Here is a 60,355-nt window from a genome sequence, read left to right on the forward strand (position 1 = left end):
TGAGATGCTTAGAGATATAGGAGGTTTAAGTGGAACAAGAAATATGACTCTTCAAGAGATAGTTGCAATGTTTTTGTACACATTGGCTCATCATCAAAAGAATAGGTCAATTGGAAATCTCTTTTTAAGAAGTGGGGAAACAGTGAGTCGACAATTTAACCTATGTCTAAGGGCTATTTTGAAGTTGCATGAACACTTATTGCACAAGCCTATAGCGATATCTGATGAATGTGAAGATGAAAGGTGGCAACCTTTCAAGGTATAATTCCATTCATGTTCTTTTTTCTGTTAGATTTTCGTGTAATGTATGTAAATGAGTCATATCTTTGTCTTTTATAATGTAGAGTTTCTAGGAGCGGTAGATGGTACCTATATTAACGTAAGAGTGACTTCACAAGAAAGGGGAAAATATCGAACAAGGAAAGGCACAATTGCTATGAATGTTTTAGGTGCTTGTGCACCTAATATGGAATTTATTTATGTGCTTCCGGGGTGGGAAGGATCAGCCCATGATGTACGTGTCTTTCGTAATGCTCTCTCTAGGCCAAATGGTCTTAGGGTACCTCGAGGTAAATGGAATAGGTCTTTTGCTTTTTGTGAGTATAATTATAGTTGTTAGTAAGGTATCTAGTGATTATCTTATTTTGATTTTTGTGAAGGAAATTATTATTTGGTTGATGCGGGCTACACTAATTGCGATGGATTTCTCGCTCCATATAGGGGGCAACGATATCACCTTAAAGAGTGGACAGATAAACAACCTGAAAGTGCCGAGGAATATTTTAATATGAAACATGCTAGGGTAAGAAATGTGGTAGAGAGGTGTTTTGGTTTACTTAAAGGGAGATGGAGCATACTTAGGAGTCCCTCGTTTTTTCCTATACGCACCCAAGGTCGTATCGTGATGGCTTGTTGTTTACTACATAACTTAATTAGAAGAGTCATGCCTACTGATGATATAGAGGAAGAAGAGTTGAGTGAAGATTCCGATGATGATTCTGATGATGAACCTCAATATATTACAAGTGTTGCAACTTCAGATCAGTGGACCAATTTTAGAAACACACTAGCACAAGATATGTTTAATGGGTGGAGGGCAAGAGGTAGAAGAGTTTAGCAGTCAAGATCCTCGGTGTAGTGGGTTCAAATTACAAGATGTTGCTGCTGCATCACCTCATGTTAGAATGCTCTTTAGTGCTAAGACCAAACTGTTAGAATCCTGTAACTTGATTTACATACTTTTTTAGTGATATGTTTAATTTACTTACTTTTTTAGTGATATGTTTAATTTACTTACTTTTTTCTAGTACACCATATGATACCTATACTCTTGCACTCATTATCTTGATATATGTAAATTTTCTCCTTGAAGTTGTATATGATGGGAGAAGAGGGAAGCAATCGAGGAAGAGGTAAGAATAAGCGTTTTTGGACCTTTGAGGAAGATACGGTGCTCATAAAATATTTACATGAGTTATCTCTCGATCCTAAATGGAAAAGTGAAAGTGGCTTCAAGAGTGGTTACATGAATAAGTTGGAAGAAATGATAAAATATGTGCTACCTAATTGTGGCTTGAAAGCTGATCCACACATTGAGTCAAGGATTAAGCATTGGACAGAGAAATATAGTGCAATGGCAGAGATGTTATCTGCTTCTGGATTTGGATGGGATTCGGACAAAAAAATGTTGCAAGTAGAGAAAACTGTATTTGATGAATGGGCTAAGGTAAGTAAGCTTTTTAATGTTCTTCATTTTTTATGATTTGAGTAGTTATTAAATTCATTTCAATAATGTTATTGTTATTAAGTTTGTATTTAGAGAGGTGGCTGATGTTAGGCTGAGAATAATTAGCAGGAAATGAATTAGTGAATATGAAGTTGACATAGCTGATTTAAGTAAGATTGCTAGCTTAGTACTAGTATAAATCTGCTCTAAAGGTGAGTATGATGAGAAGCAGATATATTAGCTGATTTTTATTTTATTTTTATGTAACATGGATTTTGAGGCTTTGAGCTTATATTTCTGTAAGGGAATAATCTAAAAAAGGCAGGGGAGGAGCAGAGAGTAGAATTTCAAATTCGGATAAACGAGTTAGGTTCATGTTTGAATGATTTACTTTATTTTATTGTTTTTATGAATGTTGTTTATCTGGAATAGAGTCTTATCTAAGCATGTATTACTCTGGCTGAGTATGCTGATCTGAGTATGCTGAGTATGCTGTTTATTTGGAATAGAGTCTTATCTGAGCTTACATTGCAGGCTCACAAGAAAGCAAAGGGGTTGTATGGAGTACCCTTTCCTCATTATGAGACACTTGCTGAAATCTATGCAAAAGATAAAGCAACCGGAGAAGTTAGTGAATCATTTGTTGGAGCTATTGATAACATGAATGTTGAGATTGCAAATCAGTCTATGACAATACAGAGTGACGAAGACGGTTATATGGATTCTCCCACTCATTCTACCTATTCTACTCAATCAACAACTCAATCCCATAAGCGGCCAATGAAGAAAGAGGATGATAATACTCCTTCCAAAAAAGCAAAGATGAAAGAAATGAAGGGAAAAGGAAAGACACATCAAAAGGTAGATGATGCTAATGAGTTAGTAGCTTCTCTTCATAATACATCTAAAACTTTTGGGAAAATTTTTGAGGACATAAATGCAAATCTTGGAACTATGGCAAATTCATGGTCCAAAGCCGAAGAAAGGGAGCAAAAAATGGATGATGAAGTGAATAAGGTGTTAGAAGAAGTTATGAAATTGGATGGTGTTTCTCCTTCGGAATCTTTAGAGGTGGCAACAATTCTCATGGCTGAATAACATAAGCTTCGAATCTTTTTTCAAGCTCCAACTAACTTGAAGAAACAATATGTTTTAGATCTCCTTAAGAAAAAGTAGGTGGGAGTATTGCTAATCATCTACAATGTATGGCCTCTGAAACTTTAATTAAGGCTTATTTTGTTCTTGAATTTCAGAATTTTGTAGTATACATTTGTTTGGTTTCCTACAAAAAGTACTTGTTATGCTATGATATAATCAGTCTAATATTATAGCTAACTTATTTTTATGGTATTTTTATGCTATGATATAATCTGTACAGTTGGTGGCTGTTTCTGGCCTGCTGTTTTCTGGTCTGGTGTTTATGTGTTCTCAGGCTGCTGGTGTTTTTGGCTGAGTTCTGGTTTTGATTTTGTTATTACTTGTGTCTGTTTTTTGTGTTGCTGGGCTTATGTTTGTTACTTGTTGTAATTCTTTCATTCTTTGTTAATAATATTTGCTTAATTCCCAAAAAAAAAAAACTTGATCAAGTAAAATTGCTCATATATTAAATAGCAAAAACTTACTATTATAAGTAGTTGCATTTTCAAATGATTCCTTTCCATTAGGTAGACCAAACAAGAACAAAGGGAGTAAAGTTTAATTGATTCCTTTCCATAGTTAAACCAAACAAATGTAAAGGTAATAGCTAAATGATTCATTTCCCCCCTCTTATTTGTTTCCTTTCCACTCCGTTTCCATTATCCGAACCAAACGCCACCTAAGTGTCTTACAATCTTACATAGCTATTATGAATTTGAAGCAGAAATGTGGCCTTCGCCGAGGTGATCACCTACCGTTCATCAAGCACAACCAAAACAGCTAGGTGCTTCATGTTAAAATATTGACCGTTTAGACTCCGTATAACCTTAGGGGATGCTTTTTTTTTATAATATAAAAGTAAAATACATTGAGGATATTAGGTATATCTTCTTATAAGACTGTGACCTAAACTATTAAGGAGTAAAAAAATAAGAAAATTTACTATCTAAAAACGGATCGATATCCGATAGTAGCCGAGAGAGGCAACATAGTCTGCTGCCCGATTGCCTTCTCGATAGATTTGTCTTGCTTGAAAGCTTGTAAAAGAATCCAAAATAGCCTTGACATCCGCCATAAGAAGCTGAAGTTTCCATGGACAAATGAAATGACCCTGCAAAATATTAATAACAGTAAGATTATCGCCTTCAATAAAAATATCTGATATAATAAATTCCTTAGCAAGAAGGGGGCCCTTACGAAGGGCAATAGTTTTGGCAAGGAAGGCCGAACTAGAGCCTAAATTATAAGTTCGACTGGTCACGTGATTCCCGAGGTGATCTCGAATGACCACACTTGCAGTAGTAGAATTCTGGTTGGCTGAACCATCAAAAATTAAGTTTACAAAAGCCGAATGGGGGTGGAGACCACGAGACAATAGGTAGGGGGGTAGGAGGAGGCGGCAGTGGAGGTGACGTAGTCGAAAAGTGTATGGCGTCAAGAAGGGAACGAGATTCTCATTCCTGAAACATAGAGAAAGCTCGAATAAAAATACTATGAATAGTAGCATAAGAGTTCTTAGAAATAATTGTGTTACGATGTTTCTCAATATTCCAAAATAAGATAGCTACCTTAGGAAAGAGTTTAGGCGAAGTGGAAAATCATGGATCTGATGAATCTGAGGGATGCAACTAAGCCACTAAAAGAAAAAAGAAGAAGACTAAAGTCCCATAGAAAATAGACAAAAGAGGAAAAGATGATCCTAAGATTCAGAATGATTAGAACATAGAGCACAAAAACTAGTGACAGCAATATTATGTGAAGACAAAGTATGGCAAGTAGGGAGGTTGTTATGAAGGATTTGCCAAAGGAAAATCTGGATTTTAGGTTGAATATCCAATTTCCAAATCCAACGAAATTCCCATTTAGAGGTAGGATGAACATGAGAATGAGCAAGCCAAGTAGCAGATTTGACAGTGAACTGATCATCTTTAAAGAGACCCCAACAAGGTTCATCTAGAATAGGAGAGGAGGGGAGGGGGATTACTCGAATAGTTTGAACTATATTATTGGGAAGAACCGTAAGGAGAAGAGGGACGTCCCAAGTATTATTATCAGTGATGAACATATCAACTGTGATATCAATATTCGCAATTTGATCAGGATCCAAACTGAGAAGGGCAATAATATTAGTGTGAGCACACTAAATATCAACCCAAAAAAGGATATAAGAACCATTCCCCACCTTCCACCGAAGTCCACTAATTAAGAGAGGGTGGATTTGAAGAATCTTTTTCCAAATCCAAAAGTCTCTAGGCTGAGTACAGTAGGTAAGGAACTGGGATTTACATAAATATTTAGCAGTGACAGATTGGACCCATAAGTTATTCGGGTTAGACATAATCTTCCAACCAAGTTTAGCCAAGAAAGCAGGGTTAATAGCATCTGATTTACGAAGACCAAGACCGCCATGGAATTTAGGTTGACAACTTGTATCCCAAGCACTACAAGAAAAATACATTTTCGTATCGATTGTAATTGCAACAAAAAAAAAATCTCAATGAATGGTTATTCGATACAATATCAGTCGTTGCCATAGCCTTTAGTAGTGTTTTTCGCTTTCGCTGGGGTTGTCCTTATTAATCGATACGGAAAACAACATTCAATTATGGTGATTGTAGCGATTATAATCACTACAAATGTTGAACTCATTTTCTACACAAAAAAAAAAACAAAAAACAAAAAAAAAACCCTACATATGATTTATACAAGATTCAAACATGCAACCTCAAGCTTTAATATTAAATTTTTATCCAAGAAGCTATGACATATTTTATGTTCTCTTTGTCAAACAAAATTTTAAATATAGTGTAAAAAAGGCTTTTCGTATCGATTTTTGGGTTTTAGTGGCGATTGTAAACGATATGTTTTTCCATAATTTTATAAATGTACATAAAAATGGTGAATAAATATAATTATGTTTTTCATATCAATTTCATATGGGTTACTATGTCGATTGTAAAATGATACGGATTCCACTACTATTTCACAAACATATGTGCAAAGACAATTTTCTTGTAGTGAAGCAACCATAGGTAATCCTGCCTTTGCCAGGGACTGCTTCCAAAAGAAGTTTCTATTTAAACTATCAAGAGATGAAGTAACAGAATTAGGTAAACGAGTAGTGGTCATAACATAAGAAGGTATAGCCTCAAGGTGGCTCTGAATATATAAGAGCAACCTTTCCAGCTTTGGAGACTAAGTTGGAAGACCATGAGTTTATTTTTTTATCTGCTTTAAAGGATATGCTGAAAATTATCCTTAATGAACTTAGTCGAGTTAAAAAAACACATCCAAATAGCGGCCAAGAAAAGATTTAGGGGTCATATTAAAATAGCTTGCCAAAATAGATTTATTTCGGTTAGTAACGTAGTTAGAAAAGACTATAGAGAGGATTTATGAAAATTAATCGGCTGATCAGAAAGTTCAGCAAAGTCAGCTAGACAAGTGGCTGGGTATTTAGAGATTACCTGCCTCTAGCTGATGAGCATCACAAAAGACAGTTAAATCTCTATAAAGAATTGCAAGCAGTCCCTTGAAAATGAGCTTTCTTTCACAATCCAAGATGATCTTAAACAAAAATTAATGAACATTCAAGGATGACAGAATGTTTTGTGATTGGGTGAATAGAGGTAAGTTTGATCATAAGATAGCTAGGTTGGCTCTAACCACTGACCTATGTCAGCATAACAATCAAAATGTGGAGAATGGGTATAGGAAAATGAACCCGGAATAGAATCCCATCAAATGAGAACTCGAACAAAAAGATAGAGTCTATAAGACAAGGATGTCCTTTCTAAGATTAGGAGCGGCTACTCACACGGTACGAGCCACTGAACACTTCGGAATCTAGAGCACACATCTTCATAATTGCCCTAGAGCCACTCAACTATGGGATTAACTCAACATGGTACACAACACCCCCATTAGTTTCAACCTTTGGCTTGCTGATAATCTTTCAAATAATACACCTCTCATCCACACAAAACCTTATTCTCTTTTGCCATATGCTTCCTTTGGAATTCATGGGTATTCAAGCAATTCAACACCCCCATAAAAACTCTAAAATCCAACTGTATATGGGCTGCAGCAGAATGGTTTTTCTCCACAAGAAAACCAGATGCTTTGGCAAACCCCAAACCAAACCCACCTCAAACAACCACCTGGACCCCCCCCCCAACCAAAATTCTCTGAAAATATTCTAACATTAATATCTTTAAGCATCAATTATATAATTTATAACAACTGATAATTAATACTTCGTGATTTGTAGAATACTGAATTAATCACAAACATTAGTCAAACGAATAGTACAAAACTGCAAAATAGAGCGAGTAATAAGAAACAGAGAGAGTAAAAAAATACTGTAGAACATTACCTCAGCTGAAACAGAAAGGAGCGCAAGAATGCAGAGAAATGCTCCAACCGCAAAAGCATTTGGGATTAGGGAGTCGAGGAGAGTAGGACGATTGAAATTAGCAAATCCAGCAAAAGTAGCGGGTTGCTTTGGTTGAATTTAATTTGCAATAATAACTCACGTTTTCTTATTTCACAAAAAAAAAAAAAACATGAAAGAAGTGTAATACTATAATTTCATAATCTCATATAGACAAAAAAAAATTAGAATCTAGAATCAATGTCTGTAGACTTATTATATATTATGAATACTATGATGAATAAAATTACAAGGAAGAAACAACTGCTTTTAAGAACAAACTGTTGCCACAATCCCACCACCACGAAAGCCAACAAGCCGATCATCACCACCTCTAACAGGGCTAACACTATGGCATAAAACATCAATGTGGAGACTGGAGACCTAAAGGGCACCACACATTGTCCTCGCTATATAACATATCATTAAGCCATCTTGCGACGTAGTAAAAAGAAGGTTGGCCATGATAGAGGGCCGGATGCCGGTGATCAAAGAGTCATAGGGGAGGAAAGAGGCTGCCATAGCATGAATGGGAAAGAGGCAGGCTCTAATTGTTACGTTACACCAATAACAGGAATAGCATGGGTAAAGTAGGGAAAAAACCTAGAACCAAAAGTAAACGATTTGTCAGTTCCGGCCTTCCGGGACAAGCAAGTACTGTACATAGCCAAAACCCAAAATGGGCCGAAAACCCGCCTAAAACAAGGAATGCAAGTTAACCTGGTTCATCATGACCAAAGAGAGCTTCACTCAGATTATTAGCTCACTTGGATCAACAAATTCCTGCAAAAAAACTCCCAAGTCCCAATACGAGCTAATGATATACACAAGCTAACCAAATTTTCACAACCTTCAAATGAAAACAACTGGCAGCAAAAAACACACAGGCTAAACAACTGACTGCTCAAGGATTGAAACAACTCGAAAAATTTTGAAGGCAAATTAAATTTTAAAGGAAAACATTTGCCAATGTCAATCAGCACATAATCCAGATGATCAGCACAATACAACAGTCAGGACACTACAACTAAAAACGATACAATTGCAGAACCTCAATGTCAAATGCCAAAATTCAGTCTTTATACTGGTCAATTTTAAAAGCTCATTGAAATCCTTCAAATATCAAAAACAGACAGCTCAAACAGCCTATTTCTTCTTCAAGGCAGCCTTGGTAACCTTGGCTCCAGTTGGATCCTTCTTCTCAACATTCTTGATGACACCAACAGCTACAGTCTGCCTCATGTCCCTCACGGCAAAACGACCAAGGGGTGGGTACTCAGCAAAAGTCTCCACCACCATAGGCTTGGTGGGAATCATCTTAACCATACCGGCGTCACCATTCTTCAAGAACTTAGGCTCCTTCTCAATCTCCTTACCTGAACGCCTGTCGATCTTGGTGACGAGCTCAGCAAACTTAACAGCAATGTGAGAAGTGTGGCAGTCCAACACTGGAGCATAACCGTTTCCAATTTGTCCAGGGTGGTTCATAATGATGACCTGGGCAGTGAAGTTAGCTGCTTCCTTGGCAGGGTCGTTCTTGGAGTCAGAAGCAACGAAACCACGCTTGAGATCCTTGACAGCAACATTCTTAACATTGAACCCAACGTTGTCACCGGGGAGAGCCTCTGGAAGAGACTCGTGGTGCATCTCAACTGACTTAACTTCAGTGGTCAGTCCAGTGGGACCGAAGGTAACAAGCATACCAGGCTTCAACACACCAGTCTCAACACGTCCCACTGGCACCGTTCCAATACCTCCAATCTTGTACACATCCTGAAGTGGAAGACGGAGGGGCTTGTCTGAGGGCCTCTTTGGCTCGTTGATCAAGTCAAGAGCCTCAAGAAGGGTTGGTCCTTTGTACCAGTCAAGGTTGGTGGACCTCTCGATCATGTTGTCACCCTCAAATCCGGAGATGGGAACGAATGGGATTTTGTCTGGGTTGTAACCAACCTTCTTGAGGTATGAGGAGACTTCCTTGACGATTTCTTCGTACCTACCCTTAGAGTACTTGGGAGTGGTAGCATCCATCTATTTCAAAAAACAGGACATGATCAGAACAGCGCAAACAAGGAAAACAAAAACAAACTCCGACAGATATCAAAGGACTTATACTGCATATCAACAAAAAACAGTTTTAAATTATACCTTGTTACAACAACAGATCATTTGCTTGACACCAAGGGTGAAGGCAAGAAGAGCGTGCTCACGGGTCTGACCATCCTTGGAGATACCAGCCTCAAATCCTCCAGTGGTGGAGTCAATAATGAGGATAGCACAATCAGCCTGGGAGGTACCAGTAATCATGTTCTTGATAAAGTCACGATGTCCGGGGGCATCAATGACGGTACAGTAGTACTTGTTGGTCTCAAACTTCCACAAGGCAATATCAATGGTAATACCACGCTCACGCTCGGCCTTAAGTTTGTCGAGCACCCATGCATACTTGAAGGACCTCTTGTTCATCTCAGCAGCTTCCTTCTCGAATCTCTCGATCACACGCTTGTCAATACCACCGAGCTTGTAGATCAAATGACCAGTGGTGGTCGACTTTCCAGAGTCGACATGGCCAATGACCACCAAACTGATATGAATCTTTTCTTTACCCATGTTGGCTTATAGAGTATAAAACTGAGAAATCAAAGATCATTGAGTTAGCAGTCAAATAAAATGCAACAAATCAAAAGGCCACATCGCATCAAAACGAAATAAAAGGCACTCCACAACTGAAACCTCAAGTTCACTCACTATGCATATAATATTTACAACGTTGGGGCACAGATTCTGATATATACAAATTCCATCACACCAAATTAGCATGCAATTTCATATCAGCAATTCAGCAAGTCTCCTCATAGATAAAAGGTCACTTCACAACCATCCTTGAAACAATATCATTTATTCAAATCTTTCAACAGACATACACAAGTTATTCCACAGGTTTCTGATCACTAGACCAAATGTTTACATTACTGGCAGACATACACAAGTTATTTCACACTAAAACAAAAGCAAAAAAGTCAAAAAAAAAAAAAAAAAAAAAAAAAACTTAAACCTTAAATCATGAAATTCTTAAACCTTAAAGTCAAATCAGGTAATGCATTAAGATCAAGTAATGAATCAAGATCACAGGATTCAGACTCCATTAAATTCTTAAACTTTAAATCATGTTCATCAGCTAAAAACACCAAATACTTAGAACTCTGTTACAAATCTTTAATCATGTATCATTTTAACCGATTTTTCAGTTCAACAATCCAATAACTTCGATATACCAGGATTCATATAAAAATGAAGCAATTAATCCACAAAACATGAGCTACAAAAAATCATAAAACAATGATAAATCCAAACAATCATACATCATAACATGAAAAAATTCAACAGTTAATCTACTTCATCAGATCTGAAGCTTAAACCAATCAAACTACAGGAAATCAACAACAAAAATTCGACAAAACAAAAGCACAAAAACAGTCAAACCAAAATCAATACACAAGTAAAGAACAACATCGATTGCAAAACAAACAATAAGCTAATAAAATTGAAATAAGAGAAAGAAAAAAGAGGAGAGAGAAAATGCAAACCTGATAAAGAATGGAGAAACCCTAGCCGCAGAAGAGAAGAGAGAGAAATGAAGAGAGGAAGAAAGTTAGGGTTTGAGAGAGGATTTATAGTGCAGCTAAAAGTTGAACAAGAGGTGTGAATAGTGAGGTGTAAAGAACGAAGTTTAACGGAAAACTTCTGACCACGTTGTGTTGTTGGCTCGCGTGAAAAAAATTTAAAAAATAGAAGTCGGGTCTCCTTTTTGAGGCTTGATTCCCTCATTTCGATCCGAATTATCGGGTATGTGACCCTTTTTTTTAAGTTGTCAAGCGGATATACCGAGTACATGCCATTTTTTTTTAATACGACTACATTTCTTTTATAAGAGTACTGGTTAGTACGACGCATGATTTAAAATTAAAAAAAAATTAATAAATAATATAAAATACAGGATAATGAAGGTTTTTATACAGAAAAATATCACTAATACATTTTTGGTAGATTGATATTCTCACTTTTATTTATTTATTATTAAGAATTATTTTCCAGTATTGAATTTGGAAGGAAAAAATATGGAAAAAATGATGTAATAAGAAATTTTGGAGGGAAAATTTGTCATGACAAATTGACATGTGTACCATGATGATGTAAGCGATTTTTATTTTAGTATAGTTATAAATGAGTACTCCCTGAAGGTGTTAAAAATTGATCGGACTGTCTCGATTCGATCTGACCTGAAAAAAATCTGATTCATATTTTAATTGTATGGACACAATAATTTAGGATGACATAATTCTAAAATAGACCTCATCCGATCCGACTCCACCTAATTGACAATAAATAATAAAGTTATGACATTTTGAAGAATGTAAAGAATGGTCTTACCGCACCCGTTCAGTCTGAACAAGGTTGTCCGTTGCCACTAGGCGAGATGTTAAAGCATCCAAGAGAGGTCATGAGGAGTGCTATATTTTAACCCCCACCCGCCTAGTGTGGGCAAGGTTACCCGATGCCATAGAGCTAGGGGTGTTCAAAAAAACCCGACCCGGTTGTCCCGTTCCGATTACCCGATGAAAAATTTACAATTTTTTCTGTTTTTCCGAGTCGGGTACCCGTCACGTTAAAATAGCAGTTTCGTGGGCCGGGACATGGGACAAGCTTTGCTAGTTCTCGAGTACCCGGATATCCGTTTTAAAATAAAAAAATTAAAGAAGTTAACCAGCCAGCCCAGCCCACTTACTAAGTATACGGTATACCCAGTAGTCCAGTACCCACCCTATCTTCTTCTCTTTCTTTTTATATCCTCATCCTACTATTTCTCTCTCCTCTTCCCCCCTGTTACTCTCTTTCTCTCTCCTCGTGATAATGAAATTTGTGATGATGGAATTTCAAAGGATATTTAATGTTTGATATTTTTATGCTTCTTTTCGACGACGATTTCCGTGGATTTCTCGGCGAGGAAATGGAGGAATAACTCGGTTGCGCCGGAGACCCACAGCAACCCGCCACGAAGCAACCCAGAACAACCACGTCCTACCTCACTCCAACGTTTTTAAGATCTAAATATAATTTAGGTAAGAATTTAGATCTAGTTTTATTATTAGTATTTTTTTATCAAAATTCAGATTTTAATTTCTTGTATTTTTCTTTATATAATTGTAATTTTAAATTACATTGAGTGTATAATTTTTGTTGTTAGATTTTGTATTTTTTTGAGGTAGTTATTGATTTTCTTAATGTTGGCTCGAATGTGCATTTTGGCAGGTGTGGCTGGGCTGCTTTGGTGCGCGGTGGAATCGGTGGCTTGTGGCTATCGATTGTTGGTGGTTGGTGGCTGCCTAGAATTTGGACATTAGCAAAGCGTTTCATGTATATTTATTTACTTATTTTTACTTTGCAATTTATAAGTTGAAGCAGTTGGATTTGGTTTGGTTGCAATTGCATGTGATGAAATTGGACTTTGAAATAACATTTTATCTGCTAAAACCTCATCATGCATGAACAGACATCTTTCAATTTTGATCTTTAGCATTCAACATCCAATCTTGTATCCTGTTTAGATTTATCACAGTTTGAAGCCATTGGTTGTAGCTCAATAAAATCCGGGTACCCGTGTCCCGTCCCGGATAATACCGGGTACCCGAATTATCCGGACGGGACACGGGCCGACTTATCAACTATCCGAAGATTCGGGTACCCAAATTTTCAGATACCCGAATCTGAACACCCCTACATAGAGCGAGATTTCGGGAGGCTCCAAAGTAAGATTTTGAAGCCTGGTTAGAAGTTTTAAGTGCATGTCCGAGCGAGCGAGGCCGCCTAGTGTCATCGGGGGGAATCTCTGACTAAGTCGACTTCCATTTAGGTTGCCTTTTATTTATAGTCTTCCATATAAGTAGATGTCGTGTTAACTTTGTAATTTATCTTTTTTTTTTTCCACACTACTTAGTTTATTATAAGCACATTCGGGGTTTGATTTCAATAGTAATTTTAGAGGGTTTTTTCATTTTTATTGTTTTTCATTCATTATTAAATGTCAAGTTGTAGTATTTATTGTAATCACGTTTTCTATCGTTTTCATTTTGTTAGTTGCTTTAAATAGGTGTGAGCATGTAGTTTTATGCTATGGATAAGGGGGTCTATAAATGTTTTGATATAATTAATATATTGTGAATTGAATTTGAATTAGTTTATGTTATCTCCCTATTATCTGTTATTATTGATTAAGTTGTTGAAAAATTGCCAAGTTTAATTGAATATGTATGTAAACACCGAGTTAAGCATAGCGAGGTAGAAACACCGTGTTAAACTTGTGACAATAGTATAGGTAGAGCGAAACTAGTAAATCATTAGAGCTTGCTAGAGGGATGATTTTTTTTTACGGGAAATAATCAATTTGAGAGAACATACTTTCTTATTTGCCTAGATAATGCGATCATACTCATGTTTAAGTGATATTTGTTTGAAGCTTGATATTCATTGAATTGTTAGTGAACCTAATGCCTAGGCTTTCTATCATCTAAACTTGTTCGTGTTATTTGTTTTAGTTATTCTACACTAAAATCAAGGTTGTTTTACAAGTCTAGATCCTTGTAATTATGGTCATAGAATAGTCATCTCATTGCAAATGCGATTCAACTACAAGAATTAGGCGTATTTACGACAGCTTTGCACTGGCTGTCAATAAAAATCGTCTGAAATCATTATTTCCTAAACAATTAAATCCCTACCTTATAAAAAAGTATAAGATCCACTCTTGTGAATAGTGTACTGCTAATTATACCCTTCAAAATGTTTATTTAAATATTTACCCACATTAATATATACAAGTTTTTATTTTGTCTTAATTAATGTAATTTTTTTTTTTTTTTTGCCTTCATTAATGTTGATTGTCTTTCTTTTTTGTTGAACTATATAGAATAGTGTGCGGATATTTATACCCTACAATATTTGTTTATGTATATTTTCTCTCATTAATGTAACCAACAACTAAAAAAGCTCAGCGAACAAGGCTAGCTATGGCGCGCGTTCGCCACCCTAATAATTATAAATAAGTCATGTAAACTAATAAACAAATTATACACTAACATAAACAAATATAAATGCTGGAATACTTAGATACTTATATACACTAATCAAACTAAAGTAAAATTATAAACTTTAAACTCGTATAAAAATTTAACACTTGATAACCTTTACAAACCTTATTTTATAAACTAATGTAAACATTTCTTAAGTTAATAACACTCTATATAAACTATGTCCAACTAATATAAACTTCTTTTAACATTTAAATTAGGAATAATTGTAAATAACCATCCTTAAAATACCAAATTCTGATTTTACCACCTATTTCCATTTTTTTTTTTGTTGTTTATTTTAAATAACCACTTACAAAAATGCAAAATGTTAGATTTCACCACCTCTACATATTTAGTTTCATTTTTTCAAATAAAAATATCGATTTTTGTGCTAAAACTTGTTCTATAAAAGTTTTCGGGGTCACTTTGGCCTATGAGTTCATTTTGAGGTCGGAATTGAAAAAAAATTATTCAAAATGCCTCGTCTTGCATGTTTAAAAGTATCTCGATCTGCATAAAACTCTCAAAATGAGGCATTTTTTATATTTTTTTTTTTGGGTGTTTTGACCTCAAATTGGTTCCATAGTGATCCCAAAACCTTAATAGACCAAGTTGCACTACAGAAATCGGTAATTTTTAGTTAAGAGGTGGGGAAATCAAAGGTTAATTAATAGGGTGGTTATTTTAAAAAAAATAAAAATAAAAAAATAAAAATAAAATAAATATAAAAAAACTGTTTGTAAAATCAAATTTTGGTGTTGAGGGGTGGATATTTACTATTTTCCCTTTAAACTAGTATAAAATTATATATAAACTAGAATATAAATAAGCTAATTAAGGTTAGTATAAAGACTATAAACTAATATATAATTATATAGGATAAACAATTCCTAATTTAAAAATAAATGCCCAAAAATATACACATGTAATTTATGAAAATCAACAAAAACCTTAAAATTATTAGCCTACTTACCTTTGAATTATGCCAAAGAACTAATGTCAAATTGCGTGTAAGGCCCTTTTTTTGGCTGGAAGGAAAATAAAGGAAAGGAAAACTATGGCTTCATATGTTTGGTTCAAAAAAAATTAAAAGAAATTTGATAGGAATTGATTAATTAAAGGGAAATGGAAGGAAAGCTCATTTTACAAAATCTTTCCTTTCCTTTCCTTTCCTCCCAAAATTGGAGGAATTTGAGAGGAAAGAAATAAGTTAAATCTATCAAGCTAAGCTTAAAATTAGTTTTACCTTCACTTTCTTTCCTTTACAAATGTTATACCAGACAATAGATTCCTCTCTTTTTCCTTCCTTTACTAGTATCAAACCAAACGTTAGATTATATAGTTTCTTTCTTTTCTCTTCTCTTCTGTTCTTTTCCCTTCCCTTCCCTTCCCTTCCTTTCCTTTTCTTTCCTTTACTAATATTGAACCAAACAAAGTCTTAATCCTACATTGTTAACAAAAATACAAATTACTGTTGATAATTCAACACAAGATGGATCAAATTTAAAAATCAAGAAACAAAAAAAAAAAAAAAAAAAAAAAGTGAAAACCAAACAATTACCAAAATTGAAGAGGAGAGAGTTGTAATCTAGGGTTGTTAATTGGCGCACAACATTACGGATGGCCAGCCATCTTTTGTTTACCAGAGGCAAGGAATACGGTCCTAAGGGCTTTGGAAGAGACACCTATAGGTTAGGTTTTGGAATTGAACCAAAAAAAAAAAAAAAGAAATCTTACAACCAAACCTTGGGAGGGACGATGGTGGACGACGGATAAAGGGGACGCGTGCGTGTATTTCGGCGGTCGAAATTAAGGGAGATGCATCGCCTTCTTAGTCGTTTCGATTTCTCAATGTCTCTCACTCTCTCTTTTTTTCTTTAATTGTTAGACTTCAATGTAAGAGGGCAGCAAGGTCAAAATATTCTAAAATGATAGTGTAGTTTGGCCGACCACTAAAAGCCATCGGTTGGGTTCTTATTTTTAAATTTTTTTTAAAAAATATTAGTATAAACCATTGGTGAGGTGTAATTTATTTTTTATAAAAAAAACCAACATCCACCGTCCGATAAAAACCGTCGGTCATGTAACCGTCGACGGCTGACAGCTTGTTATCTAGTATGATTTAGAGTTGTTTTTAGCATTGGTATTGTGAGAAATTGATGTCTTAGTTCACTAATTATTCTATTTTTCAACATTTTTGTGTATCCTATTGCATGCTTCACGAGATTAGTTTCTCTTGTTTTTTTTATTTTTGCATATTTAGGTACAAAGATGACACTTTGAAGAATTTCAATGAATAAGAAAAGAAGTTGTAGGCAAGAAGAGGAAAATAGGGAGCTATGAAAGAATGAAGCAAGGAAAGAAGAATCAAAGAAGCAAGCAAAAGTTCCCTGGAGTGAAATAAAAGCATTTGAAAGAATTTTTGAAGGATTTTGCCAAAGGTCAACTTCAAATGACCATTTCTTTTTTTTACTCAATATTTTAATGTGATTAAACTTGGGGATTAAAGTTCATCTCAAGAGCATTCCAACGACTAGTCACATGCCTTATTTCGAAGAGTAACGAAGAAGTTATGGTCTTCCAAAGTGAAGTTATTTCTGCCTGAAACACCACGTCTGTGCCGGTCATGACAGTAGCTACTACCTTAATTTTAACAGGTCTGTATGTTTGAGCTGATTAGTAGACAAGTTGTTTCCCTGTCTTCTCTGTCCTTCTATTTGGGGGTCATATAATACCCAGCCCTTTGGCTTCACTTGTAATGGGGATCTTCTCACTTAGAACTTCTTAGGCCCTTTCATCTCTTAGTTTGATGTAGTTTATTAGGCTCTTTTTCTTCATAGGCAATGTAGAACTTTAATTAATTAGTTAATTTAGCTTAGAATATCTCAAACTCAAGCATTGTAGAAGATAATTTCAAGCTTTATTCTCTCAATTTCAACATTTCTCCTCAACATTGAAGCTTCAAGTAGTAACTCTTCTTCTTCTTCTTCTTCTCTCTCTCTCTCTCTCTCTCTCTCTCTCTCTCTCTCTCTCTCTTTAATTTTATGAATATATATACTTTATGAATCTCACTGTCTCATATTCCTTGTTAATTGTTCTTGCATGTTCAACGTTGGAATGCTATTTTTAACCATGATTTGTGAGTAGTTACTTAACTAGGGGTTGGGTGAAACTTCAACCAAGCCATGGGTTGATTAATTTTGATATGTTTTCATTTTCTATTAGGCTTGACAATTGTTTGCTCATGAATTGATTGTTTGCATGTGTATTTTGGTGGCTAACTTTATGCTCATGCACTTCACTTCCTATACTTACATTGAGAAATGGAGTTGGGTTGTGAGTCTTCTCTTGCGCAATTAGATTATACTCCTTTCATGATTGTGGTTGCCTTGTTTCAATGACTAGGATGAATTAGTGTGATAATTTCGGTAAGAAATCCCAATTATTTATGCCTCATACTATCTCGGATTAATCGAAAGACAAACTCGAGTTTGAAATCCACATTCTATCACTGAGACTTTAATTTATTTCTTATCATGTTAGTTGTTTGGTTTAGGAAATGCTTATTGTTGTGACTTTGTAAGAAGGCGACAATGAGTTCCCATGAATTAGAACTTCTCATGAATTGCAAATTTATGGGAATCAAATTCCCACAAACAAATTCATGGGAATTTCCTAAAATTGTTTGGTTAACAATGAGGGAAGTAACTTCTCGTGGGAATTTCTACTTACCTAGTGGGATTAGGTAAGTAAATTCCTACATTTGGGTTTGAAGAAGAAATTCGTGGGAAGTTTCACTACCCCCATTCACCAAAATTTTGTTAACCAAATGACATACCTAACTTGTAATTGCTCAGAAGTCTCATTTTCCATTTTTTTATGTCAACCAAACAAGCCCTTTGTGTTTAGTGCCGTTGCTCTCCATTTTTTGATTGATGCCTCCACCACGCTTGCCTTGAAGATAGCCTAGATGTCCATCGTCTTTTGTTGTAGCTTCTTAGGGAAACCTTTGTATTAGCTTTATTTAGAAGCTTTGTTTTTAAGTTAGATAGTTTATTATATTTAAGATATATATTTTTTCATATTTGTCTTTTTTCTTTAATCCATTAGTTTATTCTTGAGATAAGAGGACTCTTAAATCTCTGCTTAATAGTAGTTTTTTTTAGATGGAAGGACCATTAGAATTATACACAGTACATTACCAAGGTTTGATATAGTGGGAAAGTTTACATCTTAGGATAAAAGCCCACTAAAGGTTTTTAGGGAGGAGGTTTCCTTACCCTTTCCTTTGACTTCCAAAGGGCTTAACCCGCTAATTTGTCTCACGTGGACGTTTTTGTACTAATTCAACGAAAAATCTCAATCAACATGAAATTTTCGTAAAAAAAACATTTGTTGGACTCATATCTAATAAAAATTATTAATTTATTTATGAAATGCCATTAAATATACATTTTTTTTATTTATGATGATCATAATTAGTATTTTTTCCTTTTTAGAACTAAAAAATGTAATATATATAAATATAGTAGGCATTTTTCAAGAGCATTCGGAGCGCCGTAACTAATTATTTCGACCAATGATAAAATAGATTTATATTTTATTTTTGAATTAAAAAATTATATCGCCACCTAGGTAAAATTAATGAATTAGATTTGATATATCTAAAATTTTAATGCCACATAGATTAAAAATCACAAATTAAATTATTTTATTAAATCATTACTACATGTATAACAAATCCAAAAAGAAAAATAAGAAAAGATAAATCTCAAAAGAGATATTTATTAATTAATTAATTTGTGATAAGACATAAAATCTTTGGCATAAGTTTTATAAAAATTTTGTTTACAAACTTTCATATGTGCCTGGCAAAGTTTTGTAATATTTATGAATTTAATATTATATTGAATTATTATAATTTACTGATGTAAAAATAACAAATTTATAAGATATTTATTGAAAGTTATATTTTATTTATATATATATGAAGTATTGGAAGTTATCGAAAATAGAACTCTAAAATGATTTCTAATCTTAAAAAATCTATTCAAATTTCGTTGACTTAGCACTATACGTGTCAATGCTTATTTGTCATTTATGTGATGCGACACTTGGCAAAAATCAACAAATTTAAAATTTTATTCTTAAAAATCTATCTGAATATTATTGAATGTAAAATTCTAAATTAATTTTTTTTAATCTTAATTTAAAAAAACTATCTAAAGATATCCATTTTTTCCAAAAAAAAAAAAAAATCTATCCAAATAAATCATGTGTCAAAATAATTATTATATGTCAGTATGTCACCTACATGGTGCGACATTTGACGAAAAGTTAGAACACCAAGTAAGTTAGAACACCAAGTAACCTTATCTCGTGGTCTGGCTAAAAGTTTAGCTTTATATATTAGTTACTCTCTATGTTTTAATAAGTGTTACACTTACCAAATGCGGTCGTTTTTTTTAATAAGTGTTATACTTCCTTTTTTGGTAAAAAACTACATTTTATTATTATATTTTTTTCCTTTCATAGTCCCTACTCAAACCCGACTACTACTTTTTATTTATTTTTTTCCTCTCACATTCACTACTTTTCAATAAATTATTAACCACACTATCTTTCTTTTACAATTTTTTTATACTTCAATTACCCCACTTACCTCTTATTTTATTTAAGTCAATTAAATTGCTTAAAACTATGTGCTTCTTTTGAGAATTTTGAGCTCACTTACCTCTTATTTTATCTAAGTCAATTAAATTGCCTAAAATTATGTGCTTCTTTGGAGAATTTTGAGGAGGTCTCTAATAGTGTGTAGAAAAGCAAGTGTACAAAAGCAAATTAACCATATCTTAATGAAGCATTTAATTGAAACTTGTCACTTTTGAAAAAGTGACACAAGCAAGCCTTGTTTCCTTTTTTTTTTAAATTTTATTTTATTATATATATATATATATATATATATACTCTTGCTCTTGAGTTGCTGCTTTTTCATGCTCTGATCCAATGCATTCCAATTCTTGATTACAAACCATATGAGCATTATAATTTTTTATTTCTTTGATGATTTTAATTCTTCTGATGACCCATACTAATTCCCCAAGAGTACATGTGGAAACATGGTTGTATTGAATTAACTAGATGATTGATTAGTCAATACATTGTATTTTAACACTTTTATTTTAAAATTATTATTTCATTGAATAATTGTAACAGTTTGCTGCATATCTCACAATAAGAAATAGGTTAGTATATTCATATGGAAAAATGAGAAACAATCATTTTCGAGTGATTTTCTTGGGAAAAAAATTCTTTACCGCTCCAAGTTTGACTAGATAATCTTCTTTTTCTTGGAAAGAATGTTTGACTCGGTTATTTTCTTTGTCGGAAAGCGTGTTTGACTCAGAACTTTTTCTTTTTTCATAAGAATGTATGACTAAACTTGACAGAATTTCAACAACCGACAAAACTACAAACTGACAAAACTATAAGAAATGACAAAACTAACGGTTTTTTTTTAAAAAGAAAATTATTCTTTTTTATTATTATAATTTTTTTACTGTAAAAAAAAATATCAAGAAACTACACATTTTTGTAAAAAGTCAAATAGTTTTTAATAAAAAGTACCATCATTATTCTGAATTTTATTTTTGTAAAAAGTCAAATAGTTTTTAATAAAAAGTACAATCATTATTTTGAATTTAATAAGTTGATTTTAGATGCATTACTACAAACCTGCAGACCTGCAGTAGGTATCCTAATTCCTAAACATAAGCGTCTTTGTAAGCTGGCTAAATCAACTTTGTTTGCTTAAATATTTCATCTTATCCAAATATATGTATAGTATACTTGTAGTGGGAGGAGGTTTATTTGTGCCTATATATGAAGGCAACCATGTAGGCTGGATGATATCATCTATTGTATTTATGATATCACTAGTATTAAACGCGTACAATTGCACAATTTTAAAAGTTTAAAAGTATTTTTTATTGTCATTTTTTATTAGTTAGGAATTGATGTGATTTAAATTATGTATTAGGCATGTAATGGCTAAAAATAATATTAGTGAGAATATTTGATTAAAAAATTGAAAAAAAAAATAGCAAAGTAAGCTTGAAAACCATAAGTTTCTAAACATTAACCAAAAATAAATTAAATAACAAAGTTGTACTAAACCGTTGGGTTGACCAAAACTTTAGGTTGGAGTTGAGCATTTCTCGACCCGTGAAATAAAGTGACCCCCTACCTGAAATGATCTGTGATCCGGAATGACCCAACCTGATTGACATATCTATGTCCATCATTTAATCAAACTTATATAGGATATTATTATAAGTATATGTAGATTCTTATTTATAATTTTGCGTGAAATTTGACAATTGTAAAACAATAATATTTTGACAATTTATAGAATATATTACAAATTATATTTACAATGTATATTGACATGATACGGTGCAATTTTGTAAGACATTATAAACTTTAGGAATTTTTTCAATATGTATGCAGTATAAGTTGTTAATAATAGTACGTTTTAAACTTATTTAGTTGATATTTTTGTAAGTATGTGTAAATTAATACTATTTGATCAAATATTTTCGTCAATATATTGTAACCTACTAAAATTATAGGATGTTAAAGATATTTACAAAAAAGTATCCATACATAAGATTTACAAAAGACATATATAAAAGGTTTTAAAATATTTTGGTATTCAAAATTAAACTCTTTAATTTATTTAGAATAGCGGAAATGGGTGGGATTGGAGTGTACCAAATTCTAACAATTTTAACTTTGATCTTCCAATTTTCTTTGAGAGGGGTGAAATCGTTAATCATGTCATATGCCATTTAATTAAAAATAAATGATAAAACTGCAAATTTTAGTTATTGTATCTTAGGGTGATAGTATTATGTCATTATCTGTATATAAATAGGTAATAATATCAATTTTTTTTAACTAGCCTATCACTATTATTTGAATAATATATCATAATTTAATTTATAAAAAGATTTTGTACAATCAATAATTGAAATTGTAATATATTTAGTGCAATCAATATATATTGTATTAATATATTTTGTTATACTAATTGATCTTATTAGTATAAAAATATATTTTTAATTATATAAATATATATATTTATAGTGAATTACAATATCATTATAGTTGATACTTTTTAAAGTAAGAAAAATAAGTGGGGATTTTTTTTACCATAGAGTGACATGTGTCAAGTTGTAGGTTGAGCGTCCTCTATTATATATATATATATATATATATAACAGGCTTGTGATTGCCTCGGTTAATTGCCAGAACTGTCTATTTTTCTTTTGCTTGCTAAAACAGTATTTTCGTGTTTCTGCGAATCTGCCCTTTGGTTTTCTGCCTAGTGCCAGGGGTTGTCTGGCACAGACTTTGCAATTTATTTTGTTGTACTTGCTTTAATTTTTAGCTTCCTTCTTCTCCTTTGGTTGTGCGTTCTCTATTGTGCATTTTTGCTTGATGTGTGCTGAGTTCAGTTGTCAGAAGAAGAGGGCACTTCTCTTTTCACTATTTAAAGTTTTCCCCTTTCCTAGCTGACACTACTACTCCCCTGTCTACGCCGCTGGCTACCTTTTCTTATTAGCGATCTTGGCCTTGGTTTACTTAGGTAAATTGTTACTTCAGGCGTCCTCGTTGTAACAATCTGCTTCCAAGGCTGAAAAACGTCTTCAACACAGGATTGTGGCCTCCTTGTTTTGTGTTTCTTGCCCGTCCTCTGCCTCTTGGGCAGAGCTCTGGATTTTTATGCCGCCACTTTATTTTAGTGCAGTTTAAGGGTTTTGCCGCTGTTTCTATGAATAGGGTTTCTACCTCCGCTTTATTGCAGCGAGGCTTTAATGAGGCGAATACGTTGTTTTCAGTTTTTCTTGGCTCATGCTGGGCTTGCTTTATTGCTGCAACCCCTACTTCTCCCTGCTCGATCTGGCAGGAACATATAATTCTTTGCAAACAAACAAGTAATGCAATATTATATCATGCTTAAAAAAGGCCTCATGTAGAGGTTAAGTATTCCATTAATAATGTGAAACGCCTCACGCAGAGGTTATGTAACACCCCAATAATTCTCTCTTAAGAACCTGTAAATACCTTTAATAAATTACAAGAGAATTACTAACGTGCTACCGCCACGTGTTCAAACTTTAAGGCTAGTTCATAATTTAGCAGCGGAAAAACTAACTCAGTTTTCAATAAGTTTCAAAACAATAAACAAAACCAAATTTAGTCTTACAAGTTGGAACCATTAAGACCCTTATTCAAAACCCAACAAAAGTAGTAAATAAATCAAACCAGGGTTTAAATAAATTCAAACTTATGCAATGAAATAAACTGTGGAAATATCCAACACTCCACTCAAAATCCCACCACCTTGATGCAAGTCCAGACTATGTAAACACCTGTGATTAATCTGCTCCCCAATATTACAAGTGTAAAAATTAGATCATTACAGGGTCATTGAAAGGCGAAGGCCATGACCAGGAAAAAGACGCACAAAAGCACGCAATCAGCAACGCTGAGTACATACAAGCTATGAAATATAATAAAGAATCCCTAGCATATTACTAATAATCAATCAGCACACACAATTTAATTATTGACTCAAACACATGCCTCAATTGTTAACAATACCAAGACTTCACTAATTACTGATAAATAATTCATTTAATTTCATTTCATTCATTGGAGTAAGCAATAGACAAGGTTGTCTCCCCATACTCCATTTCGGAACATCAATAAAAGAAAAACCCCATGCCTCCTTTCGGAAACATCAATAAACATCCAATGGCAGACGAGTGCGACTCCGTGGCCATAGCTAGTATGAGATCTCATCTAATTCCTTATAGTTTTAAAAAGTATTTGAAAACAAGAGACTCGTAGACCAGACGGCCTCTAGAAGAGTGCACGGCTAATACCCTATGTACCCCAACCCCTGTTTGTCATTACTCTAGATGTGCACAAATCCAGAGTTTTATTGCTCATCCATCTTGCACTTTACGTGATTTATAAGTTTAAACTTGGTGATGACTCAAATGCAAATTAATACAGCCAATTAAACTCCAATCATTCAAGCAATTCAAATTCTCAATTCAATTCTTGATTTATTAGTGACAAACAATATTTATTATTGAATCCTTTAACTACCTCGGTGTATAAACACCTTAAGTGCATAAGGCACCTCAAATCCTCAACCTCGTCTCATAGGACTTTAATTCTCCCTTTACTCATTCCAATTCATAAACATGAACAAGTAATAAGATAATTCATTCCACATATTTATGTACCTTTGCCTCTTAGCTCATCTTGCGAGTTATGGCATAAATAATACTTACAAGATAAATCAATACGCATTTCTCATACATGAATCAAACCAATCATCACATTAATCATCAATCAAACTCACTACCAAACAATTTCAACCAATCTATAAGTTTCCCTAACATGATTCTAAATAAACATGCTTCTAAAGTCAAGGTTTTTGTATCCTTGTACGTACCTTGAGTAAACGAGTTGGTTGGCCACTTTAAGAACTAGAAATCGCCTTCTACAAAGTCCTCTCCTAAACCAAACAATAATAATTCAATCAATACACAAGCAATATAATTTACAGCAATACCAAACTACATTTAAACCCCTTAAACCGTTGAAATTATGCCTTTAAATTGTTCCAATATCCAAAGTTAATAATTTAATAGCTCAACCATAAGTTTATATGCTAAAATCATGAAAATATAGCTTATAACATGAAATTCTAGCAACTTTAAAGTAAGAACATAATCTGAAAATTTAGTTTAAGATTATAAAACAACCTCATAGACATCTCTATTTGAAATAATCATTATGTAGTAGGTTAGTATGTTAAAAATCTAAAAATCCATCATAAACCATGATTTAAAACCAAGATTAAAAATCTGGAAATTTAATTTAATAGTAGAATGTATGAATACAACAATCTAAACTTGAAATATATATTAGAATTCAATTAGTTTCATGAAAACTCAATCAAACCTTCAAATTTCACAACTTAAAACCTAAAATAAACATAGTTCAAATCTGAAAATTAATTTATAAACAAATTAATTGAATTTAAGCATAATTTACACATAATATAATTAGATAACTTAATTACAACGTGTTAAACCCTAAAACCATGAAAATCAACATTTAAACCCTTAATTCTTGATTAAACCCAATCTGAAATTTTTGTCATTAAATTAAACATAGCAAAAAGTCACAAATTTGTAATCTTTTGTAATTTATATGCATAATCAAGTCATAATAACAACATTTTAATAAAGATTAAAACTTGAATCAACTTAGCAAAACAAAAGAAAAGAAAAAAAATATAAAGAAAGAAGAGACAGGTGGGTGGACTGGTGTTGTACGGTGGTGGTGCAGGGCGGCGCAGCAGCAGGGACGCCGATGGTGGTGGTCGGCAGTAGCGGTGGTGTGCAGCAGCAACGAAGGAATTTTTTTTTTATTTTTTTTTTGAATACTCGTGAAACAATGAAGCAGTAAGGGGGAAAAGAGGAGAAGGGAATTACGTGAATGAAGGGGGGGGGGATTTGAGAGTTTTTGGGGTTTTTATATATGCATGTGGGCTTGGTTTCCAAACTTAAGTGGGAGTAGGGATTTGTAGATTGGGCTTAGATAGGAGTATAAGTTCTCTTTATTTATATTTGGGCTACTAATACCATTGATACAATATGTTGGTGTATAGAAAAAGAGAATTTAAATTAGATTAATGCTTATTAACTTAACAAAGTTCAAATAAATTTGCATAAAATAATTTATTTAATGAAAACCCAAATAAAATATTTATTTAAATAATAAAGAAATACATCATAATTTATTCTAAAATATGGGGGATTACAGGTTAATGTTCCACTTCTTTAAAATTACAACTTAGCTAAAATAAAACTTTGACTTTTTCTTCATTTATAGCTGAATACGTTGCTAAATTAAGACATCAAATTACACGAAAAACCTCTTTAGGACGTCAGCGTTGAAACTGTTCCCCCGGATATAACCACCCAGGTCAGAGAGTAGATAGGCCCCTGACCCTACCTGCTTGTGTATTATGAAGGGTCCTTCCCAATTTGCGCTCAGCTTTCCATGTAGCTTTCTTCTGCCCACAACAGCTGTTCTTCTCAGTTCAAGTCTTATCGCTGAGTTCTCTGTGTTTCACTTTTCTGTTGTAAACTTTAGCCGTTTTGCTTTTCTAAGCAACAAATCTCATAGCAGCTTTCAGCCTTACTTCTGGCAGGAGATCTAACTCTTCCTTCATCCTATCTTCGTTTTTCTGGCTGTCGTAGTGTTGCACCCTTTAAACTTGGGAGTTGTACTTCGATGGGGACTACTGCCTCAGCCCCATATGCCAGAGAAAAAGGACTTTTACCTGTTGCTTCTTTCTCTGTTATTTTGTTAGCCCACAATACCTTTAGGACCAAATCAGCCCACATGCCTTTGTGCTCCTCCAGTTTCTTTTGAAGGGCATAGAATATTTGCTTGTTGGCTGCCTCTGCCTGCCCGTTACTCTACGGGTGACAAATAGAAGCGCTGGCATACTTCGTTCCCATTTCCTCAAGGTAATCTCTAATGGTGTCACAATCGAACTGACAGCCATAGTAAAAAACTATGTACTGCGGAATCCCAAATCTGGTAATGAGAGTTTTCCATATGAATGTTATGACCTGAGAGGCCTTGATATACTTTGTGGGTTCTGCCTCTATCCACTTTGTGAAGTAGTCCACGGCCACGATCAAGAACTTCCTACCCCCTAAGCCAGTGGTGAATGGCCCCAAGATGTCTATTCCCCACTGAGCAAACGGGATGGGATTGAGACGGTGTGAGGTCGTTAGCAGGCTGATTTATCACTGGGGAGTACTTGTGGCATTGTTCACACTTCTTGACGTAGTTCATGGCATCTTGGGTCAGGGTTGGCCAATATGCCCCTCGTCTGATGATCTCTACTGCCAGGGCTTTCACTCCTATATGATTTGCATAGATCCCTTCATAGGCTTCCTTCATGATTGCTTGCTGCTCCTAGTCTGGGACACATCCGAGGACAGGTTTCGAATACCCTTTTCTGCACAGTTCTCCATACAATACCACATATCTGTATGATTCCTTTTTCACTGTTTTTTCTTGTTCTTGACATAGTCTTGTGATCAAAACAACCCAGCGTCCAACGCCATAGATCAAAATATGTTCGATGGTAAGAAAAAGATAATAAAACAAAAATTAGCTCTATTACAAGACAAATACAATTAATGTACCTACAAACATGACAGAAAGACCATCTTCATTATTCGCTCGTAGTTACACATCCACTTGTGAAGCCTTCTCACTTGGTCCCTGAAATAGGAACATAAAGTGAGTCATATTTGGTATCCAATACCTATGAGTTGCTTATACCCAAGTGTTAGATTGTAATGAAGATACCTGAGGTGGAAGGTACATTCCCTTTTCCTCATCTTCTCGGAAAACGTTGCATTCCCTCTTGTAGTGGCCTTGCCCACCACAATAGAAGCATCACATCTTCGCCTTGTTCATAAACTCCTTCTTCTTAACTCTCAAGGGCATCTTGGTTGCTCCATAGGACTGGGTCTTGCATAGCAATTGCACTACTTCACTCAATGAGTGAGACTCCTTCCCGACTACAATGTGCACCGTAAGTGCATCACAGCCCGAGTATAGTGAGCTAAGCAAGATATGGCTCGCCATCTCATTATCTAATGGGATTCCAATAAGCTTCATATGCTTGAAGAGCCTAGTCATTCTAAGCACATGAGGTTGGAGGGGCATACCGGGTCTCAATTTGGTATTGTAGACCCTGGACCAAAGTCGATACCTCTCCTTGGCAAGGCAACCCTCTTCTGGTGGTTTTATCTTCATGTTTGAGAGTGACCTAGTCACATCAAACATAAGTCCATCATAGTTTCCATAGAGAATCTTGGTGACTCTCACATTAATAATATCCTCAAGGGCTTGGAGGAACATGTTCGGAAAATAAGAGAAGTACTTTTCCTTCCATTCTTCCAGGATGGAATTAGCCATTAGTCGTGAGACTTTCTTGCAATCGGAAGACCATGCTTCACGAGTTTCATCACTCATGATTCCTTTCGAGTAGAAGCTTGGAATGGGAGTATCCAAAATGTACTCCATGGAACAATTCCGTAGAGTTTTCCGGAGTTCTTCCTCCTATTCCTTGAAGTTGACCAAATTTAGACAAAATGCCAACTTCTCTGGGAGTTTCGGGCACATGTTCTTGTTGGTATTAGTTGCAGACATGTTTCTACAATTGAAAGAATTTGCAATGAAAAACCATTCATAAAACCAATAAGTTTGAAATTTAAAGCATACATGCAAATTTTCAACCTTATTAAGCGTTTTATCCACACATTTGAAATTTGTCCCTTTCAGGCGAGAAAAAAACGATTCCAAGACCCCAAAAATAAAAAGTGATTAAGCATGCTTTGGCTTATCTTATCACTTAATATTTTAAGATAAGCAATCCAATTGCTAATAGCTCTAAGCTACTCTTGGTTCGATAAAACGTCGCATCCAATGCTTTCATAACGTTTATCTCCATTGTCACGACATCTAAGGACTCCTTACCGAATCGTTGAGTTTAACCAAAATCAACTTGTATACCTAGTGTATAGGGTAGCTCCCGCTGAGCTGCCCCGCGCTCCCAGCATTACTTGAGGGGTGCGCACTCGTGCTAGTTCAGTGCAAGGCAAGGGAAAACCTCCCACGGGCTCCATCTCAAAGTCAGGGATAATCTCCTAAGGGCTCAACACCAGGGCTGGCCTCAGCAGGCTCCAGCCTATAGCACAAAGAATAGATTAACTATAAATAGTAACCCAAGTACAATGAAAAAGAGGTTAGACACATACATTTCATCACTTATCCATTATTATTCACAAAAAGCCTTACTAACTTAAGCATCGGAGGGGGGTTCCTCGAAGCCACCCCCAAGGGCATAACCACCGTTATTGTGCAGGTAACTCTCGACCGACATCCAGGCCTGACCCCAAGCAAGGCTCCGGAACTACACCCAGAACAATTGGCGCTAGAAGGAGGGAATAGTTCCGACACCTTAGCTCAACCTGTAAAGCTTGTTCGAAGTCGGGAAAGCCGCCATTACGGGGGAAAAGCCAGATTCGGCGATTAAATCACCAATAACTAATAGTACCTAAACTCCACAAAATAAGTCCGATCCCGCAAAAATAATCGCAAAATCAACTCCGATCAATACCCATAACCCAAACCATGTTGGAACTTCTTCTGGCATTACCAAAAACACAAATGGAGCTCACAAACCAATCGGACCCGCTCAAACAGTTCGATTCGGAATGCCGTTCACCAACCAGAACAAGGAGGTGATTACTCAAACACCGACGAGAAAGTTCCAGACAGTGCAAATACCAGAGGTACTGCAGAACTTGTCCCAGTGCAGCAAGGATCAACTGGCTGCCATGACAGCTGTGCTGAACTCATTTGGGAAGGATCGAGCTCCACTCGTCCACAAGCATCTGCTGGGCAGACTCCTACCAGGTCACCTGTATACAGTCTGACTCCAGAGCAAAAGGAGCTGGTAGCCTTGAGGAAGAAAGTGAAAGAGTTGGAGGCCAGAAACTTAAATAGAGAATGGAGCTTGAAGGAGTCAAGCGAAGTCCCCGCTGGCAACCAGCGCAGCAAAGCCCTTACCCACAATCAGTCTCTGAGCCCCGCGCGCTCCAAGTAGGCAAAGATCATGGTGAACCCTGAGGACTCACCCTTATGCAAGGAAATTATGGAGGAACCGATGGAAAAATTCAAGATGCCTTCATGCAAAAGAACCTTCATTCAAGGAAAAACAATATATATATATATATATATATATATATATATATATATATATATATATATATATATATATATATATATATATATATATATATATATATTGTTTTTGGAAATTTTGACATTTGCTACCAGCGAAAGAACCTTGTGTCACATTTGCCACCTGTTTAATATTTTATTTTATTTTGCTACCTTAAAAGTTACAGCAGATAGCATTTTCTACCACTTAACGAAATCCTAAGCGGGGCCCATTTTATTAAACAATGATTTAATTTATTAAAAATAAAAAAATATCCCAGCCACTCTTATTGCCCGTCAGCCACCCCTCCCCCCCCGGTGCCGGCTGCCTGCGCCCAAATAATCTCTCGATGTCGGCGACCCCACCCCTCCCCTTTCCTACTCTACTTGCCGCCCTACCAAATTCTTACCCTTTGAAATTAGGGCTTTTCAATGCACTAAGTTTTCGATTAGATGCGAAATTGGTGGCGATGGTGGTGTTGCGGGCTGTGATTGATTGTGTGTGGTGAGTAGAGGAATTGATGGTGGTGTCGGTTGCTGTGCCGATGGCCTGAGGTAGGTTGTGGCTGTTGATGTTCGTTGCTGCTGGAAGCGAGGGTGGCTAGGCTGATTTATTGCAGGTTGTTGCGAGGGTCTGCGAATTGGTGGTTGCGAGTGTAAGGTGTGGCTGGTGGCATTGTTGTGCGGCTCTGTGGTTGCGCCACTGCGGTGGCTGCTGATTATTATTGGTGTTTGTGCAAGTGGTTTTTAGTGAATGCTTGGTGTGTTGAGGGGTGAAGGTGGAGTTGGTGTTGTTGTGGTTGGTGTGTGAAGGTGGAGTTTGGGCGCCGGGAGTTGGCACGAGGAGAGGAGGGGGGGCTGGCAATGAGGGTGGTTGGAAGGGGGCTGGAAGGAGGGTGGTTGGAAGGGAAGATGGCTGGAAGGAGAGTGGCTGGCAGTGAAGGTGATTGGACGGTGGATATGCCTTACTAACAACAACATTGACAGAAACAGTTATCTGGTAGTGAAATATATATTTTTGGGATTTGGGTGGTAGTAAAGTAAAATAAAATATTAAACAGGTAGCAAATGCGACACAAGGTTCTTTTGCTGGTAGCAAATGTCAAATTTTCCTTTGTTTTTTTTAATGCATAGCTAATTTAGTCTAAGAATTAAATTCGAGCAAAAATAAGGATTGGAAAATCAAAGTATGAGTTTCTCGCCTGTTTGACTTACTAAACTTTCACAAACAAGATAGCTTAATAAGTTTTGATATAGTCCTATTAGACGAGGAGGTATTATTTTGTATAAATTTTTACATTTATTAAATTTTTTTATAAACCTTTTTAGTTTTTTGATTAATTTATTTAGGTGGCTTAATCAAGTTATTAAATTTATTAAATTTTTTTTTTTTTTATTACAAGGTGATTACGTTCATGTCTCAATTAAACCCAACTTTGTCCAACATTTTCGTCCAAAACTAATTTAAGGAAAAGTTTACTTCATTAAATACTTTTCAGCTGTTGCAAATAAGAAGCAATATCGCGTTGTTAGGGACAACAAAATAATGATTCTATTTTACCAAAATACTATTGTTCTGGCGATTGGGGATGATGAAAAAATTCCAATGCATAGATTTGATTTAGTATAATTTCAATTTTTACACTTCCTGGTAAATATATTGATTTATTTTATAAAATTGTAAAGATTAATTTTATATCAACTTTATTTTTGCTAACATTTCTGTGTTCTATTTGGCGATTCTATTGAAATGAAAAATAAATGTTTTATTATTATTTTTTTAATAACACTTCTTACATATATTTATGTGTATCTAATATTTTTTTGTTACATATATTTATATGTATATATCTAGATTTAAACTCGTGATGCACTATTTTTTATATTTACTTTGATCTATGGATCTCTATAATAGTTCTATTTTTATTCTAATTTCTTTTACATAAATTGAGGAAATAAAGATTTTTTTTTTTTACAAAGTCTAAGTTTTTTTTTTTAATTATTAGATATTTATTATATTAGTATATATATCATTATGATCCACTGGTCATAATAACTAAGGGTGAATTTATCCCCAGACCCAGACTCTACCACATCAGCTTTTCACTAACTTTTAAATGTTTTTTTTTATTATTAAGATTTATACAAGACTTTCTCCAAATTCACACATTATTCCAAAACTCACTCCATTATTCAAATTACATGCAAATAGCCGTTAGGAATCTTGGAAGTGAACTGGCATTAACTTTGTTAGGTGAGGTGGAAAATTTTGATTGGCTCATGACCAAATGTTGCAGCATTTTGTTCCCCATACAAAGTCTGGATATGAGTTTTGATTTTTCAAACTCAATCCAAGACTCACATGAGTCTTTGATAATATTAACGTATGAGTGTTGCATAAAACTCATCTCCAAACCCTAATCCAGACTAACAATAAACTTACCCTTAAATCGTGCATCACATGAACTATAAAAAAAAAAAAAATGAAGTACTCTTGTATAAAAAATAAAAAGGCTATCCAAGACTTAGCCTCTAAGATTCAAAGTGGCATGGGCTCGCCTCGTACATCCGTGACATAACATGTTAACTACCCTTTTGATGTGTAAAATCCTTTTCAAGTACTTTACAGTCAAAACTTAATTAAAAAAAAAGTACAAACCAACATGCCATGCACCATTATAGTAATTCAGGCCCACAAAATCTTATTGGGCCTACTTTACCTCTACCACAAGGTTTCCTAAAATGAATACGGGTCAACCCAAAAGATAACCCGATTCACATCAGAAAATCTAGGTGAAGTGACCTAATTATGTGGACATATTGACCTAAAACTCCTAATTATGCGCACACTGTCTTTAAAACAAATGAAATAATGGAGGGCAATTTCGTCATTTTAAATACCACTTCATACTATAAAATCCGTCATTTTCTCAATCTAAACCCTAGTTTTTCTACATTCTCTCCTCTAAAATCTCTCTCTTCCACCTTCATTGCGGCTAGGTTTTTTCGCTGAAGGTCTACTCTCTCTCCTCTTTTTTCTCTCTCTTCTATCTGTTTTTGCTGCATTTGTTGTGAATTGATTGTGTTTTATTTGGTAATCAGGTAAATTGTTGATTTATTTTTTATTTTTTTTATTTGAATGTTTGTGTTTTATGCTGAATTTGTTGATTGATTTTTGTTGCATGTTGAGCTAATGTAGTTGATCTGTTGTTATTTTATTCGATCTGATTGATAGTGTTTTTGTATGTGATGTTGTGTTGATATGCAATTGATGCATGTTTTGGTGAATGCTTGTTATCGTTTTTACTGTTCATGTATAATACAAATGAAGCTTTTGCTAATTTGAGCTTTGATTGATGTATGTTGGTATTAGACTAGTTTCAATTTGATCGTTTTTATTGATGTTGTTGTATAACGATTTAAAATTAGTAATTGATTTCGATTTTATGATATTACTGTGATTTTTATCGCGATTTGTTGCTCAAATGATGGTTAAATTGTTTCATGTGAGATGAATTTTGGACGGATCTAATTTTTTGGAAAAACTTATCTGGTTGAGTTATTATTGTTAATGCTTGAATAAGATGAACAAACGGTATTTAGCTTTGTAGTAGTCAGTGATAGTTTAACAGATGATAGGTACCATGTATAAGGTCTTACTTCTGTTTTAGGATTTTATTATTAATCACAATTATATGTAATAATGGGTCTGAAATTGAATATTTTGATCTTTGGTGGTCTGATAAATTATTTTGTACAGTACAATTAGCAATCATGACAGTAATGTAATAAATCTAGTGCTATAGAGCGAGTCTTTTTGATTTGTGCTATGCATGCTGCTAGTGACTAGCATGGTTTGATAAGCTGGTTTGTATAATTGGTATTGTAGTTTAGTTGAAAGGCGGGCCAGGATACCTAAGTTTCGTAGATCAGAGGATGAAATGTCCTCGAGTCACCAGTTCAATTCTGGTTCCTGACATTTGGTATTTTATTAATTGCCATAATAATTTTTGTAGATTGGTTGAACTCTGTTGGTATAATTGTTCAATGTATGTGGTAATCAATTTTTGCTCTCATATATGTCCACTTTTCCAATTGTTCATCTATGAAAGTGTGGCATGAACTTGCTTATTTGGTGGTAATTATTATCTTAGATCTGCTATATGTGAGTGGTTGACTCTGTTTAATAAAAAGATTGGTGCTGAATTTTGTCGTTCTGTTTGCAGTTTGACTTGAGATTTAACTATGGGTAAGGAAAAGATCCATATTAGTTTGGTGGTCATTGGCCATGTCGACTCTGGAAAATCGACCACCACAGGTCACTTGATCTACAAGCTTGGTGGTATTGACAAGCGTGTGATCGAGAGATTCGAGAAGGAAGCTGCTGAGATGAACAAGAGGTCCTTCAAGTACGCATGGGTGCTCGACAAACTTAAGGCTGAGCGTGAGCGTGGTATTACCATTGATATTGCCTTGTGGAAGTTTGAGACCAACAAGTACTACTGTACCGTCATCGATGCTCCCGGACATCGTGACTTTATCAAGAACATGATTACTGGTACCTCCCAGGCTGATTGTGCTATCCTCATTATTGACTCCACCACTGGAGGTTTTGAGGCTGGTATCTCCAAGGATGGTCAGACCCGTGAGCATGCTCTTCTTGCATTCACCCTTGGGGTCAAGCAAATGATCTGTTGTTGTAACAAGGTATAATTAACACTGTTTCATTGTTATGCATTATATTACCTTCTGAAGGTCTGTATTCTGATAGAGTTGTTTACATTGTTTGCTCTATTCTAATAATGCTCTGTTTTTAAAATTAGATGGATGCCACTACCCCCAAGTACTCAAAGGGTAGGTACGAAGAAATCGTCAAGGAAGTCTCCTCATACCTCAAGAAGGTTGGTTACAACCCAGACAAAATCCCATTCGTTCCCATCTCCGGATTTGAGGGTGACAACATGATCGAGAGGTCCACCAACCTTGACTGGTACAAAGGACCAACCCTTCTTGAGGCTCTTGACTTGATCAACGAGCCAAAGAGGCCCTCAGACAAGCCCCTCCGTCTTCCACTTCAGGATGTGTACAAGATTGGAGGTATTGGAACGGTGCCAGTGGGACGTGTTGAGACTGGTGTGTTGAAGCCTGGTATGCTTGTTACCTTCGGTCCCACTGGACTGACCACTGAAGTTAAGTCAGTTGAGATGCACCACGAGTCTCTTCCAGAGGCTCTCCCCGGTGACAACGTTGGGTTCAATGTTAAGAATGTTGCTGTCAAGGATCTCAAGCGTGGTTTCGTTGCTTCTGACTCCAAGAATGACCCTGCTAAGGAGGCAGCCAACTTCACTGCCCAGGTCATCATCATGAACCATCCTGGACAAATTGGAAATGGTTATGCTCCAGTGTTGGACTGCCACACATCTCACATTGCTGTTAAGTTTGCTGAGCTCGTTACTAAGATCGACAGGCGTTCAGGTAAGGAGATTGAGAAGGAGCCTAAGTTCTTGAAGAATGGTGATGCCGGTATGGTTAAGATGATTCCCACCAAGCCTATGGTGGTGGAGACTTTCGCAGAGTACCCACCCCTTGGTCGTTTTGCCGTGAGGGACATGAGGCAGACTGTTGCCGTTGGTGTCATCAAGAATGTTGAGAAGAAGGACCCAACCGGTGCCAAGGTTACCAAGGCTGCTCTGAAGAAGAAGTGAATGGGTTTTCAACTAGCTGAGGGATTTGAGGCAGATTATCTTTGCAGTTATGAGTATAAAAACTTGTTTTCCTTTAGTACTTGCTTTGTGTTTTTCCTAGACTTGTGTTCTCTTTGTCGTAAACTTTTATGGCCAGTGTTGTCTGGCACCTATTCTCAGAATTGGGTGTTGGATCGACGGTGGCATGATTTTGGTCTGTGTTTCGTGTCTTAAAAAACTGTCATATACCCTTTGAGGTATAGTTTCAAAAACTGCATCTGCCATTTTCGGTTTAAAGTACTTTCTCAAGAATCTTTCTTGCCTGATTAATATTTGAAATTTGGTAATGGTGTTGTTGGAATGTTAGTCACGTCTTTCTAATTGAGCTTTAAACCCCTGAAATATTTGCTGTGTAAATATGAGAATCTTGTTTTGTGACTTGTGACATTGTTTTCTTACTGTTTACGCCCATTTATCGTGATTTATTGTCGGATGATGAATGTTGCATCTATTGGCCAGCTATGTTGCACGGATACGAACACGGGAAAACGGCAATCCTGAAATAGGAGACATGGGTAAAAACGAGAATTTGACAACCTGTTCAATAAAACACTAAAAATTTAGCCTCAAAACACACAAATCTATTTAAACAAAGTAAATAAATAAAGTGTACGAATATAGTCGTATACATGGGAAGAAACCATCAAACCAAATACATGTCTAATAATAGTTTTACAAATCATAAATAAAATAAGCATAAGTACTAATAGTTTCATTCTTCACCATTAACAAGTACATCATCAAAAATCATACTTTCCATCTTGGGTTCATCAAGTGAGAGCTCGGCCATCTCTAGAATACCAACCTCTCCTAGGTTGTCATGCTCATCCCCACCCACATCCCACAACTTAGATCTCCCCTTGGTGTACTCTTCACTTCTCCTAGAAAGTAATCGAAGGTTGTTAAGAATGTATACCAAGTCTTGAGCACATTTAGGAGTAAGCTTATTTCTAGTGCAAGAATGAATAAACTTATAGGTGCTCCAATTCCTTTCACTACAAGAAGAGGAAGAAGGTTGACCTAATAGCTTATAAGCCAAACCTTGAAGCATAGGCACTTGGGAACCATAAGTTTCCCACCAATTTTTAGCATCCATCAAAGCCATATCATGCATGCAATCAATGTTGACAAAGATCCCCTCTGATTTTTTACATTATCAGATGAACCTAGTCTAACTGATGTAGTTTCAGTTGATGTGTGAGAAGATATGGGTTCATTTGAAAAAGGTGGAACTTTTGGTAACAAAGATTTTCTATAATCCTCAGATTCACGATGAAGCTTTCTTAGTTTAGCAAGGTCATCAATATTTACTTTACTACAAGTTTGAATCCCTTTCCCTATTTCACATAGCAAATGAGCTTTCACTCTAGTGTATGAACTATTTTTAACTTCGCTGCAAAAGTTACATTTCCAATTATAATTTCCTCCACCACTCGATATTTTATCACCCTTAACAACAAATTTCCACAAAGGGTAAGGGTCTTTCATAGACTCAGATGAATTACTACTACCACTGACATTGCACGAACCAGAGGCACTAGAACCACTAGAAGACATTCCTGACAATTTCAGCAAGACAACAACACATTTTCAGCAAATCAAACATTTCCAGTTCAGCTCAAACAACACAATCAAATTACACAGTGCACATTTACAATACTAGAAGACATTCTTGCAAATTTTTGTACTTCAATCCAAATCCCAAACATCTCATATCATTATATCAAATCAAATTAAACAAGTAGCAAGAATAGCATCTAGCAAGTAACATTAACAAGCCCAACAACAAATAACCTGAATAGTGTAATAAACTATGGTGAGAGGACGAGAGGCCTACCTGAACAGGGCAACGGCGATGACCAGCAATGGCGGGTGACGAGCGACGGCGATGAACAGTGCGACGGTCAGGCCCACGCAGACGCAACAAACAACTGAAACAGTGAAACAACACCAGCCAATTTAAGCAAAATCGTGAATTAAGCAAAATCGTGAATTAAGCAAAATTAGTGATGAGCGAATTAAGGGATTAATTCAAATGAAAACGAGAATGAGAGGATTACCTGAGAGGGCTGAGAGCACCGGCGGTGAAAAGCGAGGCCGACGAGTGACGGTGGACGGTGGCGTCGAGCGACGGCAGAAGAATAGAGGATTAAAGGGGGTTTCGTTAAATTCGAGAAAGAGTCAAAGAGATGACTGAGAATGAGACTTACGACGGTGGTTGGTGGCGACGAGTCTGAACGACGGTCAGGCGGTGACGAGTGGTGGACTGGTGGTCAGTGGCGACGATTTGGGTTGAGGTGAGTTTGAGTGACGAGAGATAGAGAGGATTGAAAGGAGCAATAGGGTTTGAGACTTTGAGGGACTTGGGCTGGAATACAAAATGGCGTGTCCACGTTAAAACGGGCCGTGTCTAGGGGTGACACGGTTCGTGTCCATGCATCATATTTAAAAAAAAAAAACGGGACACGGATTTTGGTGTGTCGGACACGTATCGTACCGTGTCCCACCCGTGTCGGTGTTGAACACGCAAGTCGACTCGGACACCTCTGTTATGTGGCGTGTCCGTGCTTCATAGTTGGCCAGATGCGTTCTTATGTTAGATGTTACTGTAGATTTGCTTGATGCCTGTTAATTTGAGAAATAATTTTTGTTAGCTTAGGGTATATATTTAGTTAAATACTTCTACTTCCAAGTAAAGTAAATCACGTGCAATTAAGGAAATCACAGAACAATGGTAGTGACAAAGTGTCACTTTGCCTTTACAAGCAATCACACTCCTTTCTACATCAGTTTTGCGCACCGTTGAGTTGATAGGGTTGAACTTTACGTTATTAATGTTCTTATTCAAATGCATGGTGAATCTTGGGTTCGCAAGGTGCATGAATGTGTTTCAGCCTGCAGGGGAAGACCTTAGATATGCTGGGAATGTGCAAGTATTACACAATCGGAACACCTACGTGAATACCAAGGGTGGCCTCCTTCAAGGGAAGAGTGTGGTGTTGTCTTTATGAAGTATTCATGAGAGCCCAATGTGTTGGCCAATAGTGGCGGAATTGATGAAGCTCTAAAGGTGAAGTAAGTGATACATGTTCCTTCCTCGCTCCTGGAGTTCAAACCTTTGGATACTCACTAGAAGGGTGTTGAATACTTGTGTCACTAAGGCATTAGTTCAAACCTTATGGATACTAATGCATTAGTACCTAACATTTCATTTTACTATTCAGATTTCATGATCTTTGGTCTGTTTGCATTAGTGGAGGATTTTTGGAGTTATGACAATTGTAATGCATATCGGAAGAAGTTATTACCGAGCTACCTAGAGAGCTATAGTTCTCTTGGTGACGACACACGAAAACAAGGTCGAGCTATAGATGACCTAGCTTAGTTGCACACAAAGTTGCGGCAAGGACGAGCTATAGCTCGGGTGCATGTGTGTGTGCGGCAGGGTCGAGCTATCCTGCGAGCGATGGCTCGGCTGCTCGTGTGCGCGTGAAGTATGAGACAAGATATTTCTTTTATTTCCTTTTCTTGTTTACTCATATATATACCCTCTTTAACCCCATATTAAGATATACTGTTTTGTTATTTCTGAAACCCTAAACACATAAACACAAACCTACCTTTTGAGATCTGAACGGTTGTTGAGTAATTCCACTCTTTGGGTTCAGGTACACAGATTACGAGAAGAGTTGTGTTAACATTAGGGGCGTGCGTCATCAAAAAACCTGTACCGGTAGTGGCATATTTCGCTTCTAATACAGTAGATTTTAGTTCTGCGACACAACTGTATAATTGATATCATCAATCAAGTATTTTCCCCGTTCATCTTCTTTGTTTTATTATTGGAAGCGATGGGTATTTTACCAACATTGGGAACTCACAATCAAACACAATATAAAATAATTAGCAAAACACGATAATAAAAGAGACAATGTTTATGAGGAAATTTAGATTTCCTCTCCTCAAACAAAATATTGTTTTATTAAGTTCCTACAAAATAAGACAATAACCCTGTTGATGATTTTCCCCCTCAATAAAATATATCATTGAAGAACCATCATTCAACCATCATTATTTTCTAGTAAGCCTAACCTCTCTTATATAGGTTAACCAAGAAACCCACATCAAATAGAATTTTACTTGCTCCCCAAGCCTAAATAATCCTAAATTGATTATATATCTAAAATGTATATAGTTTCCTAATTACAATCCTCATCTAACTCGAAAAGCATAAAAGATAGAAATAAATAAAAGATACAATATATCAGTTCCAAAAACAAATCTCGTTGGTATTTGGTAAGTTTAGTTATTTCCTAACAAATCTTCCTTTAAACTCAACTTACCAAACATCCACATGTACCAACGAAACTTATTTATCTTGTTGGGCTTGCAACCCCAACAAACCTCCCTTCAAGCCTAACATGACTTCCAGCTCGACCAACCCGTGATTGAACGCCTTCCCTCGAACTCAAACCTCTACTTCCATCCATGAAGTGATTTCTCTCGTTCCTTTTTTGGAGACTCTAACTAGTGATTTTTTGCACCGGAAAAATCACAAGAAAACCATCAAACCGATCGTTGGTTTTTGAGGCAAAAATTATAAAGCCTCTAATATGTAATTTTTTTAAAGGATAAAACTACAAACCCTACAACATGTAATTTTTTAAAAGACAAAACTACAAACCCTCCAACCGTGTTTTCAACCATTGTCCCGACCACAAATTTTGATATCTTCACCATACTTTGCCATAACGAAAAACTCGTCTTCTCGTTAAATAATTTTACTTTGTATTTGTTCCCAAAATCTTCCATGTCTCAACCTAGCTCTTGATACCAATATGTTATAACGGAAGTGTGCATTGGACCGATTTGGGAACTCACCCTCAAACACTAAATAAAATAATTAGCAAAATACGATAATAAAATAGACAATGTTTATGAGGAAATTTAAATTGCTTCTCCTCAAACAAAATATTGTTTTATTATTGTTCCTACAAAATAAAATATTGTTTTATTGTTCTTATAAAATAAGAAAATAACCCACTGGATGATTTTCCTCCTTAATAAAATCATCATTGATGCACCATCATTCAACCATCATTTTCTAGTAAGCCTAACCCCTCTTATATAGGCTAACCAAGAAACCCACATCAATTAGAATGTTACTTGCTCCCCAAGCCTAAATAATCATATATTGATTATATACCTAAAATCTATCTAGTTTCCTAATTACAATCCTCATCTAACTAGGAAAGCATAAAATATAGAAATAAATAAAAGATACAATATATCTTTTTCCAAAACAAATCTCATTGGTATTTGGTAAGTTAAGTTTATTTACTAACAAACCTTTCCTTAAACTCAACTAACCAAACATCCACATGTACCAACGAAACTTATTTATCTTGTTGGGCTTGCAACCCTAACATTTATTGTAGTATGAATTAGTTTTTCTTAATTTAACTATTTACCTTATCTAATTTTTTTTTCAAATTGCATGCTCTTAAGGCGAGTTGGTAGTGAAAAAAAAGAAAGAAAGGAAGTATATCTTAATGTATGTATGCGGTTGAAGCGGATAATTCCTCCATACTCATTTAATTACATTGTGAAACGGGTGTACGTTGTTTAATGAGAGGAAAGAAATTTATAGGACACCATTGTGAGAAAGAAATAAAGAAAATAGTTGACTAAACAAAAAGAAATATGTTGCAATTAAAAAGAATCTGATAAATCTATGAATAAGTTAAAAATAGTGAAGTTGAAAAGTGGCCTTAAATGTTAGGATTAATTCCTACAATAAACTTAAATGTTCATATTAAATTAATCAGTAAATCTTAATTGCGGAAGTGTACCTGATTCCATGACAATTGATCGAACTCCTTTTTGATTATGCGTCTTCTAGTAGATATACACTCTAGGGTTTTCTCTCTATTAATGGAATATAACTGAGAGTCTATTGTATGTACTACTAGGGACCATAACCCTAGATGTCTATTTATAAAGACACCCTTCCTAATTTGCCCATCATGCATTAGAAAGGGTCTAACGATCTCTACACATGAAGCTAAACCCATACCCTATAAAAGACGTAATTAAGCCCAACAATAATAATAATTACTTAAATTGATCACTTTATTTTTGGGCTAAACTATATGATAGCGTATAAATACAATCATAACCGTATAGTCCACATACATTATTGTATTTAGGTTCATAAATTTCTTACAATCTCCCACTTAGACCAAATACAATTACATGTTTGTGATTCTTGTTAATTGCATTATACTTTAAAACATTATGAGCTCAGAATACTATCATTTCCAAACGTCTTTAAACAATTCGGTCCATCAATTATATTAACATAGAGTCAAAGCAATCAAGCTACAATTAACGTAACTAGACCCATCAATGGCCACAATGTTAACCCAATCAACGACATGAATTAAGCATAGGTGTGTAGCATGGAGATAACATACATGTGATCCAAAATGTCTATTTCCAACTGGTCCACTTTAAACTTTAGTAAGATCACAATATGATCTAATAGAAAAGTAAACCAAACTGAATACTTTATTTCTGTAGAAATACTTAAAACCACAATATTCAAAATGTGTCTATGTCATACAAGCAATAAAATAACAAACTCCTACTAAAACTATATATCCTTATGTGGCATGAAACCCAAACGAGCAGTGTGCTCATGAAATACTTTGGGTTGTAAACCCTTAGTAAGCGGATCTGCAATCATGGAGTTTGTGCTAATATGCTCTAAGGACAATTGATTACACTCCACTCTTTCCTTCACAGCTCTAAACTTGACATCAATATGCTTTGATTTTGTCAAGCTTTTGTCATTGTTGGCATACAATACTGCTGACATGTTGTCACATAGAAAATTTGAGTGGTTTGTCAATACCATTCACTATGCGTAGACCTGTGACAAAATTCCTTAACCATAATGCATGGCTGGATGCCTCATAACAAGCTACGAATTCTGCTTCCATGGTGGGAGTAGCTGTAAGTGTCTGTTTGACACTTTTCCAAGAGATAGCTCCTCCAGCTGGGGCAAAGATGTAGCTAGATGTGGGTTTCAGGCTATCTTGACACCCAGCAAAGTCAGAATTAGTGTATCCAATGATCTCAAGTTGATCTGACCTTCTGTAAATGAGCATGTAATGCTTCGCTCTCTGCAAATACCGCATAACCTTTTTTACTGCTTTCCAATGATTAAGTCCTGGATTGCTTAGATATCTGCCCAACATTCCAACAACGTATGCAATATCTGGATGGGTACAAACTTGAGCATACATAAGGCTCCTTACAGCTGATGCATAAGGGATCTTCTTCATTTCTATATTCTCAAAGTCATTCTTTGGGCATTGTGTGAGACTGAACTTGTCTCCCTTAGCCACAGGGGTATCACCTGGTTTACAGTCTTGCATGCCAAACCTTTTCAAAACTTTCCTGATGTAGTCCTTTTGTGACAATCCAAGAGTGCCTAGATGGCGATCTCGATGAATTTGTATCCCTAACACAAAAGAGGCGTCTCCAAGATCTTTCATCTCAAAGTGATTTAATAGAAATCACTTGGTTTCTTGCAAATAGCCTATATCGTTGCTGGCAAGCAATATGTCATCAACATATAAAACCAGGAATACATGCTTACTCCCACTAAACTTATGGTACACACAATCATGAACTGCATTTGTTTCAAAACTGTGAGACATAACAACTTGATGAAACTTAAAGTACCATTGACGAGAAGCTTGTTTAAGTCCATAGATGGATTTCTTTAATTTGCAAACCATTTTCTTTGAATCTCCCGAAACAAAGTTCTCTAGTTGTTGCATATAGATGGTTTACTCAATGTCACCATTGAGAAATGCTTTCTTAACATCCATCTGATGTAACTCAAGATCATAATATGCTACAAGTGCCATCATAATCCTAAAGGAGTCTTCAGAAGAAACTAGTGAATAAGTCTCCTTATAATCAATGCCTTCCTTTTGAGTATAGCCCTTAGCGACAAGACGATCCTTACGCCTTATCACATTGCCATTTGAATCCCTTTTGGTCTTAAAAATCCATTTACAACCAATGGGTTTCACACCTTCTGGCAATGAAACAAGGTCTTAAACGACATTGTCCATCATGGACTTAATTTCCTCATTCATGGCATCAATCCACTCTTGAGAGTTAGGGCCTTTAATGGCTTGGCGAATAGTGATTGGATCATCATCCAACATTTCATTATTCAACTCTTGTTCTTGAAATAGTGCAACAAATTCTTCACTAATTTCATTATTATCCTCCTATTCTTGGAGAAAAACAATATAGTCATATGAAATTGCACTTCTTTCTCTAGTGGATCTCCTTAATGGCACTAGTTTTTGAAGTTGTTAAGTTTTTTCATTAGGAACTTCCTGTTGATTCTGAATAGGGGAATCATTTTGAGTTTCTGGAGTTGTACCTTCAATCATGTCAGGAATGAATGTATGATCATGATTGATAACAGTTGAAGGAAGAGAAACTTGTTCCTCTTCGAAAATAAACTCTTTAACCTTATCTTCCCCTCTAAACTCCACATCTTCAAAAAATCTAGCATTTCCCGTCTCAAAAATTGATCTAGTTGTGGGATCATAAAATTTATACCCCTCAGACCTTTCAGGGTACCCAATAAAGTAACAACTGACAGTTCTAAAGTCCAATTTCTTTTCATTTGGCCTATAAAGCCTTGCCTCAGCTGGGGAACCCCAAATGTATAAATTCTTTATACTGGGTTTCTTACCAGTCCATAGTTCATAAGGGGTTTTAGAAGCTGCCTTAGTTGGTACTCTATTGAGAATATAAGTTGCGGTCTTAATTGCCTCTCCCCAGAGGGATTCTGGTAAGGTAGAGTGACTAACCATATTCCTTACCATCTCCTGTAATGTTTATTGAACCTCTCAGCTACACCATTCATTTGAGGTGATCCTGGCATGGTGTATTGAGGGACAATTCCACATTCCTCTAGGAATTTAGCAAATAGCCCTGGATGTTGTTCACTAGATCCATCATTTCCGCCATAGTATTCACCACCACAGTCAGATCTGACTTTCTTAATTGTTTTCCCAAGTTGATTTTCAACTTCAGCTTTATAAGATTTGAACACATCCAATGCTTGGGATTTCTCATGAATCAAATATAGGTAGCCATTACGAGAATAATCGTCTATGAACGTAATAAAGTATTATTGACCATTCAAGAAACTATAGGAAATGGTCCACAAATGTCCGTATGTATTAGTTCTAAGACATCTGAAGCTCGTTCGGCTCCTACTTTCCTTTTGTCTATTTGTTTCCCTTTGATACAATTAATGCATACATCAAAATTTGAAAAATAAAGGGAATCAAGAATTCTATCTGACACAAGTCTTTGAATTCTTTGTTTAAAAAAATGCCATAAACGTTTGTGCCAAAGTGATGAAGATTCTCATTTGCTAATTTTCTTTTGGTACTACTAGAACTGACATGCAAACTTTCATAAGATGAAGCAATAGTATTCAACAAATATAAGTTGTCAAATCCAGATAAAGAACCAGATCCAACTAACTTTGAATTATAAAAAAGACTAACTTTATTCTTTCCATATGAACAAAATAACCAGATTTGTCCAATGAACAAACAAAAATCAAATTCCGCCTAAAAGACGGTACAACAAAAGTCTCTTTCAAATGCAAATAATATCCAGTCTTTAATGACAACCTAAAAGTGCCTATAACTTCAACTACAATTGCCTTGCCATCACCCACATAGATGTATCTTTCACCATCACTCGGTTTTTGGCAATTCAGGCAACCTTGAATGGACACACTTATGTGAGTAGTAGCACCAGAATCTAGCCACCAAGAGTGTTTAGGTACCAAAATTAAATTAACCTCAGAATAGACAAAAGAAAGAAACATACCCTTTTTCGCACGCCATGCGTGGTACTTAGTGCATTGTTTCTTCTTGTAAGTCATCCCACCACAGAAAAAGCATCCAGATGCTTTTGATTCAGCCTTTTTTTCCTTATGTTGCTTCTTTTGTGGTTGCGAAACTGCATCCTTACCCTTCTTCCTTTTCTTGCCATCCTTAGAGGAAGATGCCAAGTGAGCACTTTCTGTCTTTTCTTGCTTCAATCTCTCTTCCTCTTGAACACAATGAGAAATGAGCTCATTTAGAGTCCATTTCTCTTTTTGACAGTTATAGCTGACCTTAAACTGACTAAACTATTTAGGAAGAGATATCAAAACCAAATGCACAAGCAAGTCATCAGACAACTCTAACTTTAGTGCCTTTAATTTTGAAGCAATATGAGACATTTCCATAATGTATTCCCTTATGTTCCTAATCCTTTATACTTTTGGAAGACAAGACTACTCAAGAGAGTACTTATTTCCGCCTTTTTGTTTTTAGCAAAACGTTTTTCAAGCTTTGTAAGGAACGATTTGGCATCATCCTCTTCGGACATAGTGCCCCTGAATGATTCCGGAATTGCACGTTTCATGATCATAAGACTCATGCGACTTGAACGTTCCCACTTCTCCATATTCCCCCTTCCAATAGAGGAACTGGAATCCGAAAGAGCAGCAGGACACTCAACCCGAAGAGCAAGGTCTAGATCCAACGATCATAACGTTCTCTTTCCAACTCTTAAAGTTTGTCCCATCAAGCATGGGTATAGTATTAATGTTGGCAGATATCACATTAGCAGAAGTATTCACTGAAGAGAACACAAACAAACAAAACAAGCTCACAATGAATACCAAAATTCAACTTTAATAATCAGATTACAATATTGACAACACATCCCATCACAAGAGACCTAGCACAATATTAACTTTTAGTCTTTGGATAGAAAAATTAACTTGTAAGTGGTCCTCTTGGTGTAGTAATCAAATATTAACAATAAAATCTTGTCAAACATTAAGTCTTTCTTTGGACCGACTTAACACTCACATGGAAAACCTTAAAATTGTTATATATTTATTATGACAAGCATGTTTAATTTTCGGCCAAATAATAGCCTTCCTTTGGGGCGAACATTATCCGCATGAAAATCAAACACACATACACATCTCAATATTTCAAATAAACTAATCTACACAAAAGAGGTTACTTTGGTAACATATTGTTTCAATTAATAAACCCAAAATATGAGACACAATATTTTACCTAATTGTCAAATATAAAAATCTGATTTAACCCTTAATATATGTATATATTAATCATGCGTTTATATTACTCTCGATTAATTCATGCTCAACGATCAGATTAAGAAACTGCAGTATATATTAGCAACCAATTCAAGAATACGATTTGATTCTACAATATATATGAAAATTCATGGAAGCATTAGCATATAGACCTTCGTGGATAATCAAACCATATCGCTATGATAAAAAGTAAACACCGTAGATCAATGGTTCCATAAACGTAATTAAACGAAATTAATCATCAGATGAGACAAAATAGCCGAAAAACCGAATATCGCATATTAAAGAATCACACGAAGGACGAAAACATCAAACCGTGGTTCACCAAAATTACATGCTCAAATAAAACGAATTAGCCGAATCGAAGCGTAATATTCAATGAACATAATACTTTGTTTCAACAAAATATACGAGACAGAGTAACTGACCACGCACATGAATTTAATTATTAAATAAGAGACAATAGCTTCATTATAAATCGCATCCAATCATACGATTAAACCAAAATTAACGGAATTATATTGACCAACTAACCCAATATGAAGGAGGCTCATGATATCACTTGTTAGGATTAATTCATATAATAAACTTAAATCTTCATATTTAATTAATCGATAGATCTTAATTGCGAAAGCGTACCTGATTTCATGATAATTGATTGAACTCTTTCTTGATTATATGTCTTCTAGTAGATACACACTCCAGAGTTTTCTCTCTATTAATGGGATATAACTGAGAGTCTATTTGTACTACTAGGGACCATAACCCTAGATGTCTATAAAGACTCCCTTCCTAATCTGTCCATCATGCATTAGAAAGGGTCCAAGAGTCTCTACACATGAAACTAAACCCATACCCTATAAAAGACGTAATTAAGCCCAACAATAATAATAATTACTTAAATTGATCACTTTATTTTTAGGCTAGACTATAAGATATCGTATAAATACAATCATAACCGTATACTCCACATACATTATTGTCTTTAGGTCCATAAATTTCTTACATTAATTTGTTACTAAATTGTTAAAAAGTGATTTATTTACTAGAAGCTTCTTTTTAGCACACGAAGTCCCAATCCATTGATATCTTTTCGTTGGAGAAGTGAAACACAAGTAGAAATTTGGACTGCCCATTTTTCGTTTGTTTATTTTGGTTTAGAGTAGAAAGGAAGGCTTAGAATCCGTGAACCATTGCGGAATTAATTACTGGACAAAAAGCTAACTTGTACATAAGGTTAGATCCAATTTGACTTGAATTGAAATTGGCATGTCTAATCAAAGACTACCGCGATAAAATGTGGATAATTTTGTTTAATCTAATATATATATATATATATAAAGTAGGTATTTTTAGAAAGCATTCAGAGCGCCACGTAAGAAATATACTTATTTCGACCAATAAGAAGAAAAATTTGTATTTAATTTTTGAATTAAAAAATTATATCGCCACCTAGATAAAAGTAACGAATTAGATTTGATATATCTAAATTTTAATGTCACGTAAATTATAATCCACGAATTAAATTATTTTAATGAAAAAAATAAAGTAAAAATATAGGATAAGATAAATTTATAATTCAATAATAGGTATATAAGAAATCTAAAAAAAATATACTAAAAAATATCTAAATGATAAACGCTTATAATAAATTTTGATACCTATCATTATAAGATAAATTTTGATAGTATTTATGATAAGAAATACTAATTGTTCATTAATTATAATTAAATTAAAATTTGTGATACCTACCATTATAAATTGACACATCATATGACACAAAAAAAATTTGTATCAATAAAAAAACCCCATCAAGCGAATTTTGTGTTAGTAATTTCGTGTTAATTTTTGGTCATCATGGCCAGATAATTTTTAGCTTAATTTTTAAAATACTAAGTTTAAATTAGTATTTCTAATATACATACATTGTATTAATTTGGAATACTCAACGATAATATTATAAATTATAGTAAAAAACAATAAATATTGAACTTTTGTAATTTTGTCTGAAATTATTAAATACAATAAATCAAATAATTAAAACTCTTAGATGAAAAAACCGTGCATCGCACGGGTTCTATCTAGTTAATTATAATTATAATACTATAAACTAATTAAAAATAGTCAGAGATACAAATCGATTCATAAAAGATCCAATTTAATAGTTTGACACGATAACTTCTACCCCCGTTCTTATTTTGTATAGATTGTTAAAAAATAAGGGTTAAATTCTGTTTGGTTTTTATTATGTATGGAAATTATTATTATTATTATTATTATTATTATTATTACTATTATTATTAAATAACAAAAACCTACAAAGTCAAAAGATTTACAATAAATTAGTGGGGAGCCGAGATACAATCTGGGCCCCCACCCCTCTAGCTATAGCGAACCCAATCCTGCTAAAGATGTGAGCAGCCGCACGAGCTCCAATATCCTGAGTCTTAGCGAACGCCTGAACCCGCTTCAGCAACGCAACGACATCCTTCTCTAATTCCCCCAATGAAGAAAAGGAGAAAGAAAGAAAACCATAGCCAATAGCCCTGCAACGCGCCCCATACTTGTCTCGCTTCCGCTGAGCCGCAGCCGACATAACACGACCAGGAACGAAGTCAGACAACCCAGATTGAGTCAATGGAGAAGACCCCGTCAAGTCAACGCATACATCTAGGCCTCTATCCCAGGAGTTAAGCAACACATCTGCTGGCCGAAGAGCCCCGTCATTCCCTCCAGTTAACCCAACGTTGACCTCCTTCCTTTCAGAAATCCCAGAGCGGAAACAAATATCAACAAGGGTATCACGAACAACGTTATGCCGATGTTTAATACCCACCATCCCAGCACAAGACACTGCATGATCCCCATAAATATCCCCATCAAAAACTCTTGAGCAAGCAGAACAAGGTGCCGATACGGAGAACAAGGGAATACCCAACCGGTAGCAAAGAACACAACGGTAAGTCTTACCATTCATAGTCTGACCCAGACCTGATATTGGGACTGCTCGCAACCAGGCAGAAGAGTAATCCCCCTGCTGGGACTTCCATAAGGCAACCTGACGCGGAGACAAGGAGAAAGTGGATTCTGCAGATGCAGTGACCTTCGTGAAATATATATCTGCCAATTTTTTCATGAGTTTGGGGGCAGCGATCTCACCAGGGTAACGCAAAAGGTCAGTCTCCACAGTCCTATTAAAAAGACTAAGAGCGTCGTCGAAGGCCGGACCTGGACCAACAATACCAGAATTGCGAAGAAGCGAAGCCTGTAGACCAGAAGACTGCAAACGCGACGCAAGGAAAGCATAGTGTCGAACATCACCCGCTGAATAGACACCCAGTCCTCCATAAGAAAAAAGTAAGGTGGCAAGGCGCCATTGCCAATCACCAAAACCTGGCCCCGAAGCAGTTACAATGCGCTCCACAGAACCTCGAAGGGCCACATCAAAAGAAATCTGGGCCGCTTCAAAAAGACGAGGAGGACAAGTGCGCATAGAAAAGTAGAGTTTTGAAACTCCAGTACACGCACGAAGAAGTAATAACTCACATTGGGGATCCTCAAGCTTAGCAACAACATCCATGAGCACAATGGTCTTCGACACCCTCTGCGAAACAAGCTCACCACAGAAAGAGGCATCCGCACTGACAGGACCCCCAAGCAACTTAACACCATGAGCAGGACGAGCAATATCTGGAGGAAATTATTATTATTATTATTATTATTATTATTATTATTATTACTAATATTAATATTATTATCGTTATTATTATTATTAGGAAAATTTATGTAAAGGGATCTTTTAATTAGTCGATTTTGTTTAAAAGGACCTTTTAGGTGAAAATTTGTGAAAAAGGAATTTTTAAGTTGTATTATATTGCGAGGGGGTACTAGACTGAGTTTTTCGGGTGGTCAACGACAAAGCTCCGGCGTTGACTCTGACGTGGGAGTCAAGTGACTTTTAAAAAAAAGCCCGGTGTTGTTGTTATGAATTTTTTCATTTTTTTTTGGCAAGGTATATGGAAATTATTTTAATCTTAGCTTATTTGTTAATTTTTTTTTTTTCAAAAATTTTCTAATTGTGTGTATTTTTTTAGTATTCACTTTACCTTATTTTGCTGAACTGAAATTATTTTTATTAAATTGAAATTATTTTTTTTACTGATTCTATATTTTATTTCTTCTTTAAACTTAATAATTTTTATTGAACTGGAATTATTTTTGCTGAACTTAAATTATTTTTACTGAAGTGAAATTATTTTTACTGAGCATAATTTTTTTTTTTGAACTGAAATTATTTTTAATAAATATTTTTTTTTTAAGTTGAAGTGAACAGGGCCTATGAATACCATTGAAACTATTTATTTTTTTTTGATAAATAACGTTAAAATAAGAAAAACAAATTAGATAATTACAACTTTAGTCTGAAAATCCTAGGCTATGTTCATTGTACTCTTATTGATTAAAACTTATTTGATGAATTTAAATTATTGTTACTAAATTAGTGTTCTTATTTTACTTTTATTCAATCCTCTCCGAGTACGATTATCACCTTGTCGTACTTATAATTTATGAACTATACATATACTACGGTTGCGTCACATTGACTTGTGTACCGGATTGTGTTTTATTGGAAATATATGATAAATACATGTTGGATTGCTCACAATGTCCATTTTCTCAATTTCAATTTTTGAAAATTTACTACAGAGTAGTAGACAATAAAAGATACAGAGTAGTAATAATCAAACTGTTATGAAAGATTGTGTGGATGACCATTATACTCCTTGTATTATTCTGGAATATTCTAGATATAGGGTTTATTCTTATCCAAACAAACCCTAATTATATTGTATGTATATATAGCATCATCATATGGAATAAAGATATACAAATCAATTCCCTCTCAATTAATCTCTTATGTTTCTCCTTATTTTACAACACGTTATCAGCACTAAAGCTCTAAACCTGCAAAAAAAATAATAATAAAATAAATTGATAGCCTTGAAAAACAATCATTTTAGCATCAAATTTAGTGTTAAATTAAGCCAAGAAAACCCGATTAAAATCCCCAAATTTCCTCCTGTTCCTTCACCCAACACCACGGCAACACCATCACCATCATCAAAGTTAAAGCAATCTGGTTTCACCTAAAAGCAGCGCGTTTTATATTTTGTAAAATTAATAGTATGTCTATCAATGGCAGGGCAAACTTGAAAATGGGCGATCCTAGTAGCAACGATATGGTTGCAGGCATTCAACGAAACAAACTTCGATTTCTCGGCGTATTCGTCGGAGAGGAAGGTGACACTCGGAATCTCATAGGCGCTGAATTACTTGGTGGTTGCGTTGAATTTAGGGAAAGCGTTTGGTTGGTCATCTGGGTAAGCTTTGATGTATTTGTCTTTATGGATTGTTATATATGTTTATTGCTGCTTTCTTGGGCTTTCTTGGTTATGGTCTTCGCTCTTCAAATATGTTTATTGCTGCTTTCTTGGGCTTTCTTGGTTATGGTCTTCGCTCTTCAATGGCTTGTTCTTCGTGACCTTCAAGTCCAGAGGTAAGCATTAGTATGTTTGTCTATAATATCATAGCAGATTATATCTTTTGAAAGCTCTATAATTTTCTATTGTCTATAATTTTATCCTAAAATTAAGCAATATCATCCCAACCCAGTCTTTCTTCTTATCCTGCAACCCCGCTAGATATACCTTCACAAAGAAGTGAAAGAACAATAGTCATCTTATTTAAATCAAAATTTACAAGAAGAAATATATAGTGCTATGCTACTGAATATGCAGACAATTGATAGTCTTCTTATGAAATTCTCTTATGTTTGTTTGAATTGTAGCCAACCAATGGGATTCGAGAAGGCTTGTAGAAGTCTCTTTTTCCTATCTTAGAGCCAGATAGATATTGCTAATAATAATAATAATAATAATAATAATAATAATAATAATAATAATAAGTGTAAGTGTTTAGGGTAAAAATATTCCTGTCCACGTGCACCAATTGTGTGCTGATACGTGTCAACATCAGAGGGGTTCTGAGAGAACCAATCCTCTGACGACACGTGGTACTCTAACCTATGAAAGGGGAACTGATCCCCTCTCACTATAAATAGAGGAAAATCCTCATTTATTGCATATTCATAAATATACACACAAAACCCGAGCAATATTAATTGCAGAATTCTCTCAGAATCCAAGAGAAAAACCTTTACATTCCGCACTTTTATACATCCGGACACGTTCTAACTTGATCGTCGGAGGCGAAACTCCACCCAACTAGAGTTTCCGTGGTTTTGCAGGTACATACGGTCGACGTGCATTCTTGGAATTGTAATTCTCCCGAGGGACTCCAAAAACCCCGAAACATTTGGCGGCGTCTGTGGGGAGAGTACTTCTAAGATGGCATCAGAGTCTGTATCGTCTGCTGAAGGCAAACGACCTACGGCCGAAGCTGAGGTCCACACGGACCAAGATAGTAGTGACGACCTTGAGGTCGACACCTATGTGGCCCCAGACGGGTCATTCAGAACAAGACGCACCCGTTCCAAGGAGACAAGGAAACGGGGTGAACACAAAGCTGGTCCAAGCAACCCAACCGTCCAGCCGGCTGGGCGACCCCAGGCGGCGGAGGGTGCTGCTCCCGTTACTAGAGACGAACTCATGAAATTCATGACGAGTTTCAAAGGGGAGATAAAGGACCTGATAAACAAGTCAACTGGCGCCAACAAGGGTCAGTCGGCCAAGAAGCCTTCTCCCTCAGGGAAGAAGCATGTAAAGGATCGTGTGCCTACTCCTCACCCTAAACCAAAGGGGACGAATGGGCCCATGATTGACCTTTCAAAGCTCCGTTTCCCTGAATTAGGGAAAAGGAAGGTCATCCGACAAGTTCAGCCGGATGGATAAAAAAGGACTTACTCAAATGCCCGGATGTTAATCCAGCAGAAGAGAAGTCAGCAATTGTCTAAGTTGGCCTCAACGTTGACTTACCCAGACAGTTTCCAGAATACTTCAATGAAGTATTCGTAAACAAACCGAGAGAGTCAGTCCCGCGGAATGTTCGCACGTACTAGCCCTCAGATTATCCAGCTAGCTCTGTATGTGCCCCAACATCCATACATGACGTATGGATCACCATACATGCAGCCGTCCCTCTTTGGAGGTCAGGCGGCACAAAATGTCCATCCCATGGACTGGCAGCTCTGGCTGCTAAACCTTGGGGAACAGCTGTCGGCGTTCTCCAAGGAGATAACCGAGGCGGCTCAGCCGGCCAAGGTTAAGAACGTGTTGGTTGGTACCTATGACGGTACCACCAACCCGGAAGACCACCTAATGGCTTATACCAACCTCATGTACTTACAGGGGTTTGATGAAGCCACCTGGTGTCGATGCTTCCCGGCTACGTTGAAGGGCATAGCCCAACGATGGTTTGGAAATCTGCTAGTCGGGTGCATCAACAACTTCAAGACGCTGGCATACCTTTTCGCGTCCAACTTCTCTATGAACATCCCAGCCAAAAAGACAAGTCTTGACTTGGGAACTATTCGGCAAGGAGATAGAGAAGGGCTAAGGTCCTGTGTCAAGCGGTTTAATCTGATGAGAATTCAGATTCAAGGGCTGTCTAACGAAGTTGCCTACACTAACTTCTTTAAGGGTCTGAAAGACGGGTCGACTTTCAAATTCGACTTAGTCAGAAAGAGGGTGGCTACCCTCCAAGAAGCTCTGATGGAAGCCGAAGCCTATATATAGGCGACAGAGCTTTGTGCCATCAAGTAGTCGTAGGACCCTAAAAAGTCCGACAAAAAAGAGAGCCAGTCTGCTCAGCCGGCTATAAAAGAAGAGAGCAAGAAAAGAAAAGAAGTCTAGGTGGAGGCCTATTCTGGTCAGTTGTCCTAGAGGAAAAATAAATATTTGAAGCCATACGTCCCCAAGTACGAATTCAACAAGGTCTGTCATTTCCATGAGGATATAGGACCATTGAGAAACCGGTTGACCATTGAGAAATCGGCTGCAATAAAAAAGTCCCATCAAAAGCTGGGACAAGAGCAAGTACTGTCATTTCCATGAGGATATAGGCCATGACACCAATGGCTGCTATAGCCTCAGGCTGATACTGGACCGTCTGGCTGGAGAAGGGGCTTTGAATTCCTATATTCTGAACTCCAAGGGTAACCCCAGAACAAACAGTGGTCAGCTGCCCAAGAAACCTAACAACCTTGCTATAAGCTCTGACACTGATGAAGAGAAAATCTTTACTATAACAGGCGGTTTCGCGGGGGGAGGTCCTACCATCCGGGGCACCAAGGACAACATCAGAAAGCTGGAGGTCAACTCAGTGGATGAGGGCTAGGCTTCGAAAGTCACCTTCCCTGAGGTCATCATCTCTGAGAAGGATCGGGGCAAGGTCAGGCGGCCTCATGATGACCCCATAGTCATCGAGTGCAAGGTTGCTAACCAAAGAGTGGGTCGGATCCTCATTGATACCAGGAGCTCGTCTGACCTTATCAGCTATCGGTGCTTGGCAAAGCTCAAGTACAAGCCTAGCAGCATGCACAAAGTCTCTCACCCCTTAGTTGGTTTTGGGGGAGGGGTGGTGCATCCGGTGGGGAGGATTGACCTACCCATCCGGCTAGGAGAAAAGGGGGAGGGTCGGCACATGTCCATCAAGTTCTTGGTGGTCGAGGAATTGTCCGCCTATAATCTGATTTTGGGCCGTCCAACCCTCAACGAGTCCAAGGCAGTCATCATCTCATCCCTCATGCTAGTCAAATTTGAGAGGGATGATGGGTCAGTGGGTTCCCTGAATGGGGATCAGAAGACGGCAAGAGAGTGCTACCTCTCAGACGTCAAGCCTACTGTGGCCGCAGCCGGCCAAGGCGAGGAACCTATTGACCTTGATGACTTCAAGGAAGCCGTGTCTGCTCCCAAAGCAGCCGACAAAAAGAGAAGGGTGTACCGCTTGGTGGCCGTAAAAAAAGAGAATCAATAGCAATCACTGATCGGGGAACAGTAGGATGATCTCCGTCCCCAGCCGGCTGGTGAGAATATTGACATTGTTCTAGATGACAGCCGTCCGAAACGAACCGTAAAAGTGGGGACGGTTGCTTTTGCCAAGTTGGGCGCAGATTTGCACCAACTGTTTAAAGAATTCAAAGACATTTTTTCCTTTGAAGTGGAAGAGATGTCAGGCATCAGCTCGGATCTTGTTGTCCACAAACTCGCCGTGGATCAGAAAAAGAAACCGGTTAGGAAAAAGAAAAGGAATCACGACGAGGAAAGATCTCAGGCGGCAGCCGCCAAGGTCAAGAAGCTGATGGATTCCGGGTTCATTCGGTAGTGCTACTACCCGGATTGGGTAGCAAACGTTGTCTTGTTAAAAAGCCGAATGGTACCTGGAATGCTGAGCTACGGTATCCCTTGGTTGAAAAATTTGGCCTTGCCCTTTTCATGAAATCAAGAAGTTGAAACCTTACTTCTTGGCACATTCGGTGGTGGACTACACAGACCAACTCCTCAAGCGGCCAATGACAACCTTGGAGTCATCCGGCAGAATGCTTAAATGGGCTATTACAATGCAAAGTCTGGAAATAACTTTCGAGCCTAGAAAGGCAGTGAAGGGTCAGGCGTTCACCGATTTCATTGTAGAAATGGCAAGGCCGGCTAAGCCGGACAATGTTGATCAAGTCTGGAAGGTATATGTAGACAGAAGCTCTACTATGAACGGTTGTGGTGCAGGCGTAATTTGCAAGTCTCCGGAAAGGGACAAATATGAATACGCACTACGGTTCAAGTTACAAGCCTCGAATAATGAGGCGGAGTATGAGGCCCTGCTAGCCGGCATCCGCATGTGTAAGGCGGCAGGGGCAAGGAAAGTTGACGCCTGCTCTGATTCTCAGTTGATCGTTAGCCAATACCAAGGTGACTACGAGGCCACCCATCCGACAATGATCAAATATTTGCAAGCGGTCAAAGACGGTCAAAGTCAGGTGCCCAGGTTAAAAAAACCTTTACATTCCGCACTTTTATACATCCGGACACGTTCTAACTTGATCGTCGGAGGCGGAACTCCACCCAACCGGAGTTTCCGTGGTTTTGCAGGTACTGACGGTCGACGCGCATTCTTGGAATTGTAACTCTCCCGAGGGATTCCAAAAACCCCGAAACAGTAAGTGTGTAACTCATCTTGGTGATTAGTGTGTTAGGAGGAATTCTTCTATGATAGCTTATTTGTCTGTGGCAAGTATATAGTTGATTTGTAGACTTGGTAGTTTATTTGCTTCATCTAATACTTCTTGTGTCCTTTCTTTTCTTAAATCTTGTATGATCATGAACTCTATAATTTGTTATAGTTGATTCTGATGCTTTTTGTTATATCTCTTGATAGTCTTCTTGGACAATGGTCTTATTGAGCATGAAGTGTATTATGTAATTATCCCTATTAGTTTGACTCTTAAAGATTATTTAGAATTATTATTGGTATTAATCCTTAATTAATTATGAATGTTTTGTGAGTGAACATATTTAATATGGGGTAGCAAATCATTCTTGTTGTTTATATGTATATTATGTTATTTACCCAAAAAGTTAGTTGTCATACCTTTTGTGGGTGATTTTATTATGTGCTACAAAATTTTTATGCATGACCTTGATATCTCAAGTATGGCTAATTTTTCCATTGACATATGACATGTTAGTCTTGTGTGCTTAAGTGGTTGCTTTTGTTTCCTAATCTTTATTTTGGCCAATATAGTTAAGTAGATCAACTAAGGTATGTTTTGATTGCAACTTAAAATAATTAAATCATGTCTTATTATTACCTTCTCGTTTTGAAATGTGTGATGTACTGATTAATTTATTTGAATTAAGCTAAGTTAATTTATTTAATTAATGTGAAAGTTTCATATTGGTAAATATTTGTTTAATTAGTAATTTCATAATTTTTGTTATATAATTGCATCTACTACATATGGAGTCTTGAAAAACTCGAATTTAGGGGATTTCTTTTATTTCGAATAATATATATACCAAGGGAGTTAGATGTTGAAATGCACGTATGAGCAACTGATAATTTAGTGATATCATTACTAATGTAGAAAATATGGCAAAAGCCTAAATAAGTCCATGGCTAACGTCGGGATATTTTACCTTTGAAGACCCTTAAACCCATATGGATTAGAGCAATACAAGAAATATATAGCCTAGAATATTGTTATTACTTCTAAAGCATGTTGTCAAGATACTCTATCTATCCTTCACAAATGTGGTCCTGAAGATTGTGAGAAAGTTTTAAGTTTTAAGTTAAGTATTTGACATTCCCGTACATATGGACTTGAAGTTCCTTAAATATATAGCAAAAAATAATGCTATGAGTTCAAGTTATTAAACATGACATTGTGAACAACTTGCTTGAAAAATTTATTTATGCCCATAGTTTTAAGAATTTTCAATATAAAGATAAATGTAATTGGGCAAGAGTTACGAGTAAGAGTTTATAAGAACAATTTTATTATGCTTGATACATGCATTGCTAAGAGAATTTATACCTTAAAAGGTGGAAGCGATTTAAAGGTTGGATTCATTTCATGTCCCATATGCAAGGATTAGGGGGAGATTTTATGTATTCCATTATTTTATGTAATCCTTGCACAAAAATAGTAAAATACATTGATGGTCAGTTTGGTATATACATTAACTTAAATATCAACAATTTATTAAATAGAAGTGGCCACATGTCAAATAAATATTTAGAAATGATATCGTCTTGAAGATGGTTATAAATAAATGTCATTGATCATATACAAGCTGTAAATGCTCAAATTAAAATTGATGTCCCATAAGGACAACATCAATTGTTAATGAACCTATAGCAAGCCTGAAGCGTGATGGATCAATAGATTCTAAAGATGATTAAGTATCATCGAAAAGGAAAGGAGTCACTATTGATAATGACATATTTGAGGAAGTGATAAATCCCATTACATGTTTGGAAGAAATACTTTTAGTAAAACTCATATGTTCCATGATTATATAAACAAGAGTATGAAATGTCCAAAATATTAACATGTATCAAGATTATAGTCAAAATTCCAGGTGAGTATGAGTAATTATTGGATAAAATATTAGTTGATTGTCTTGACAATTGTATAAAGAAACACATGTTGGTGCTCTAATATCACATCATATTAATGGCCATGCATAAAACAAGTTAAATAAAGTGATCACTAGTGTTAAAAACTGACCAGAGTTCAAATCTAGAGAATGAAGTGGCTGAATGTGATAATTAAATTAGACCATCCGGGTTTAATAATTACCCGGTTTAAGAAAATCAATGTTTCATTTAATATAAAAAAAAAATTAAAAAAAATGTGTTGATCCTCTCTCATATTAGATATATGAAATGAATTGAATGGAAAGACATAACATTGAGATTGAGCTATATTTGGATTGTGATTTTTAATAGTTTGTGTTAAAAGAAAACTTCACGAGATAAAATATTGGTTTTTCTGAATAATTGGTGACCAGAAGTTCACTAGAATAATTTATATGCTGACAAATATTAGGTGACCAGAAGCGCTCACCAAGTACAAGTTATAAGTGGAAATTTTAAGTAACTAGTATCATACTATCAATGTTTCTAGTGATCCCGAAGATCACCACCTAGTGGAATTACAGGAAACTTTATGTTTACAATTATCTTGATTGGGGCTATTGTATGTCAGCACATAAGAAAGAGAATAAGAAAATAGACAACTGCACAATTCATAACCCCCCATTTAATATTGATCTCTAGAAGAGAACACAATTTCATTATTCTCCATAATAGATATAAATTTGTTGAATATATATGATTATCCTACAAGATGAAATTTGTTGCACATGAAATTATATTCTAAGTTGGTGAAGAATTGCCCCAATATTTGAGATATTTTACCAACTTAGGGGGAAGAATTGAAGTAAGTTGGCAAATTTATAAAATTATAATTAGTTGATCCCTCTAATGATACTTTGTAAAGTTACATGCCAACTTTTCTATCAACATATATTG

General features: G+C 35.8%; 5 protein-coding genes and 1 long non-coding RNA gene across 6 annotated transcripts; 4 read left to right on the forward strand and 2 right to left on the reverse strand.

The window, feature by feature from the left end:
- The first annotated feature begins 418 nt into the window (after positions 1-418).
- Positions 419-3,281, forward strand: LOC110710257 (protein ALP1-like). Its single transcript, XM_021888531.1, has 2 exons — positions 419-569; positions 660-3,281. The coding sequence occupies exons 1-2, from the start codon at positions 437-439 to the stop codon at positions 1,115-1,117; spliced, it is 591 nt and encodes a 196-aa protein (XP_021744223.1). The 5' UTR covers positions 419-436; the 3' UTR covers positions 1,118-3,281.
- LOC110710255 lies at positions 1,357-3,295 on the forward strand. Its single transcript, XM_021888528.1, has 2 exons — positions 1,357-1,726; positions 2,261-3,295. The coding sequence occupies exons 1-2, from the start codon at positions 1,379-1,381 to the stop codon at positions 2,822-2,824; spliced, it is 912 nt and encodes a 303-aa protein (XP_021744220.1). The 5' UTR covers positions 1,357-1,378; the 3' UTR covers positions 2,825-3,295.
- Positions 3,296-3,809: 514 nt separating this feature from the next.
- Positions 3,810-5,321, reverse strand: LOC110710438. The gene is made up of 4 exons (XM_021888731.1): positions 5,053-5,321; positions 4,743-4,971; positions 4,432-4,499; positions 3,810-4,323 (listed from the first exon to the last, which is right to left on the reverse strand). Exons 1-4 carry the CDS (start codon positions 5,319-5,321, stop codon positions 3,810-3,812), a joined length of 1,080 nt encoding a protein of 359 aa, XP_021744423.1.
- Positions 5,322-8,206: 2,885 nt separating this feature from the next.
- On the reverse strand, positions 8,207-11,014 carry LOC110710250 (elongation factor 1-alpha). The gene is made up of 3 exons (XM_021888524.1): positions 10,880-11,014; positions 9,441-9,923; positions 8,207-9,323 (listed from the first exon to the last, which is right to left on the reverse strand). The coding sequence occupies exons 2-3, from the start codon at positions 9,900-9,902 to the stop codon at positions 8,442-8,444; spliced, it is 1,344 nt and encodes a 447-aa protein (XP_021744216.1). The 5' UTR covers positions 9,903-9,923; positions 10,880-11,014; the 3' UTR covers positions 8,207-8,441.
- Positions 11,015-11,978: 964 nt separating this feature from the next.
- Positions 11,979-13,416, forward strand: LOC110710258. Its single transcript, XR_002509141.1, has 2 exons — positions 11,979-12,412; positions 12,603-13,416. It is a non-coding gene; the product is annotated as an uncharacterized LOC110710258 (long non-coding RNA).
- Positions 13,417-33,236: 19,820 nt separating this feature from the next.
- On the forward strand, positions 33,237-36,375 carry LOC110710252 (elongation factor 1-alpha). The gene is made up of 3 exons (XM_021888526.1): positions 33,237-33,340; positions 34,552-35,032; positions 35,149-36,375. Exons 2-3 carry the CDS (start codon positions 34,571-34,573, stop codon positions 36,028-36,030), a joined length of 1,344 nt encoding a protein of 447 aa, XP_021744218.1. The 5' UTR covers positions 33,237-33,340; positions 34,552-34,570; the 3' UTR covers positions 36,031-36,375.
- The last annotated feature ends 23,980 nt before the right edge of the window (positions 36,376-60,355 follow it).

Source organism: Chenopodium quinoa, unplaced genomic scaffold, assembly GCF_001683475.1.
Source record: "Chenopodium quinoa cultivar QQ74 unplaced genomic scaffold, ASM168347v1, whole genome shotgun sequence".
Lineage (NCBI taxonomy): Eukaryota > Viridiplantae > Streptophyta > Magnoliopsida > Caryophyllales > Amaranthaceae > Chenopodium > Chenopodium quinoa.

Excerpts from the sequence above, each read along its gene's own strand:
- LOC110710252 (XM_021888526.1), top strand. The coding sequence starts at position 34,571 with ATGGGTAAGGAAAAGATCCATATTAGTTTGGTGGTCATTGGCCATGTC. Across the intron at positions 35,033-35,148 it reads TGATCTGTTGTTGTAACAAG|ATGGATGCCACTACCCCCAA; the intron begins GTATAATTAACA and ends TTTTAAAATTAG.
- LOC110710257 (XM_021888531.1), top strand. The coding sequence starts at position 437 with ATGAATGTTTTAGGTGCTTGTGCACCTAATATGGAATTTATTTATGTG. Across the intron at positions 570-659 it reads TGGTCTTAGGGTACCTCGAG|GAAATTATTATTTGGTTGAT; the intron begins GTAAATGGAATA and ends ATTTTTGTGAAG.
- LOC110710255 (XM_021888528.1), top strand. The coding sequence starts at position 1,379 with ATGATGGGAGAAGAGGGAAGCAATCGAGGAAGAGGTAAGAATAAGCGT. Across the intron at positions 1,727-2,260 it reads TATTTGATGAATGGGCTAAG|GCTCACAAGAAAGCAAAGGG; the intron begins GTAAGTAAGCTT and ends CTTACATTGCAG.
- LOC110710438 (XM_021888731.1), bottom strand. The coding sequence starts at position 5,321 with ATGTATTTTTCTTGTAGTGCTTGGGATACAAGTTGTCAACCTAAATTC. Across the intron at positions 4,972-5,052 it reads CTCTTAATTAGTGGACTTCG|TTTGGATCCTGATCAAATTG; the intron begins GTGGAAGGTGGG and ends TGCCCTTCTCAG. Across the intron at positions 4,500-4,742 it reads CTTGGCTTGCTCATTCTCAT|TGGCTTAGTTGCATCCCTCA; the intron begins GTTCATCCTACC and ends TTTTTCTTTTAG.
- LOC110710250 (XM_021888524.1), bottom strand. The coding sequence starts at position 9,902 with ATGGGTAAAGAAAAGATTCATATCAGTTTGGTGGTCATTGGCCATGTC. Across the intron at positions 9,324-9,440 it reads TGATCTGTTGTTGTAACAAG|ATGGATGCTACCACTCCCAA; the intron begins GTATAATTTAAA and ends TTTTTGAAATAG.